Here is a 72,089-nt window from a genome sequence, read left to right as displayed (position 1 = left end):
ATCCCCTGTCTGAATTGATTTGTCTTACTCTATGTGACATTAAGGGACTGTGATTGATTGCCTAAGACCATTACAAATTAAGATGTTAAAAACATGAACATGAATTCAAAGGAATAAAACAACTCACAAAGTCACATAATACTCCCCTAATCCCCTTATTGTTCCAAGTTAAAGAAACATGCATAATATGAAGAATGTTGATATTTAGCATTAGTTGTTCCTATAGCACAATTTCCTTAGAGTTTATTTTCTTTCCAAAAACTCAAAAATCCATAAAAATCAAAAATCCGAAAATCTCAAAAAGATAGGAATCAGATTTAATCAAGTCATGATTCTCTTTTATTTTTATTTTTGTTTTTATCCTTTTTAATTTTTCACGCGTGTAACTCCTCATTTACTGTTACGTGCATCTTCTTCTTTTTCCTTCCATCCAAAACCATGTTCCTTAGTCGCTTCAACTTCACCATTATTCATCTCCTTCACGCCACTTCACACGCCATAAAACCACGAATAATTTTCACTAAATGGCAAAACCTCACTCAATTCACCTTTTCCAAACACAAAACTCCCATAACCTCTCAAATGGAAAACCCCTTTTCTCCATCCAAAACCCTAGAAATCGAAAAATCTCAAGAAACAACAATGGGATAGAAGAACAAAAATTAGAGTCACCTAGGAGAAGTATGAGAAGAAGGAAACTAATTGGGGAAGATGATGAAGAATCCCCGGAACAAGTTAAGGGGGAAGAAGAAGCTACACCTGTTCCTTCCAAAGGAACTGTTGCTTCTTCCTCCAAGAAACGAATGGAAAGACATGAATCAAGGTATGTCTTAGGATTTTGTTGATTTGGAGTGGGCCAAGCAAGTAAGATTCAATGAATTAACCGACATACTAAAGGTACAGGGTATGGAATACCTATTTGAAACCGCATTTAACAATGCCTTAGTTCCTTTAGCTATGGATGAATTTTGTGCAAATTTTATCAACACTGATGGAATATGTACTACTGAAGTTAGGGGGAAGAAATAAAATTTTCTCAAGAAACATTAGCAAAAATATGGAAAGTTCCTTGCAAAGGAACTGATTTGTATTTCAAGAGAAAAGGAACTGTTGCCTTTCCCAATTTTCCCCAAGATAAGATTGTTGAATCTTTTGGGGGAATTGCGGGCCAAAACAAAATAAACCACAATCTTCTTTCTCCTGTTCACAAAATTCTATTTAATCTTGTTTGGAGAGAACTCATTCCTCGAACTGAGAAGAGGAATGAGGTTGATATCTTAGATATGTGTTACATGTTTTGCCTTGACCACCACATTCAAATAAACTTTCTTTCTCTCTTTATCCAATATCTCACGCATTGTATTGAAAATTATTGTGTTGTTGGCTATGGTGCATTGATACTTCTCTTCTTTTTTACTTTAAAGTGAAGACTACTGGTTGGCCTACCTTGGGATTAAAACAAGGTAATATTCTAAATGAAAAGACTTTCGATGGTTTAGATCTCTCTGTGCAAGAGGGAGTGCTAGCTTAAGGGAGGGTTGCTCCTAGTTCCTCTCACAAGAGAAAACTGCCTAGGAAAGTGGAAGAGGAAGTAGTGGAAGTTATACTGGAGAAACAAGTTCCTGCCCCCACAGAACCAAAGGAACATAAACCCAAGAGGCGCAAAACTGTTGCTAAAAAGCCTACCCCTCTTATTCCTAAAAGAATTAGACAAAGCACAAGATTGGAAATTGCTCAAACTGTCCCTGTTCCTTCAAATAAGGACTCTCCTTTAGTCCTATCTGATGCAGAGGAACAAGTTCACAACTCACCTAAGGAACCAACTCCTCCACCCCCACCAAAAATATCAGTGCCTTTCACTAACATTTCTTTCATCTCTCCCTCATCATTTTCTGTTCCTTCCAGCTTTGAAAAGTTAACGGTTGAGATGAATGAAACAAACCCTTTCTTTCTCCTCTACCTCTACTGACCTTCCACCACCACCACCTTTTCTTCCTTCCATATACATTACAACCTCCCCATCTGTTTCTCTTCCCGGAACAACTGATCCTTCACAAGAAACCACCACAGTTCCTCCACCTAAACCATCTTCTGCCGCTGGTTCTAAGGGATAAGAACAAGTTCCTTCAAATGAGTGTGGTTGGGTTAATGAAGTATGTCTTCCTGCTCAACATATGATTAAGCTCTACAATCACCTTCACTAGACTTTAGATGCTAAAACTGATAAGATGATGGGTTTAATGAAAGTCCTTAGTGATACCATGATTGAACAACAAAAGAACATGGAGACGATGGCCCAAGCCATTAACAGTTTGAAGCAGCAACTTGATGGGCAACATGAGAGGTGATGAAGAAGTTGGAAGATGTGGTTGAGGAAGAAATTGTTGAGGAACACCATTCCCCTTCCCTTCTATGTCTAGTTCTTGTTTCTCTTCAAGGAACAAGACTTCTTAGCTTTTTTTTCTTTTCTTTCTTTGTCTCTTTTTGTACTTTAAAGGAACATGTGCTATAAATCAATGACTTTTGCTATATTTGTCTTCGTTTGTGACTTACATGCATTATTTCTTACTTGGAATAGCTAGTATTCTGGTGATTGATGTTTGAGCTAGTCTACCTTTTGATAATCCTAACTTAAACCATTTTTATGGTGCTTGGAATGATCTCAAGGTATTGATCCATATTCCTGAAATCACCAAGAGTTTGATCTTTTTGACGATGACAAGGGGGAAAAGATTACGGAACAAATAAACCTAAAAGTTAATAACATTTCATAAAAACAGAGGTAAAAAAAATTAAAATTAAAATGAGTTCATAAAAACAGAGGTAAATGAAAAATCAAAATTAAAATCCTTAATCCTGCCTTTATTATTTTATCTTTTATCTTTTATCTTTTTCATTCTATTATGTTATTTGCTATTTCCTTAGTTTGTACCTTTATTGTCATCATCAAAAAGGGGAAATTGTTGAACCCTAGTTTTGATGATGACAAAGGAACAAAGATGCAAACTAAGTATTGGACTAACAAGTTGTTTAAGTGAGTGAATTTCAAGGTATCAATGAAAGGAACAAAGAGAATACTAAGTCAAGGAAGAAATCAAGTTTGGATTTTGAAGACTAAAAAGATGTTTCAATATTTGGTACTGGAGCAGCATTAGAGCAAGAAGACTAACGCGAGGATTTTTGTTTCTAGTTCCATTGTAAAGGAACGAGGAAGAATGGTAACGAACTATGGCAATTCAGAATGAGAATGATCCTTGTTCCTTTGTAAGGAACAGACGAACTGGTGTTGAACTAATAAGTTAAAGGAACTAACAATTAAAAGGAACTAGACTTACGATGAAGCATTACAACGATACATTATTGTCAGTTGAGTAAATTATGCCTAGATTCTAGGTAACCGTTTTTATTTAAGGAAAAATCTGATTTTAAGGAAAATCTTTTTAAGGAAAAGATTTTATTCTTCCATAGATAATAAAAATTCTTTTTGTTTTTTATGGAAATATTTTAAAGATGATATTTTTGGTAAAAGGATTTTATTTCGATTTTATTAATTAAAATGTTGTTTTTGATTTTCGAATTAAAGTTTAAAGTGGTTGCTAAAATTAAGGAGCAGTAACTTAATTCTCTCATACGTTTAACAGTGATCATGGAGATCATGAGATGATTAAGGAACATGTTCCTCCGGGTAAGGAACATCATGTGATAATGGTTCTACCACTAATATTTTTTTTTTAGCCCACGTTCTAAGTTATTATCACTATAAATTCTAATGTCTAATTAAGTTCCAATAAGGGTCTAACTAAGAGATTTAGTGAGTTTAACTAAGTAAAGTGTCAGTGCCTTCATTCTCTCATAAAAGCCATTTGTTCTTTGCCTTCTTACTCTAATTCCACTAAGTTTATTTGATCAATTTTATTTTGGTTTTTGGGTAAGGGGACTTTGAGTGAAGTTCTGTAAGAGAGAAGCTTTGAGTAAAGCAAGTTAAAGTGAGAAAACTTCGAGTGAAGTTGAGAGGAGCAACTGTTAAGGAACAGTTGTTCATGAACTTGAGTTTATGAACTCAAGGTGTGGCTCGTGAGTAGAATTAGGTTGTAACAAGTTGTTTGGCCTAATTAGTGAAAGAGTTGAGTTTAAAATCCCTAGTGGTCGAGGTTGTTTCTTCTTGTTGGGCCCAAAAAGTTTTTCCTTGTAAAAATCCCTTGTGTTCCTTTAGCTTGTTTCTTTGTTTAAGTTTAAAATTCCGCAAAAAGTTGCGTTTATTTCTACACATACAATTCACCCCCCTCTTGTATTGTTCATAGTGAAATAACAACATAATTCGCATCCTTATAATCATGATACTAATCCAATCAACACACAGGTATGTACGTACTTTGTGTAGACAAATCTAGTGGCCATTTTCACAACCTTAAAAGTCATCTATTGAGAATTATCCGCCTAAAATAACCAATATAAATCCACAATCAATCCTTTATGAATTGTAACACCCCGATAATTCTCTTTATCTAGAAAATACTTTTATAATAAACCTTAGAGAATTACCCAGGCATTATCGCCCGTGTGATAACGTTTCGGCTTACTCAGAATTTTGTAGCGGAAAACAACTTACTAAAAACAACTTTATTAAAACTTATGAAACCAATAACAATGTCTGAAACTAAAACACACCAACTCAAAAACTAATGTCTGAAAACACAAGTTCCTACGAAAGCAACTTAAATGACACTAGTAATACAATGAGTCTCTCCATTCCAGATTCCCAATGAGATGCATCTGCGAACCTGTAATGTCAATGCTTTCTCGACTCTTCTTCCCCCGAAGGTTCACCACAGGATCAATAGGCAAAGCCATGATCACACACACAACAAGCACGTAATCAGCAAAGCTGAGTACTACATATCAGGCATAAATAATCCTAAACATGATACTACAAAAGTAACTTGCAGGGATAAATAATAATAATATAAACATAATATAATTTGCAGACAACTATTACTGAACTAGACTCTAAACTTTATTTCTTTCTTTAAATGGAATAGTTATTGGACGAGTTGACTTATCTAAAAATAGGAAATATGGGAGCTACCACATATTCCAAAAATGACCTGCGATATCGAGGAACCTTTGAACTGAAAGAGGGATGGTGATCAATCCATTCTTAGAAGAATCCATGGCACGCTCACCATGAATTCCAACCCTTAGTGTCCAACTCTAGACGTGCACCAGTCTAAAGTCTATAACCTATTCTCGTTTCACTTACGTTGTATATATTTTATTACTTGTGTTGACACAACAAACAAGCAACACATAACTAATACTCAAACAGTCATAACAGAAACTCTTTTTATCTTTGGATTAACAAGTGATCACAACTCATCAGTCAAGACTCCTTTAACTCCTTTTTATACTTTACTAACTTGCTTGTTGAACCTAGCCAACAATAAACTTTACCTTTATATAGGTAGGACTTGTAACTTACCAAATAAGGTCCACGGTCCTTATAAGATGTAAATAATACTCAAAGAATACATGTAAGACATGATTCACTCTAACTTATATTAATTCACTCACGAATTAATAAATAAACTTGACTTATCCTGCTTGCATCAATCTTCCATACAACATTTATACTCATAATCACTTCTAGTTTACATGTAGCACACAGGCAAATAACATGTAAAAACAATTCCAGTAATCATATATATGAACAAATAGAGTCCTATACATGATACTAATAAATAAAATACTCTTAGAGCATGCTTCTAAATCACATAGCACGTAGACGATGTACGTACCTTGTATAAACAATCGTAGGCCACTTTTACTCGCTAAAAGTCTCCTACTACGAAATCTCCGCCTAGAAAATAAAGTAATGAAATAAATATCTTGAACTAAAAATTTACAGCAACTTTAAAACGATCAAAACCCCCTTAAACGTGTTTTAAAATCGTTTTTACGTACCAAACTTTCGTTATTTTTAATCCCTAGTATAGTACAACTATTCTAGTGATTAAAAATCTTTAAAACTCTTAAAATACTTATTTTCAAATTACAGCACTTATAATATTTAATAAATCTTCTGAAAATATATTAATAATAAAATTATATACTAACCAAATCTCATGATTTATACTTTATATATATATTTCTAGTAATTAAAAACCCTAAAAACTATAAATTTCATGATAAAAACTAAAATAAACTTAACATATTAAATCTGAAATTTATTATAATAATATATAATAACCGAAATATTATATATGCATATAAAACAGTAATTTAATTGCAAATATGAAAATAACAATAATAACAAAAAACTAGTACTTTAATGGAATCTTAGAGAGGAAGAAAGAAAACAACCAACAATAAGGAGGAAGAAATAGCGCCGGCAGCAACAACAGCAGCAGGGGACCGGCGACAGCAAGGTTCTTGGCTCAAACAAAGATTTGTGACGTTTCTTGTTGAACAGGAAACATTACTTGAAGAAGAAGAAACGAACTTTTGAGAGAAAAAGGCTAAGAAACGACGCTCAAGAAGGAGAGAGAGATTGCCGAGTGAAAGAGAGAGAAATCACGTGTGAAGTGGAGAAAGAATAAGTGTGTAGGGTAAAATAATTGGGTTTTTAGGATATTTATATAAAGGCTTTTACTTGTGGGCTTAGGAAAAGAGATTTAATTAATGAAACTTGATGACTAATAAGATGGGCTATTTACTATTTAAAACTTTAGTCATCAAATGACTCTTTCCCTTTTTATCACTTGTTGGGCTTTCGATTCCATTAACTACCTTTTCAATATACTTTTAGTATTTAAACTCTTATTAAAACATGCTTAATTAAAATATTTCAAATTTTATTAAGCTATGAAAAATAATTTCAGTTGACTTTTAAAATAGTTAACCCTTTTTAAAAGTCAAATCGTTTTCCAAACTCATTTGGATTTAAATATAACTACATAAATACTTTAATATATTTATGAAAATTCTTTGAAATTGTGGGGGATTACATGAATTTACAACAATAATAAAATACTTTAAACACTTCTCAAAAGTTTTTAAAAACCTTTCCCATCATTAGAACTTAAGTATTAAAGCTTCCTAGTATAGTACTACTATACTAGTTGTCAAAACTCTCAAAACCCATGTTTTAAAATCATAAATCTTCATTGACAATACTTTTTTCAAATTTCCAACAACATATTATAATTAAAACTTCTTTTAAACATGCTTAAACATATTTAAAATCATAAGAATAATCAATTTCATAAACTCTAATATACTACTATGATTTTCAACTTTTAAAAACCCTTAAAATAAAATTCATGCTTTGATATTTGAAAATCCAATTCCAATATTATAAATAAATCTGAATTTTTATTTCTTCAATACATAAATTATATAATCTTAGATTCATAATTAAATCATCAAACTATAACTTTTTATCATAAACACATTAAAACAAATCTTAAAAAACATAAGCTTTGCATTGAAACAACTTGAGAAGGAAGAAATTAACCAAGGCAAAAAGAGGAGGAAGGAAGGACCGGAGGCAGGCGGCGGACAATGGCAGATGGCGGCGGACAGCGGCAGATGGCGGCGGACAGCGGCAGATGGCGGCGGACGACGGTGAGGTGCAACAACCAATGAAGAGAAGTGTCGAAGGGGAAGAGAGAGAAAAAGAGAATAGTGAGATAAAAAGAAAAAGGGGCGAAATATGTGGAAGGAGGAGAGAGAAAATAATTGTGTGGGAAAATCTTGGGTTTATGGGGTTTATATAGGTCCCCCTTGTGGGTTTAGGTTAAGGTTATTGGACTCAAATAGAGTTTAATGATTGATAAAATTAGTGTTTGGGTTCCCATATCCAACTAGGAGTCCTTTTCCTAATCCAAATAGTGTTTGGGTTCCTCATACCCATTTAGAAATCCTATTCTAAATAAAAAAAAGTGTTTTAAGCTTTTCAAATATATTTTTCCCAAATCACGCCGAAACAAAATATTTTAACTTCTTTAAATCATTAAAATAATTCCTTTGACTTTCAAATAGTGAACCTTTAAAGAAATGAATCATTTAAATACTAAAATACATTTAAATATAAATAACTATACATTAAAATATATTTATAAAATTCATAAATTTACGGGGATTACATACGATGTCTAAGAGACATATTATACCAACCAACCATTGTCCTCGATGTAATTTTGGTCTAGAAACAATAGACCATTTGTTCTTCGATCACTTGCCCGCAATCCCTTAGTTTTTGGAATCTTCAAGAAGTTTCGGATTGGTGCTCTTCTCCTAGGTCCTTCCTCACCATGCTGCAATTTCTCCACGAAACAAAACCTAAATAAACCTTGCCCCAATTCATGTTTCTCTTCTGGAGCATCTGGAAAGAAAGAAATATCATTTTTAAAAATGATACTTGTTGCCCCTCTCGCATTTCTCACCGTGCTAAGTTTGCACTTAATGAATGAAAATCCCGTATTCACGTTGACCTTGTCATGATAATAGATCTCCTCTTGCATCAGCACCACCCCAACCCATAATCCCTACTCTTCCAACTACTCTTGGAGCCTGGCAACCTTGTTCTTCATCTACTTTCATACTCCACTTTTGACAGCTCGGTTCGTGGTTCTGTTGCTAGTGCGGGTATAATAATTCACAATCATGAAGGGTTTCTTCTTCAAGTCAAAGCATTCAACCTTGGTCATTCATGGGTCCTTCTTGCTGAAGCTTCAACTCTGCATCATGGAATCATCCTCGCTATACAAATGGGTATCCGCGACATCATTGTTGAAGGCGACAACCTTCAAATTATTAATGTTATCAATAATATCTGGTCTATTCCGTGGAAAATATCCACCATCATTGATTACTCAAAGATTCTACTTTAAAAGTTCAACTCCGTCCAAGTCAGATATATCTTCATGGAAGCAAATAGAGCGGTTGATTGGATTGCCAATGTAGGGCATTTTGATGAAATCATGTGTGATTTTATTAAACAAATTACTTCAAATATAGATTTTTATCTCTTGGTTGATTTAGATTTAATTACTCCTATTTTGACGCCTCAAGATAATGATAAGTTATTAAGTGGTGCGTCTCGTGAAGAAATTAAAACTATTGTGTTTCATTTAGAACCGGAGAAAACTCCTGGCCCAGATGCCGCCTTTCTTTTTTCAGAACTGTTGGTCACTAGTTGGTGGTTTGGTGTGTCGAGCAGTAAATGCTTTCTTTCATTCTGGTAAGATGTTAAATAAGATTAATCATACATTTATTACTTTGATACCTAAACCTGACTCGCCTGAATCTGCAAATTATTGTAGACCTATTAATATATGTTCTACCATTTATAATTATTATCTCAAAGATTATTACAGATCGTCTCCAAATTTTTCAGGAAAACATCATTCATCCACTTCAAGGGGCTTTTATGCCTTAAAGATTAATTCAAGATAATATTCTTATATCTCATGAGGTTTTTCATTCCTTCAAAACTAAAGGAAGGAAAGATGGTTAGATTGCCATTAAATTAGATATGGAAAAGGCGTATGATGGTTTAGAATGGGATTATATGATTTTGACTCATATAAAATTAGTTTCATACTACTTGGGTCCAATGGGTTATAGCTTGCATATCTACAATACCTTTTTCTGTATCAGTAAACGGGATTCTAGGTGATAGATTTTATCCTTCTAGTTTGCGTCAGGGGGATCCCTTATCTACGTACTTGTTTATTCTTTCTACAGAGCTTTTGGTTTGTCAAATTCGTAATCATAGTTTCAATAATTCCAAACTGCCTGGTGCCAAGATTGGTAGATCAGGTATAAAACTGTTTTTTTTTTTTAACATTTGCGGATGATACCATGTTGTTTGCTAAGCATATATTGTGAGCTCTCAAATTATCAAATCTATTTTAGATAAATATTGTTGTACATCTGATCAATTAGTTAATTTTCATAAATCAACTTTTCAATGTACTTCTAACGTCTCCAGAATAATTGTTTAATTTTTAAGAATATATGTTGATTTATACTTTAGGTAATTATTTAGGATGTCCCATTAGTGATTCTAGGGTTAATAAAGATACTTTTGGGGCAGTCTTGAAAAAGTCAGTTAATCAATTAGAGAAATAGAAAGCTAATTCGCTTTCTCAAGTAGGTCGAGCTGTGATGATTCATTATAATCTAACTACAAGGCTAACTTTCAAATGCAAAACTTTTCTCTCGCATCTTCTATTTTGCAAGGTTTGGATAAAACTAACAGGAATTTTTTCTGAAATAAGGATCCTAATGCTGGGGTGACAAATATCTTTGGAGAGTTAGGATTCATGAAGGCCAAAATTACAGATATGGCTTTTCAGATGAAATTATTGTTGAAGATTATTTGCTCGCTTGATAATATTTGGGTTGATTTGATTACAAATAAGTATTGGAACATATGTTTCGAATAGTAGTATTTCTTGGAAGTAGAGAAATATTATGCACCTTCATCCGACTTTTAGGCGTGATTGAGATGGCAAATTGGCAACGGGGAAAGGATCTCTTTTTGACATGATAATTGAGCGTATCTTGTTCCTATATCTTTTATTGTTTTTGGACCTTTTGGTTATGATACCTTGATTCTGACTGACTGTACAACTGCAGATAAGACATGGAACAAAACTTTTCTGGCAGATCTTCTCCCCCATAATATTGTTGTGGATATTGCGTCTGTTTGTTTCTTTATCTTCTCGTCAAGATAAATTATTATGGTAGTCTGAATCTTGATGATGTCTATTATGTAAAGTAAGAATTGAAATTTAGATAGACATGTCTCTCCTAAAGTGAATTTTAACTAAATTTGATTTGTAGATGTTCCCTCCCAAGATTAAGTTTTTTTTTTTTTTTTTGAAAAATTTGTTTGATGGTCTTCCTTCTAAAACTTGTTTAGAGAAGTCTCACGTTGTTAACCCCCAAGATGATGTGTTTTATAGTTATCATTAAGAAGGCGCTCATCATCTTCTTTTTGATTGCCCATTTACTCATGATGTTGCTTTTCCTTTATCTCAATTTGACTATTAACATGCTATTCCCACAGTTGAGAGAATGGGGGGATTGTTTAATTATTCAAAATTAGTATGATTTTGTATAAAAAATTCTTGAGGAATATTAGTTTTATTTTCTTTAGTCAAAGTTGCGATCTTCAGTAATTGAAGGTAATTCTTTGATTTATATAGTTGTAATTTCGCTTGCTCTGTTTAGGGGTGTGACCGGACCAGAATCCAAGATTTTTTTGGACCAGGACTGAACCAGAATTTTTCCAGCCCGGTATGGTCCTCGACCTCTTAGATTGAAATTTTTTTTCCAAAACAAAAATCTTTTTTATTTTATTTAAAATATATTTATAAATTATATACATTAACAATTAATAATTTTAACAACAATAATCCTAAAAGAATAAATAGTAGATTTTTAAGTTTCAACTTTTAAATTTTTTTTTAGCATAAAAACTTTTTTTTTTTTACTAAAATAAGAGAAATTCTGATCCAATCGATCCGGACCGAAATTTTAATCGGACCGGAGCAGTGGACCAGAATCCTGATATTCAACGAGCTGAAGACCTGACTGCAATCTCCAGTCCAGTCCAAATTCCGATCCGGATCAGTTTGTGCACAACCCTAGCTATGTTAATTTCATTGACATGTTAATCTTCAACTCAAGAAAAAAAAACAAAAAATTTGTGAATGATGAGGTATACTCAAGGCAACAAATAATAGTAGTATACAGCACCAGGTCTTCGTGTACTTGGGCTGAGCACGAAAACTTATAGGGCAACATTAATTGATCTGATCCAAAAACCTCGAATATCCGAAATTTCAAAATAGGGTTCGGATGGATTTTTTGCCAATCAAGAACTTCAAATATTCAGAATTTCGGATCAAATCCGATATCTAATAATGCATACCCCTGCCCAAACTTCAGATATTCAGAATTTCGGATCAAATTCGATATCTGGTAATGCATACCCCTGCCCAACACTAGTCAACTTCATTGTTCTCTTTCTTTTGCCTCCTATCAGGCTATTACCTCTTTTAATACATTACAAAAGAAAACACATGCCAGACACGCCTTCTGTATCTATGATTACAATCCTAAACAGAGATGCCAACCAAAGATGCTCCAGAGCCAGAATGTCACATTCTTAACACAATATGATCATGAGCGCACCAGCCTCAAATACATCACTTGCAAATTAATATTAGTTACATTATCTGATACTACATAGCAGCAGCGACTATATACAGCTTGCACCCCACGGGCTTGATTCTTAACCCCTAACTGGAATTAGGTGAGACGCTACAAAAAAAAAATGGTTAAGAGTAACAGTATGTCAAAATAATTACTCGTCATCAGATAAACAAACTACATCAGATGTCGGCAGCTGAAGATTTATTGCGCCCTCAAATTGAGAAATGTCCCAAGACTCTGAATTCCGTACATTATCTGGCAAAGAGGGCACATTGCCCGAAGTTTGACGAAGATTTGCATCATGTAGCCTTTCAAGATCCATAAGCAACTCTGTTGCACTCAAAGATAAACTAAGCCGTGCCCCACCTCCCATCGATTCATCTTGGTGAGACTGGCCATGAGATTTTAACTGCGTTGACGGTGGGAATGGAAGTGGCTGCGGTGGGAGGTGTGGTGCCGAGTTAGATGTTGGGATGTCAGATGGCTGCACCATCAACACATTACCAGCAGGCATGCTGTTGGATAATATGGCCGATGAAGCAGATAGGAAGGGCTGAATGTGAGGAGCTGAAGCATGTGCTTCACGCCTAACTTGCTGCTGCTGTCCTGCAGTTGTTGTTACAGGGTTGGTGCGAGGGACACTAGCCTGTGTGCTTAAGGCCATAGTGGGGCGAACAGTCCGCATAGGTGATGCAGCACTGGAAGAGCCAATGGCAGGTGATGTGACAGAAAATGCAGCCCCAGCAGAGATAGGTCTTACATAATGTAATTGAGAGGCGCTCTCCAATGAACTGGACGCAATGCCTGTAATATGAATTAATTTGAGAAGCAGAACGAAATGACATCAAATCATGAATCAGCAAAAAGGAAAATTTATGCAGCCATACATCCTCTGTTAACATTTAATGGAACATATGATAATCTACCTTGAAGTCATAATATAATTATAGCGACTTCCCACCCCAAGTTCTCAACTAGACTCAAACACTACATCAAGGCCATGATCATGTTAAAAGGAGCAGATAAAGCAGAGAAAATCCATACCATGGACACACAGTAGGCAAATAAGGGTTCCAGCATTCCGTATAACAAACATTAACAGTACCAAGTGGCTCCACAAAGGCACAAGCAATACAATTCAGAAATCAAGAAGTCAACCATGTTCTTTCTTCCCCCCTACTACTAGAATTCAAGAACAAATTAGGGGTACACACAAGTATATTGCAACAGCTGAGGGAGTACTGGTCCTTAGATCGAGACTTACAAAGACTTTTTTTTTTGAATGACCAATCCAACTTCACACCATCCAAATGAGATTTGTTGAAACGAAGATCAACTCCCAAAAAAAAAAAAGAAACATCCACAAGCATGACCATGTAAGAAATACTGAAGATACAAGATGAGGGGAAGTAAGATATTCTCCAGAATTAGAAATGACAAACCCACTCCTAGTCGCCTATGTGACACGAGGCCTAAGTAGATGAATTGAAGTTAGCCCCTTCTTTTTTTTTTGGCTTTGGTCTCGCCAATATCACCAGGATACATTGGGCGCTTGGAATTTAGATTGCATACATGTATATATACGGGGCACCTAAATAAGTATGAGTACTTTCCTCGTTTTCTCCTATATACTTCAGTTTTCTTAGTTGCCCCCAAAGGACCTAACACGTTTTTTAACGCACAACTTTGATCATTAATACGTTTAATTATGTACCAATGAAAATTATAAAAATTCAATATATAGAAAAGGTAAATTATACAAGCTGGTCAAAGTGGAATATGTCGATACCGTCAAAACTCAATGTATCATAAGTCAATATGATACGACGAATAAAAATCAAACAGAGAAAATATATGGGTAACCTTAATTCTATATGATACCCTTGCTTTTTACTTCTCTAAATGGTCCCCTTGCATGTTTTTCGAATTTTCAGTGTTACCCCTCAATTATTAACTTTTCTTTATGGTACCTCTTTAAAGTCTAATACTTTCTCTGACCTTCCTAATAACCTGCTAATTACCCTTTAAGCATCCTCAATACTATTACCGCAATCAAACAAACCCACCAACCCTCTTTCGCAACCCTCAGCCCTTATTTAATAATGATGTTAACTATCACATAGTGCCATCAGAATTAATAAAACAGTTGTGAACAGGAAACACAGCGGGTTTAGGTGGTGGAATACTGAATGTGAAGATTGTGGGAAGGTATTGTGGGTGGTTAAAATGGCTGGAGATTGAATTATTTTTTGAGATAGTACCATATAAAAATGTCAATAGTAGAAGGATAATATGTAGAAGTTATAATTTGAAGCGTGCCAAATAGACACGTAAAAACAAGAGGGATATTATCATATAGAATGTTCCAAAATACACTAAATAAGGTAAGTTAAAATGTAAGATCTCCTACAAAAGATTGTAACTCAAATTTAAGCATCCAAGAGCTATTAATCTGTTATAATAATCGTTTAACCTGCTTACTATTCACAAAGCCTAAATCAGTTAATTTGCATGAAACGAAAACCATAGACATGGGGAGTTCAAATGCGAAGACCTCTCACAATGACAAGTTTAAGATACTTGGTGATTGTTTGGCTAAACATAAGCGATATTACCTAAGAAGTTGTTTTTCCCATGTTTTTCAGTACCTACGAAGGTCAAAAATTGTTTGGCCGATCATGAGAAGCAGGGAGGTCTAGGTAAATAATTACACCACATAGCAATGCAACCTTCTCAGAACACAGGAAAATTTGGGAGGAGGGAGATTTAGAGGGGAGGGGGGAAGAATTCTAAAAGTTAATTGATTGTGCCACTTAAGATATACAAGAGTGATATTTTCTGATTTAGGCGAAGGCTAACATTCTAGGACATGCAACTTCCTTTATTTTAGCCAACCAAAAAACTTAACATATATCCTCTTTTACGGACATCATGCAGCAAGTTAGATTTTATAGATCCAAAGATGTTATAAGCTATAAGCAGGTGAGGTTACAGTGAAGCTGAAGTGCCTTGGCCCATCTTCTCATTAAAGCCATGCAAAAATCAGCGAACGTGGACAAGTTCAAGCGAGATGCACACCAAGGTTGCAGACTTGCATGTACTTTCTTAGGTCTCTAGATCAAATATTAAAGTGAGATATACTTGACCATTTCTTAGATTAAACCTTTGTGAAGATTTTGTTTAAATTTCAATCTGATAATAATTATCCCAAGATCATGTAATGTTCCCTACCATGTTTATGAATTATGTTATATGATCTGCAAATTGCAATAATTGTTTAATTTTTGAAAGATAATTTTTGCTTCAATTTTTGAGAATATTTTCCTACAAACTTGAATCTGAATTTTTTTTATCATTTTATTATCTCAGGATTATTGTTGCATTTCTTGAACTTTGTTGCACTGCTTAGCTAGAATCAAATTCAATGGCTGTGGTTGGAAAAGGTTGAAAACTATGTTGCTCGGACTCTTCATTTCACCTCAAGTACCCGTGTCGGATCCTCGACACTCGGACATGGGTGGGACACTTTGTTTTGGGCTAAAAAATAGAAAAAATTCCAAAAAATAGCCGAGTCGGACACTTGGACACGTACCCGTGTCGGACATGGGTACCCGAGTCTGAGCAACATAGGTTGAAAAGTAGGGATTTGGTTAGCCTAGACGAGTGAAATGGGTGATATTGCAGAAGAAATATGAATGACAATGCTCATTTTGCATTTCTACAAAAAATTAAGGAATTTAGAATAATACTCTAGTGCCACAGGGAATTTGCATCTTCTTAATCCTATGAATATGTTAATTTATACTCTTCCATATACTATGTCACATTCTGTTATTCACATATATGTCATTAATGAAGTTACAACAAAGCTTAATACCAAGCTAAGCTTGGTCTAGTGGTAAGGATTGTACCTTCCAACCTCGAGATTAGGGGTTCAATCCCAACTAAGGGCACTTCAGGGAAGGGGTTTCCCCTTACCTCCCCCCCCCCCCAAATCCTAAAGTCTCTAGCCTGTAAACTGGGCCGAGTTGACCCAGCCTGGTAGGGCCCTTCATCTTGCCTACCTAAAAAACACCAATAGCAACTCAATTCTAACAATCAATAGTTTTACACCCATGGGACTCGACGTTTTTGAAAAATGACTTCTAAATATCTTAGTATTATTAAAGGTTGTCACAGATTTTGGATAGTAAGGCTAGAGGTGGGGATAGCAAGGCTGCAAGATCGGCACAATCCTTCAAATGCTATATAATATCATAGCAACAATAATAGTATTGGAAAGGGATGGGTTGGAAAGAGGGGGTGAAAGAGCGGCGCCAACAATGAAGGAAATATAGCTTTACTATCAGATCTCAGCTCTAAGATCAATCGCCAAAATTTCTTCTCACTCATGTTTTTGGTTGATCCTAAATCAAAAACCTACTATGCAAAAAGTCATATACCTAATTGTTGCAGCCTTGGTGCGGCCTTATAGTCTGTGCATTTAGATCGGAAGGCCTCTGCCAGCATCTTATTCATCATGACCTTGTTCTGCCACGTTTCAAGTTCATTCCTCTTAAGTGAGAATGATGCCTCAGCTTCATCAAGCTTCTTGTCATACTTTCTTCTAATCCGAGCAACGAGTTCCTCAATTTCTTTATCACATTCTGATTTCAGCTGCAACTTCTGCAAGGCAGGTAGAGGAGTATAATTAAGAAAAGTAGACAAATAATAGAACATATACAACACAGTAAAATATATATGCTAATCCAAGCACCAACCATTTGCTCATGAATAAGCATGATATTGCCCATCTCATTACGCATTTTATCAAATTCATTTTGAAGTGGATCAGAATAGTTGGATATTGGAGCCCTGGGCATAGTAGCAATAGGTACTAGCATTCGATTTGCATGGCTGGCATGCGCAGGAATAGCTCTTGCTACTGATGCAGAAGCATTATTCCGAATATGACTTGCATCAACAACCTGATCAGCTGCCAACTGTGGGATGGGCTGTGAAACAGCTTCACCTAAGACACTGGCACTGTTGTGATCCTGATGCCTTGGGATCATAATACCCCCAATAGATGTATGACTTTCACTTGGCTGATTATTAAGCCTACCATTTGGAACAACTGTTATTTCATTAACGGGACATGAACGTGTTATGCATTCACGGGAGGAAGACTCAACAGATGCATGTGTTCCTTCATTATGTGGAAGGTCGGACGGTATGCGGTCGGAACAATGTAATGACGATGATTCACCCAGACACAAAGTATTATGGGCCGCTGTAGCATGCAACACTTGCTCTCCCACCCCAGGATGACATTCATTTCCAAGCCCCTAACCAGAAAACAACAGTATATAGAAAACAGATGTTAATTACAGGGAAAGACTATGTCAACTTGATCAAAAAAGGAGTATAGATAGTAAATTAGTAACAAGTAGTCCAAAACAATATAATTCTGAGATAAACCAGTGGCCTTTTACAAATTATAGGAACAACTGAACTAAAAAATCATCAACAGCAAATGCAAAATATTTATTACATGTCTTTCCCATCGACCCACCAAAATGTAAGAGAAAATAAAGCACTGTTGCCCCCTTTTTTTCTATGAGCGCAAGGTAATTACTCACAGGATGTTTTCTTTATTGTCTTCTTGCTTTTAATCATTGTATACAATCTTTGTTTAACCAAAACTTTTAAACTTAGCAGGACACTAAAGAGCAGATTCCTGACAAATGTCAGTAAGAAGTCGACTGTGTTAGTGGTAAATGGTAAGTGATAACATTACGGCTTGATATCAGATGATGGTTTTATGAAGCAATCTGGGTGAGCCCAACTCCATGGTTCACTCACCATGAATGCCTGACCCAAGACAGCTATACCTTTGAGAGAAGCTAGGCAGAAGAACATATTAAATCAGTGCAACCAAACCTATAAGACTTCAATCAAGAAGGGGAACAGGAAGTTGAGCAGAAGAAGTTTGGAGTAGAAATGTGGGCAAATGGAGAAATTACTAGATCAAGCACTTAAAAGATAAAATCAGTAAAACCTGGCTCATATCAGCAGTTAGCTGCTTTGCCACCGAACCAACTGGAGAAGGCAACGACCCTGTTATGCTGGCTGAACTAATTTGGTTGCTTGCTAGAGCAGTTGACCTATCTACTACTGCATCATCCATTAGGTTGGTATCTTCTTTCTCAGTCTGTCTAGTACAGTCACCAGGCTGTTCTGGTGAACATGTGCTAGTACCATCATTCTCACAGCTCACTCTCTGCTTCTCTGTATTCTCCAGATACTCGGCAAATACAAAACCTACTGATTTTGTACCAACCTCTGGTGTCCTAGATGCTTTTCTCTCAGGATATTGCTGCTGCGGCAGGTTCCCATTCATACAAACAGTTCCATTTGAATCTTTGCCTCCTCCATTAGGCTCCGTAACTTGAGATTTTACTCCATTCTTAGCATGAGACTCCTCCGACAGCGTTTGATGTTCCAAGGATTTGATTCGTTCCATATACCTTGCTATCCTCTTCTCTTCTTCGAGCCTTTCAATCTGCTGCCTAGTTTCCAGGTCTTTACGGCAAATAGAAATTTTTATTTCTAGCTCTTCCCTCTTCTTAGCATAATCATTATCCAAGGCCCTCAGCTTATCATTTCCAATTGAAGAATTAGCATGAGTAACACGAATAGCAGCTGACTGCACTTTGCACCACTTTTCTAGCTCCATCCTCTTTTCCTCCCAACATTTTTCAAAATCTTTAATCTCATCATTATGGTTATCCTTCAGCCTCTCCATTTGTTTCTCGCATCCATTTTCCACCTTCTTTATATGCTTTTGAAAATCTTTCTCTGTCTGCCCTGGTGAAAGACCTTGTTTCTTCAACAATTCTACGCCAAGTGAAGTTTCTTGAGGCTCTACATCTTGCAGATTACCTGGTGGTGATCCTTCACCATTCCCATTCGATATAATCCTTGTACCACAGACCGCTAAGGAACAATTACCAGTAGTATGCGAATTCTTGGTTCCCAGCCTGGAAAACATATCCATTTTTGGCTTCAACTTTGAATACATATCTTCAGCCTCACATTCTGAGCAAGTAAAGCGCATTTTCTCTTTGACAACATTAAGCGAATTTTTGTGATCAATTTCCTTCTTCAGAGCCTCGGCTGCAGTCCAACACTATTTCAGACAGAAAACCAAAATGAGCAGAAGGAAAGAGACATTAAAAATAGTCCAATTGCAAAGGAAGATCATTAAAACAAGTTCATTAATTTAGAGTTTCATAGATCTTCCAATGATATTACACCAAATCCTCCTTGAATTACAGAAAGCGCCATGACTCCAGAATATAAAATACAACAATATTTTTGATACACAAAGCATTTTGTTTGATGCACATTACTCTTTTACTTTTTATTTTGTTCGCAACCTATATTTCCATGGCAAGGGATATCATGCACTTTTCTACAAAAATGCACATGCATTTGTAAAAGATTAACACATTAAAAGGTAACTCCAGCCCAGGAAATGCCACATTGGTCTTCCAAATAAAGATTCATTAGAAAGAAAGGCCCCAACACCACAAAATGACATCAGTTCAGCATAGGGGTGTAAACAGATAGAAAAAATCAAATAAGAGTCGGTTAGTACGGAACATCCCAGGTAACTTATTTTCAATTCATTAAAGTGAGTATCAGGCTAACAGACAGAAGATGCCAGACATGTGCCATACGATACATTAAAGCAAAAAGGTCTCTGCAAAATTTTAATTACTAGTCGCCATAATACAAGGTGCAAAATGCATCAAGGCATAAAGGGTCTCTGAAACTAGAAATAAGGCGCAAATAACCGGGTCATGCATGTGAGGCGCACTATCCTAAAAAGTTCATAAATGCTTGCGACGTTTCCTGTTTTCTGAAGTTCTTTGAAAATTTGATATAATGAAACGACAAATTGAAAGGAAATCTACCAAAAACCGATATAATTATATAAATTGAAGATGTTAATGGCCAAAGGTGTGCAATGAAGATTATGTAATATGAAGTGAGTAGAGGTTAGGAAAACAGAGGGAGTACTTTATAAGTACACAGTTTTCAGAAAGTCTATATCGCATCAATTATATACTACTATGAGTCCATGACAGAGGGTTGCAACAAGGACAAAGGGCAAGTAACAGTAGCTTAGAGGAAACCAAACAAAAACAGAAATTGACCGCTCAGGACTTATTTTAGTCAATAAATTAATACCAATGAGAAGCCCACATAAAAGGATACAATTAAAGCAAAGGCCAAGATGTGATGTCACTAATGAGAAGTACTCAAGATATCAGTTAATGTCCGACAGCCGGAGAGAGAAGCCTAAGGATAAAGGCAAAATAATATCAAAGGGGTGAAGACAAAGAGAGAACGAAGTTGAGAAATCAGCATATTCGAAAAGGATAATGTATGACGGCCACCCAAGGCAAACAACATTTTGAAATACACCATAGAAAGACTCGCCAGCGGCCTATGTCTTAAATCGCGAAAATGGTAACATCCAATTTTGACTAGCACATGATTCACTTGTTACAATTGTAGCCATATTAGTGGTTTTGATTCGGAAACTCAATTGAAGCAATCCACACAATCAATTTATATTTGAAGTCCGGATTGATGAATTCTCACACAATAAACTACGGACTTTGCTATAAGTAGAAAATTTAAACCTGGGATAGACTAATTTCGAAATCTCTGGGATAACAAGTAGATAGCCCCACTTAGTCTACTGAGCGCGCCTACTGCGACCACTTAGTGTTCCGGAGGAGAACAGGCCGTTCTCAACTTAGTCTAAAGAGGGAACCTACTTGCACATTGCGCCTCATGGGATCTCTCAGTGTTGCTATTTGTCTTCCTGTAGCGCAGTTTATAAACTCAGTCAGGCATTAGGCTCCATGCATCTAGACTCCAGAACAACTCACCCGAAATGGAATCTAGACTTTATAGAATCAATAAAAGAACAAATCCACCTTTACAAATGAGTGGTGCAAAGGGTCCAACCAAGTTCGTACTTATGCTAGAAGCAGCCCAAGAGCTGAAAAGTAGAGTAGCTCCAAGCAGTTACAAAAGATGATCATGACGTCAGCAGTCGGGTTACTAGAGAAGCGACTCGATTGTATATTGCCAGGAGTTTCTTAGTAGTATAAAGTAGGAGGATAGAAGGAAAGATCATTCAAAAACTACTTCAAACAAATTACAGGAGAGTGCTTAAATGTTGAAAGTAAGCTATCATGTTTGGTTCAACATCACACTGATCCAATTGATATCAGGCTTATCCCCTAATTTTGCCTTATTAACTGGTATAGAAGATGTCCTGAAGGCCATAGGCCCATATCTGGTAGTATAACAATATAACATCGCAACCCAGCTACCATTCAAGAAAAAAAAAACCAAACAAATGTTAGTAACTAGGCAATTATGAGCAGAGGTACAAAAGAACCTTAAATTACAAACATCATCATCCAATATACAAAAGCACAAACATATATCATTTAGTAATAATAATATTATGAGCAGAGGTACAAAAGAACCTTAAATTACAAACAACATCATCCAATATACAAAAGCACAAACATATATCATTTAGTAATAATAATATTAAGGTATGTAATAAAAGTAGAAAAAATAAGTGAAAAATATTACAGACACACTAGGTCAATAAGAACAAACATATCAACTACGATAAATATACTAAATATAAAGAACACACACGCACACACGAACTTGATTATGAAAATAGATAAACAGTATTAACAATCATGAGAACAACATTAATCTTAGTGCATTGGTCCCACTAAACTAGATTGGCTGCATCAGTGAAGATTTTATCTCCGGCAGTCGTTTACGAAATCCCCAACCTTCATTCTCTTCTTTCAAGAAATGCATGCTCCTGCAATCCTCATATCTTCATGCCATTTTGAATGTCTTCCATTGGAGTTATTTTCGGCCTCCCCCAACTTCTTTTAGATCTATTGTATCCCAACATTCCAATACCCTAACCAGTGCACCACTAGACGACGCATCACATGTCCGAACCACCATAATTTTTTCTCTCTTATAAAATTTTTTCTGTCTACACTCCAACCTCGTTAGAAAATAATATTTTTGCATTATTCGAACGTGCTCCCCCCACATCCATCTCAACATACGCATCTCTACTACCTTCATCTTTCTACTATGATATTCCCTAAAATCCCAACAATCATACCCATATGGTACTACATTTTTCTTTTTGTCTACACAGTTTGACATTCGTGCTTCCCAACATTGATATTTTTACCATTAATATCTTTAACTAAACATATAAAATTTCATAATCTTAATATTTCACAAATATATTTGGACGATTCTAAAAATATCCTACATGACTAAGTTTTCCATTATGTATAAATCACAAACGATGGTCAAAGTGAAATATGTGAATATTGCCAACGTCCAAAGTGTATAGATTAAAAAGAAACAAATAATATATAATAACGCTCAGGCACCTATTGATTATGCACCTTCTAACATAACGGAGTAGATCATTCTCCTAACGCTTTCACATTCACGAATTAATTTTCGTCATTCTTTGTCGATTCTTCCCCTCCAATTATTTCCCTATTTTTTCTGTTTTTGTAGAACAAATTTAATAATCGAGTGATCCGGCCCCAACTCTTTTATATTTATGAGCCGATGATCATTCCCCACCTTCGAGACTCACTGTTGGACAAGTCCCAAAACAATTCGAAGGCATAGTTCCCTCTTCAAGAGGATCCCAGTTTCTCCCTAGACCTCTTGAATTAGAGATTTACAGAAAGTCATATGCTTCAGACGAGCGCGCTCCTTTTCAGGATCCCCGGAGGCGCTACTACTACTACTAGGGGAAGAAGCTGAAGGTATGATAGAATTCTGCTGATTCCCTTCCATCTTATAGATGATTAGAATATAGAAAGTCAAGAAGAAGAGGCATGACCATAAGAATTGTGTGACATAAGTAAATTGATCCAGTTGAGGCATAAGAATGTTTTATCTTCAATGATTCCCGTTGTCCTACAGAATTTTTCTTTCAACCTTAAAGGTACAATATGATCCCACAAAATGTTAGTTACCCCTCTCCATTTAAACCACCCTAATCCTCACATGTCTACTTTTCTTCACTAAAATTACACTACTGTATTAAGTTTTGCTCCGACTTAGCCTAAACCCTCAAGAAACTAATGTTTGCATCATTGTGAAAAAAAAATAAACACGGAGGAATATGACCAATAAGAGAAGTAATAGCAATGAATACTTAGGAAAAAGCACAATGTTGCTATTTCTTAAACCATCCCTCTCTCACAACATATGGTTAGACCATTAGAGCCCTCGTTTGTAATAGAACCCCCCCCCCCCAATCCCCCTCTCTGAAATACTTCCTCATTTACATTGACTATCTTTTATGATTTTTACTCACGAAAAAACACTCACGCGAGATCTTATTAGATTTGTCTGAATGCATATTTACAAAATATGAGCCTTTTATGTTGCTTATTAATAATTAGTGATATTAATGACGACAATTATGCATTGGCACACATAACTATAAAACAGATCAACTAAAGAAATGGATGAATTATTCAAAAAGAAAACTTTGAGGCCATCACAAATTAACTGACCAAATGATGCCAGAGGTCTAATAGGTGGCAATCAATAGCATAAGATCAATATGTGGTGTCTTTTCAAATTATGAGTGAATATATGTCCAAAGTGAAGCATAAGATCGCAACAAATGCTAAGTACATCCCACGTATACATCAACTTATGAATATCAAAAGGACAGGTCACTACACACAAGGAGCAATGGAGCATGGTTCAATCGAAGACCATGTTCTATTTACTTATTAAGAAAAAAGGAGGAAAACATCATTAATGAGGGTAAAAAAACAAAGCAGGTCTTGAAAAGACAAAAGGTCCTCTAGAAACAAGACAACTTTATTCCGCAAAGACTGGTTTAAGGACCCCAAGCCCAAAGAGTCGCATCATTCTTGTCTGACCAGGATACCCAGAGAATTTTATCGCTCTTGTAGACATTGAAATAGAAGCTAAACTACCCACTCCAACCTTACAAATTGCAACCTCATATAGCTAAAGCCCAACAAATTGAGTTAGAACCTCGATCACAATGCATATACCAGGCTTAAAGTTTTAAGCCCGGCAACAATGACCCAGAGTGATTTTCTAATGTTCGCATGTAGTCAATTCCAACACAAACTTACACCTCTTTATGAATCATAGATTACAAAATTCAGTTATGAAATATCTTGTATGTGTTTGTTGAGGGAATTACAAGAAAAGCCAGAACAGAAGTCCCCAACACCAACCCCAAATCATTCTATAATCTAAAGTCAATAATATTATCCACATATCCCACTTTGTAACTCTTTGAGCAGAACACACAGTCCTTGCCAAAGCAAAGTGTCAACACAGGCGCAAAGAGCAAGGCAAATGGAGGAGCGAGGCATGCACATCCCCCTAGGTGAGGCACACCTTTGGTGCCAAACACCTCAAGTATCAATTATAACACATATTTTAACTTGAAACAACAAACAAATTAAAAAAATATACTTCCTTTGTTTCTTTTTAAGTGCAACATTCCCAAGAAATATCATAATAAGTGCAACATAGCCCAAAATGGAAAGTTTATTTTCTTTTATTTACGTAAATGCCATTACTTAATTCTCCCAACAACTTAATTAATTTATCATCCAGCAACCTAAATGACAATAATTAATCAACCCACCCAACGCCCCTCCTCTCATCTCAGCCACCTCTCTCTCAACCCACTACCCTCCCTCTCCTCAACTCAACCCACCCAACCACCCTCTCTCCTTAACTCAACCCACCAACCCTACACCACCAAGCCATCACCGCCCCACCAGCACCTTCGGCCTCACATTTGTAATCACTACGAACCCCCAAGGCCCCTACTCACCTTCCACCACCTCCAATACTCATCACCAACACTATGATCTCTTTCTTCGTCTTCCCGCCACCTTCACTGTTGTGCACCACCTCCGCCAAACTCGCCGAGTCAATTCAAAGGTTAAGGTTGAGGTTACGGTTTCGAAGGTGGAGATTCGAAGGTTAGAGTTTCGAAGGGGGTGATTTTTGGACGGCAGTGGTTGGTGTGTTACTGCAATGGAGGTGTTAGGGAGACACATAAGATGTCGGTGGTGGTCATTGATGCGTTGCAGCGGTAGAAAATGGTGGTTGGTGACTTGATGGTGATCGTTGTTGGTGGCTGTCGAGATGGTGATTGGGCAAAGAAAGGGAAGGGTGTTGGTTTCAGGGTGTGCGAGGAGAAAAGGGATGGTTTCCAATGGACAGGGGTGGGATAAGGAGAAAGAGGTTTTCTGGTGGTGGTGGTGGTGGTCGGTGGTGGAGCTTTTGTGGTGGATGGCAAGGAAGGTGTTGGGAATATAAAGTTGCTAGGTGAGTAGTGTAGGTGTTTATTTAATTAAGTTCCCTAATCTCTCTTTTGTCTTTCTAGATGCCTTAGTTTGTGTGCCTTTTCTCTTTGTTGCACTTATTTAGAAATGGAAGTTAATATTAGCTGTTGTAAGGTGTTGGGAATATAAAGTTGCTAGGTAAGTAGTGTAGGTGTTTATTTAATTAAGTTCCTTAATCTCTCTTTTGTCCCCAACTTTCTCTCTCTAGGTGCCTTAGTTTGTGTGCCTTTTCTCTTTGTTGCCCTTATTTAGAAATGGAAGTTAATATTAGTTGTTGTAAGTTAAAAAAGAAAGCTACTTCTAGTGCCTACTGATTGTAAAATTAGCTAGTGAAATTTTATAATTGGCATATTTTTAGTCTACCCATGTAATTAAGCTACTAGTTTCCACCCACTATAATTAATAAAAATTATTGAACAGCGGCGACCACCAGAAATCTGCCGCTGGCTGTCACCAGAGAGATTGCTCACCGGCAACCTTTCCACACTTGGCAAGTTTATGCCGCAAATGTACAATTATTGATGAGAATGGAAAATAAGGATTTTCTTTGAAATTAGGGTTTTGATGTAGAGTTAAACTTAAATAGACTTCATGCAAATAATTGAGAGCTCTTGCTCAAATTTGACTTACAAATCATGGTTAAGTTCTAATTTTAAAACATTTTGCTTCTTTAAAGGTTTTTAACTCAGATCATCTTCTTTTACGCATCTACCCTGAAAGTGAATGAGGTGACCGCCAGTGCCTCCCCAAAAAGCATCATGAGGCGCATGCCTATCTGCGCCCATTGTATGTCGCGCCCTTACTTTGGACTTCGAAGGAGATTTTCCGTGCGCCTGTGCACACTTTTTAAAACTAAGATATGCTCTCAAAAATTTGGACAGAAATTATTAGGTTTCTAAGGAGAAGAGAAGAGCTATGAAGATGTTTTTAAACACCAGATTTCTGACAACCCACCCTCAAATTTTCTCAGATCAAAGCACAAAGTCTTATTTACCTTCCTAGCTACAGTTACAAGGATCCCAAATAGAGAAAGGTAATACAAGGGATACCTCTTTCATCAATCCAATCTATAAGAAAATCTCATGACTATCAAACTGAGATTCTATAAGATTAATCCCAAAGAAATTCACCTCAAGTTTATCAGAGAATATAAGATCCACATAAAACGCCCAAGACCAAAGACATCAGATTAATTCTACACAATAACTCAGAGTCAAAATAAAAAGTGAATAAAAACCCTGCATTTAACATCCACGAAATCTAAAATTTGAAAGAATAAGACAGCATTTAAGACAAATTAGAGAATCAAAAAATACAAAAAAAAAAAATGCCTGCAAGATAAAACAACTCAATAACATGACATGATGAGAAGGCGGAACAGAAACACAATGGTCCTTATATGATCTAATCAAGGCAATAATCCGAAGGGAAATTTTCCCACCAGAAGAAACACAAACCAAAGGAGCCAGTACATACCACTGAGAGTAGGAAAGCTTGTAATCTAGTCTCAGGCTCTCTGATGACCCGATAATTTTTTACGAGATACTCGAGAAATTGCCCAACCAATATCTTCCCATCATCCTGTACAAAACTCAAGCATAAAGTTACAAGGTTAGACACATAATCTGTACAATTCAGCCAAAAATATATATAGATGTAAAATAAAATGCAGATTGATACCAACCATTTACGCAAAATAAATCATGTCAGTTTTGCTTTAAGAACAAACATTGTGCCAATATAATTTTTCATGTTACATTGTCTTATAGTCTTCCAATATCATAGGTTAGGCAAATTGAACACAGTTTCACCAGATATTTGGATAATAATACGTAATTCATCCAATAAAAATTCCAGAAAGTTCATAATTCATCTTACAAGTCCTAGTCACTATAAACTGCTCACAGGAAAATTGGTTCTTTATGCAACCACCACCAAGTATGAGACTTGGCACACAAATTTAAGACAGGGTGGGTGGAAAAGCGGAGTACAAAATGATTTTCAAGGGTCAACTACCTTAATCACGACTCTGGATCAGAGAAGGACTTAAAAATTCTAGACCTCAATGTATCTACATTTTCATTTTGTAAACTGTAACATAGGAAAACTTTGTGGGTAATATTATAAAGTAAGAAAAGAATGCCATGCATCAATAAGGTACTGCCAGAAAAGGCAACTCCACACGAGTTTCTAGGCAAAAGAGACTAAAAAGCACACCTTTTTAAAAAGTAAAATGTAGAGGATACTATATCACTAATTGTTAGCCGAAATACAACACTTACAAATCCAAATCCTCTATCAGAACAAGTCACCATTCTTAAGTCTCTCTCTCCAACTATTATGTTTCAAGCTCTTACTGCCAACAAGTGAGTTCTGATGGAGAATTCGAATATTATTAGAATGCTCCACCGAACTAGGGTCTCAACCATGGTGTCAAAACAAGACTACATCGTATCGTATCTCCCGCGTCGTAAAGATTTTTAAAGCTACCAAACCGATACTATGCAGATCGCAAAGGTGTAAAAATACTGCGTTTTAGGGAGGGTATAAGGGATATCTCATGATCTAAGCCGATATTTTGCGATGCGATGGCCACATCATCCTCATTCCCGCATCACCGTGATTGTTACCGCGGTCGTGACAGAAACCGCATTTTCTAAACATGGTCCCAACAAAGGGTTAGGAACATATAATATCTTAAATGAACACTACAACAACATAAAAGGTTGAATACCTGGTTTATGTTAGAAACCACCCTAACATTCCATGCTAGACTTTATTTTAACGTTTTTTAGCATGCTTGTTAGGTAATTCAAGTGTATGGAGTATGTACTAGTTTAGATTTGGTATTATGTGTAATTGTGTACTCAGTGTTGTTCAATAGGATAAACTTGTAAATGAGCCTCTTTGTGGGGTATTCATGATCAGATCAATTTAAGTTTCATATCCAAATCATTATACTGGCAATTAAGTTTGTGAGGAATCGAACACCATCTCAGGCTTTTTATGTTAGTGAAATGTACTTCTTTCGAATTGTTCCCCAAGCAAAGTCCTGCTCACCAACACCCAACCAACTCAATCCTGCTAGTAACCTATCTTAGGCTCACATTCTTGCCATCAATAGACAAAGGTGCACCACATGTATCAAGACATTGGGATTGTGACACTATGTTATCTAAACTCAGTTTGGGTACCTATAAAAGTATGAAAATTCAGATCTCCTCTATCCCTCTCTAACATACATAAACGAAACGCAACCAAGGCCCTGCAGCGGACACCTGCCAGCCCTAAGTAGGTCATTAGACCTAACACTCTAAAAATGTTTTCTCCGACGACTGGACTCGCCTTTTGCCAGCTCGGATTTCTAAAAGTGTGATAAGTTTCCGATATGACGTTAGGCGTTTTCAGTACATTTCTTTTGTGTATCCAAACTGTTCCACAGTTTTCCTGTTTTCAACAATTCAAAACACAACCTCCCTCCTCCCAATACCCTTAACATTCTAGTGCTTCAAAGTGCACCACGATATTAAAGAAGTGAACCACAAAGTCTGCCTGGCGAAAACATCAATATGTTTACAGGACCACCATGGTTAAGGCTCCACTACGGTGTTTGACCGCATGAGAGATTCTCTTGTGAATTGAAAAAAAAATTTAGACCGAAAAACACACCTCCCTCAATTCCAGAACTGTAGCCTAACCATTGTTCTCAGTGTTTTTCCCCATTGTAGCAAAGTTTAACTCTTCAGCTTCTCCCTTAAAGAGGGCTTTCCCTCAAAGGATTAAGCCAATAAGGAAACGAAGTTGCTTATAAAGCATATATGGGAAAATTATGGAGCGTTTGGTTTACAGAGGGGAAAGGGAAATGGTTTAAGAAAGGGAAAGAAAAAGACTAAACCCTTAAATTTATTATGTTGTTTGTTTCAATATATCTAACAGAAACCCTTATTTTATCACCACCATCTTTATCCTGTACAACGACCACCACCATCATTTCTCTTCAATCTTCTCTTCCCCTTTCGTCCGCCACCCCCTTCCCCCCTTCCCCCCTTCCCCCCTTTGGCGCTCCCCCCTTCCCGTCTTCCTTTGTCGACGCTTCTTTTCCCATCAAAGTTATTTTTTTCTCTCTCTCCGTCTCCTTGTAGATCTAGTGGTGGTGTTTATATGTGAATTAGGTGGTTTTGTTTGGTGGCGGTGAGTTTTATCGTGGTGATGTAGGTTTATAGGTGGTAGATGGTTTTCAAGAGTGGTGGTGAGTTTTAGGGTGGGTAAGGTGGACGGTTGAAGGATGGGGGTGATATTTCGGGGTGGGTGTAGGTTTTCCAGGGGGTGATAATGTTGGAATCCGGTCGACGATGGTAGTTGGGGTAGGGCGGTGATGGTGGTTAGAATGGAGGGAATTAGGGCAGGTGGTGTTAGTCGTTGGGTCAAGTGGTGGTGGGTGGTCAAGGAGGTAGTAAATGGTGTCTCAAGGAAATGGGAAGTGAAATCTTTTTTCTTTTCTTTTCTTTTTTTTTTGGGGGTGGGGGGGGGGGGATGTAGAGGACTTTGGCGGTAAGAATAGGGCAAAAGGAATCATTAAATTAACCAAGCAAACATCAAGTAAGGCAAGCAACTTACTTGATCCCCTTGAACTATCTTCAATACCTCAAACCTAACATCCCTTAATAAGGAATCCTACACAGTGCTCCATAGCATTTAAAGGTGCACCAAGCCATGGAGCCTAGGCGCAAGGCGCTCACATTTATATATTTTTTACTTTTTCAATTTATTATACTTCATCCGTTTTTTGTGGTATAACAATTCAACTGGGTAAATAAAGCCCGAATATATTTGAGAGTTAAAGTTATGGCAGGGGTAAGAAATATACAAATAAATAGAAAAAAATAGAAGTCAAGCATGGGAAAGTGAAACTATGGTGACAGCTAAATAAGTTACTGGCAGGGGTAAGAAATATACAAACGAATAAAAAAAATAGAAGTCAAAGCATGAAACTATGGTGGCAGCTAAATAAGTTACTGTGACAGCATGGGAGTAGCTAAATGTGGCTCAAATGGCAGTAATTAGAGTGCTGACTCAGCACATTCTCCCATGGGAAAGTTATTTATGTTGGGCATGTACAGAGAGAAAAGACAAGTAAAAAGAAGAGATGTTGGCTGACTCCAAAAGAATGGCCACCAGTGGCCTCCGCGGGAACGATTAGCGGTGAAGAGCAGCCACAAACAGTGGCCAGAAAAATCTGTTAGTTCAAGTGGCCGATGTTCTCCAATTTTTGATTAGTACTTCCTCACATCTTTCTTAACAGCGCAACAGGCGGCGCACCTTACCCGAGGCGGCCGGAGGCTTGCTCATTCTAGAACCTATCACAGGTGGATATTCCCAAGTTTTGAAAAGCGATTTGGTATGCGCCTGGGTTTGCCCCTTGACTATACGCACTTTTAGAAATTAAGGATGAGTAAAGCATCCCAATCGGAAATTGGTACTCCCTCCGTCCCATAATATAGTGCTCACTTCTCATTTTTCACAAGAATTAAGAAAAATGGAAAGAGTTTTAGGATTTCACAAAAATATATATTTAAGTAAATGTTTATTGGGTGTTTTTGTCTTGGAACTAGTTTTTTTCTTCTTTTTCCTTTAAACTAAAACGGAAGAGCAATAAATATACCTTGGAATGGTGTAAAACAATAAATAGGGGTACATATTTTAAAAGAAAGTAGGGGTATTTTGAAAAGTTTTATGTAGAAATGAAGGATAATTTAGTCCAAACAAATTGATAAAAAAGAAATAGGCACAACATTTTGGGACACCCAAAGAGGAATGCAAGCACTATATTATGGGACGGAGGGAGTATTTAAGGGTAAGGATTCAAATCCCCGGACAATGTAGAACACATATAAGAAAACATATAAAAAATTCATTAGCGACATGCTTTGTTACCTCGACTCGGCATTTTTCGCCAAATACCCGGGTCGGTACGACACGACACCGACTCGGGTATGAAATACGTGTCGGATCCTTCAAATTGCAGTCGGACACGGCGCTAAACCCTAGTTGCTAGATCTGAAAATTTGATGTTGCTTCATGAGAAAATGGTGAATTATGTTAGGGCTTTTTGCATCCCTAGTGAGGCGACTCCATTGATGTTGTTTTCATCCATTTTTGATTGATGGTAGAGGGAATGGAGTTGCAAAGGGCAGAGGTTGAAGGAGAAGAAAAAAACAGTCGAAGAGGAAGAAGATGAACATAATTGGTGGGCCAACTTGGTGAGAGAAAACGTGGGTTTCTTTCAACTCACATATTTTACTTTTTTAATTAAAAAAATAGGTGGGCCAAGGAGCTTAATCATCTTTCTCTTTTTATAAGATGTCACGTGATATACTGATATATTATCATCTAAAGATTCTTTTGCAATATTAGTTATTTTTTCTCAAATATTATACATACCTAATTAATACAGACCAAAGTATTTTTTTTTTTTTTGACCGGATTATTAAAGACCAACGTAGCCTTTGCTCTTCCCTTGTCTTTTTCTCTATATTTGTTCAATAATCATCTTTGTTGTTTATATTATTACTACCATACGGTAATATTAATTTTTATAAGTAATATTAATTATTAAATTTTATATTGTAAAATAATAATTTCGCATACCCGTACCCGTGTCCAAATTCCGGACAGTCCCCGTGTCCTGATTTTTTCGAAGTGCCGTACCGGACACTCGGATCCGTACCCATTTTCGACACTCCTAGCCGAGTCCAGGTAACATAGGCGACATGTACGCCAATAAATTGTAAGTCAAGACATGAATTGCTTAAAGAACATAATTTCATATCCAACATACAACCGAAAAACTTCTCGATAGGAAAGTGTACAGAAAGAGATCTTTAAATACAAGCAAAAGCAACAATAGTTTATAACGCAACTCAGAAAAAGAGGTCTGCAACTTCACAGCATAAGATATGCCATTTCTAATCTAAGAAGACCACTCAACTCTGCAAGAGGGCAGCAAGAGCAGCTGAAAACCAAGTATTTCATGAGCAGTAATGCATGAAGAGAAGACCTAAACCAAACGAAAACGACAAAGTGCCAGCAAAATGACAGATACTTTCTGAAGTGACTAGGCAAGAGCTAGATGCAAAGCAAAACCTATCATCATAGTCGTGAAATATCATCTTACTCAGCATCGACGATTCAGAGATGGGCAAAAGACAGCATTACATTATTTACTACATCTAATCAAACAATCTAATAATATCTTATTAAATGATATACATCCCCTCAATCAACCAAAAGAATATCAAAGGCAAAAAAAACAAAAAAAAATCATAACACATGCATTAATTTTCCTAACTAAAAGCATACCTTAAGCAGCAGAGCTTCACAAAGCTGTAATATAGATGGCTTCAACAATTCAAAATGACCCCTCTGCTCGTTATGCAGATTTTTTATATCATTAAACTCAGCAATCGCAGGAGCCCCTAAGATACCATTGCTCGTGAAAGACAAGGCAGGACCAACGTTTTTATGAGAATTGAGTTCATTGTTTCTCATGGATTCCGGGTTACTGGACTGGGCAATTCCAGATTTTTCTGCTGTATGCATCAACATTATAAATCAAGTACAGCACAATTAATATAAATCTATACTAAAGGCCATGAAGGCACTATTTGAATACCTTGATGCTCCTTATTCCCAGAATGTGATTTTTCTAGGCTTGCCTCAGCTTGTCGAGAAGAAGAATCTATTTTAGTAGTATCCATCTTCTTGCGCTTCTTTGCTGCTTCATCACTTTGCACTCCTGAAGACGTCTCCTCGCAATATTGAACTCGCTTCCTATTTCTATGAGATGAACCTGAAAGATACTTCCACAGAGGTTGTTTTGCTTCCAATAAATTTGTCCAAAATACATGTGGTGGCATTTCATCTTCTAACTGAATTTTCTGCTCCCCAATCAAGGGTATAGACTTGATATAACATCCATCAATTTGTCGAGCAACTGATATATACTTACTTGAGTGGATGCTTTTATGATTTTGAAAGAGAGAAACAATCTCATGACTAACATCAGTCAACAATGAAGATCCGGAAACAATATTGTCCTTCGAATCAGGAAAATTTTCATGATGGAACTCATCTAGCCTCAAGAATAAATATGAGGAGCCCCACATCAGAAGCAAGTGACTAATACTTGGACTAATTTGCAAAGTGCTGTCAAGGATCGTATTATTCTTTGCAAGGATAAGAACTTTCTCTTCAATGGTATAAGCACAATACAATCGAAAGACTTTTATCTGCTCAAGCTTTGAATCTACTGTGATCTTTTGTAGTGCCTTTAAATCATTAAGAGGATTCCAGTCACTATCAAATATAACAACAGCGTCCACCAGCATAAGTTTAATAATCTGACTGCAAGCTCGTGTCTCCAGTAAAAGAAAGGATATCTCTCTCACACTGTTGAACTTGTTGCAAGCAGCCTGCTTCTTTGAAGAGAGTAATCCACTTGCAATATGCTCATAAGAATCTGGACCAAATCGCCAACGGAGAAAATCCTCAAGAATGTTGCCTGTAGTATCCCTTCCAGAACCACCAGTTGGCTGTCAATCGGCAAAAAATATTACACAGATGAAATTCAGAAAATATAGTAACTCGGTAAGAGCTAATGAACAAATCATTTACCTAACAACTTACATTAGCACAAGTAAAATTAGAATTTAAGCACATGCATACAATTTATTTATTCATCAAATGCCTCATATACTAAAAGGGAAGATATCAAAAAGTTGGATTTCCAACACTTGAGGAAACACCAGCAGACAGCAGTAATCGATAAAGATGTGAGGAGATAATTAAGACTAATTCATACAAGTTGGCGTTGCTGAATCATAGGTTAGCAATTGCAGAAAAGACCTTCAGCCACCAAACAAAGTAGATAATCTCATTGAATTAAGACTATTTTTCCCTTTGCATTAAGGTTTGGTGCTGAAGCTAAGTAATCTCAAGGGCCAAACCTAATAAGAGTTACATAGGACGTTCTGTATTTGACTAATTTCCCCATTAAGGGCCCAACAATCATCCCCGAGAACAATAGAGACTTAGGAGCTTTCAACTTAGTCTAGCCGACCGAGAGGTATTTACATTGACGGCCATCGATCTGATAAATTGATGATCAAGGTTGTCCTCCTTATGATTGTGTCGTGCTTGATCATTCCTAATGGGAAAGGGCAACATTGCAGACTTCCTACATCAAATTTATTGAAAAATTGGACGTAGACTCCTATGCCTGGGGAACGGCACTGTTGTCCTACCTCTATCAAGGAATGAAGAACTGGAGGAAGAATATCAAGTCAATTGACGGCTTCTCATGGGGTTATAATGGTAAGAGCTTTTTTTTACTCGTATCTTTTTTTTCTTCTCTTTTTTCTCTGACAACTTTTTAATCAATTGGTTTTCTTCTTTCATAAGGATTCTTCTTTCATCATTTCCCAAGTCTTTGTGAGACCTTTGATTTGCCACTACCATAAGTGCAAACGCTAAGTCTTTGATAAAGGCATTTGCTCCACTCGGCATACATAACCTCTTGGAGACAACAACGGTGGAGGTAAGTAAATTTTACCATCTTTGCTCCATAGTTTCTTGCTGAGATTTTTGTTTAGCCTTATTCTTAATTAAAGTTGCAGGGCTGCTCTTGCTTATGTTTTGGGATTCAATTTCTAGAGATTGGTTTTCTTATTTCATGTAGGGAAAATTCACAAAAGGACGCCCAACCATTACCCATTTTCTTTTAGAAAGTCTTAACTTCTAAACCGGTTATAAGTAACTCAATACCTATAAAAATCACAAGATAGTAAACATGAGACCTGTAGAGAATAATTCATAATTGGGACTTATAAAAGAAAATGGGTAATAGTTGAACCCCCTCATTGTGAAACTTTTCTTTCATATACAGTATACTAGTTGTTTTGTGTTTCACAAAAAGAGAACCCTCTGTGTTAAATTGCTTGAATCCATTTCTTTTATGCAAGGAAATTGTTTTGTCACAGAAAGAGGACCCTCTGTTTCTTATTCCATGTACAATATACTAGCGAAATTTCTTCAATGACCTCAATCTAGTTTCAAGATGCGAACTGTACAGCATTGGTATTATTCGGAAAGATTTGAACCACGGGTGTCGTATGTAAAGGGGGCAGGGGGGGATGCAGAATCCCTGTAAAAAGTAGTCATAGTAAACCGTATTTAAACTGTTAAGTTCGGTGCCTTTGAAACTCGTCAGATTCTTTTTTTGCAGGCCCACCCGATCGGGCGTCTGTCGCGAATTACGACCGGGTGGACGTCGCCCGATCAAGCCCGAGACATCAGCAGGTTTGGAGAAAATTGACTGCCCGATCGGGCGGCTTAGCTTTTACGCAGTTTCGACTTTGCTGTTTAGAGTTATCTTGGTCTTGTACAGGGTTCCTTATGTTATAAAAGGGCTTCCTAGTGTTCATTATTTAACACACAACTTTTGAAACACTTTTACCCTCTACTAAATTTAGATATACCTGTATTAATCTCTCTGGTTTTTCTCCATCATAGTGAAAAAGCTCTAATCCCCCACATGTGGACGTAGGTCTAATTTGACTGTCAATGAACCACGTAAATCCTTGTGTTCTTTGTTTGTTCATCTTTATTGTTTTCTCACCTTTACTATTTCATTGATTTTGTTCCGCATTAATCAAAGTACAATACCCTGTTTCCTAACATAAACAATTACATTATGTACCTGAAAAAGGATAAGAACTTTCCGTCCTTGATTCTTGAACTCGGACAAGATATTATCAAGAAGGTGTAACTTGCCACTAGCTCTGATGCCTAAATTCATCACAGCTTCCTGGGTAAGACCTTCAGCTAGTGAAGATTGCAATAGCGGATCCACGACGTAAGGATGGTCACAACACTACAAATTGTAAACTTAAATCAACATATTAATATGTTATAGAATTGATACAGACACTTCTTTTTAATTCCTAAACAACTGGAGATAATAATGCACAGACGCAAACCAACATATTTAGAGCATCATGCGTCCAAAGGAAAGCAATCATATAAACATCTAAGTGATCTAACTGAATTTTACATGTCCTATTATGAATTCTAACCTTCCGTAATGAAATAAGAATATCACGGAGGGAGCCGACAGGATCACTTTTCACAAATGAGCGAAGCCCGGATGAATTTGACAATATTGAATAACAATATTGTTCAAGCTGGAGATTAGAAATCTCAACAGGAACCCAGTACTCCAAAAATCTTGCACAAATGATGAAAGAGGACAATCTATCCTTCAATGCATTAATGTCTTCATTGGAATTAGCAACTGGTCCAGGCTTTTGACTACCACCAGGCTCCAGCAAAGACAGAATGTTGAAATACTCAGCCGTGCTATCCTGCAATTTCAACAAAACGATAAGTAAATGCTTGGTATCAGAATCAACAGGCCAGGACATTAGTAAATGTACCTTCAATTGGGTATTCATAAGAAGCAACCTCCAACCAGTAGCCAAATTCATGATACAACCAGATTGGGCTAATATACAGGACTGCTGGCAGTCATCAACCAAAACAGCTTCCCATTCAATGCCTTTCAGGTCTTCAACATCCTGTATGGAATATCAGCATGCTTAACAAGCCACATTAAGCTACATGATAGAACATCACAACAATTCAAAGCTACAGAGTACAGATCTCAATTCATGTACGAGTGAATTTAAGAAAGCAAATACATGAAATAATAAGAAATAATGCAATAATGCTACTTTTGACGTATGGAAACAAAATAGGAGTTCTCAAGGTTCAGTTCACAAAGATTACAACCATACTGTTGCCATGTATACTCCTTGCCTGATAACAATATGGAAAAAACCTTTTCTACAGGACATACCCATATAATATATATGAGAATCATGTAGGAACACATTCCAAAAAAATCAAAATACTGATGTATTGTGTCAGAAAAAATTGTTTTCCATGTCATATCACAACGAGCAGATAGTGCATAAGGCTTTATACAGAAAACAGTACATACAAAAGTTTCAGATGCAAGTCTTATGCGATACGTCAAACCCAAGGAGAGAGAACTCATCCATGTTTACACTTTAGAAGGAAAAGGGCACATAAGTATGACAATCATTACTGATTTGCAAAGCACACCAACACTTCTGAGCTATGCAACAACACTTGCCAAAGATCAGGATATTAGAAATTATAAACAAATTAAAGACAAAACACGAGATGGTATCTGTCCACCTCCATGCAAAACTAATGCAAGCCAAGACGCCAATTTTATCATACAAGGATAGCACATATTTTCAACCAAAAGAAAAAAGAAAAACAAATAAAGCAGATCAATGATATATAAAGATGGAGCCTAAAATTCCCCTTGAGGCTAAAGATGCCTTCTTGAGCCTTATAACTTATAAATCTCCGAGTGGAGTACAAATTATAAACTACATTAATGGAATTATCCTAATTCACATACCTCAGCAATGGCTTCAACAGTAGATATAAGTACTTGTAGCATCACTTGGCCATCATCTTTGTAGAACTCCAGACTTCTTATTATATTACGTGCATCTGCATTTCCACCATAAACCACAACATTGACAGATGCCGCCAATCGCACAAACTCAGCCTCCCAGGAAGACAGAGATGCCTCTGTGGTGATGATGAGAAAAGGCCGGAAAACATCCATCACTAGAGATAAAACAAGATAGACCACTTTCACAAATCTATCCTGCAAAAACCCATTCAAGCAAATATTACAAGTAAGAAACAGACAGTTGGTAGCAACTAAGAAGTTATCTTCCAAAAATCACAAATTCATACAGTCAAGAAAAACTTAAGCATGAGAAAAATTCATAGTTCAGAATCAGAAAACAAATTATTTAAGCCTCCAAGCTAGCTATTATCTATGAGAAAAAATCATCGGCCCATAGTAGTTCAGATAACAATTTCCTACAACCAAATCTCCAAGATGGGAACAACCAAACAAGAAAAAGGAATAGCAAAAGGACACACAATTTTATCAATACTACAGCAAGTCTCAATGTGCAAAAACTCAATCCATAATGCTTCACATAACAAATTGCTACAACCACCAAACCACAAAGACAGAATCAAAAAGAGGAAGGCAACAACAAAATCTGGGATATTGCACCATCTTTATCATTTAATGGTGATTATCTGAAATCAAGTGAATGAAATTGTTCCTAGGCTAGTGAAATAGTAATCAAGGAGCAGAATCCACTGTCTTTCCCAAGTCTGATCAAAATACCAAATCTGAACCCGTGTCGTGTCACGTTGACACAGGTAAGACAAGGGTGTTAGCTGTTCAGTGCCTACATCTCCAAAAACTACTCTCAGATACACCTATAAATCTTAAATAATACAATCCTACTTAGATCAACAAAACCTAGATTACAAACCGAGAGAAACAAAAGAGATCCATGTGATGAAAGAGATAGAGAGAACCCATTAACACATAAGGTAATGATGCAATTATAATGGAACTTTCCAAAATGAGAAATGAAGCAACTAAAGATAAGGAAGTATATATGTACAGATTTGGGGTCAAATGAGAAGATTCTTAAAGTAAATGTACAACTTATTTATCATGTGCCTTTTTTAATAAAAATATGTAATTCAGCTGAAGAATTATGCACATCTGTCTTCCTCATCCTTCTTATTTTAAAACATATATACAAGATTTTGAAATGCGCTTTTACTAATTAAACATGAATACTATCCCAAAAAAAGTACGTATAAAGGGGCATTAGTAAATTCCAATGGATAGCTAGATGAAATACAGTTGGTAAGTCAAACAGAGAAAAGACAAATAAAAAAAAGGGTACTAGGAAAGCTGAAAAGGCATGTAAGAAGGGGGACAGCCTTTAGTTCTCCGAAGGCAATTAACCGGAAAAGTAAATGCCATCCTCTTCTGCCTCCCCCCTCCTATCTCTGCAATTTGCAAGATCATACGTGTCAATTAACACACTGGTAGACTAGTGTTACCCAGACCAAAACCCACATGATTGTGATCTACAATACACTCTAGCAAAGCATTGATTGCAGAATGAGGATTTTTGTTAACGCTACATGTGAAATTACCCTTAATTGGAGAGGTTTTACAGGACTGAAGAAGAGGAATTTTGGAACGAAGGGACTAGCGATCTGGAATGAATCCATCACTGATCTGAGATGCGTCGATTCCACGATCCGAGACTGAAAAAGAGGAATTTGGGAACGAAGGGACTATCTCATCCGCAAATCGAAGCTCTGACCCGCATACAAGATGACATTGTTAAAACCCTTGTATTTACCGGGGAAAATTGGACACATTTCAAAATTCATAGAGGCAGGCCATAACACTAAATGCCCCCTTGAACTGGAAGCTTCTCCAATACTCAAACATATTGAGAAACAATCACCACTTAATAATACTATCAAAATTAAAAATAGAAAACAAGGACAAATGCATCAAAGTAAGAATCATAACAACCACCAAGAAAAACAATGGACATAAAAACTCAATATATAACAATCACATTTTAGAAACTCAATCATACCTGCTCATCTAGCAAAACGGCATTATGCCCCTTGTGGTAATAATCACGGAGCTTATTCACAGAGTTCACATAGCAACTGTCAGCTCCTCCAACCAAAAGTTTTCCAAGTTTAAGTGATCCCTTTCTTTTTTCTTGAACCTGCATATAATTGATTACGAAACCATATATGAGAATTAACAAAAAGAAGAATTTGGACCATTGCCAAAACAGTACTCAATGAATTTCTAAAAATACACCAACAACCTCACATAGTTTAAACCTGAAACATAGATGTGAAATGTGAAAACATGTAATAAGTGAAGTGCATAAAAGGATAGATATTCCTCTCACAATGGCCCTTCCCTTCATCAATTTGATTGAGAGAGCATAAAAACTTTACCAATTTGATTGAGAGAAGAAGCTCCATAATTTTTCATAGTCATCAAAATTTACCAATTTGATTGAGAGAACATAGACATTTTTAAGGCGTACACAAACAAACCTCATTGCTTGTCTTCCTGGCCTTGTTATGACGTGCTTCATATTCATCAATCAACCGTTGAGCATCAGGTTTATTAAAACATGGAGAATCCTCTGATTCCCATGTAGCTTGATCGTAATCAAGACCACACCATTTCACAAGCCATTCATGCTTGCAGTTTGACTCAGGGCTAACCTCCGGATCAGACTCATTATGGTGAGAATCAACAATTACTGCTCTTCTGTGCAGTAGACGATGAGGGGCAGCCCAAGAGGGATTCCACTGTATTCCCTGGAGAAAGTGAAGTTTATTCAAAGAGATAAGATCCAGATAAAAGATAAATAAGGAGAATAAGTGGTGCATAAGAGCATCTAAATTTGATTCACATGTCACAAACAATAGCTGCAGAAAGCCAAGAGATGCCATAGATACCTCTTTGGGTGTTCCAAGCTTCAAGCAAAGTTCTGGGTCTTCATGAAGCAGTTGTATCTCTGGTACCCAGCGATTATGAACATGAGCAAGACCTTTATATTTGACAAAGAACTGTTTTTGCCTCTGTCTACCTAAAACAAGCAGACTATCATGTGAAGCATCTGTAATCTTAATTCTGAAGTTAAACTCAAGAAATAAACAATGGGTATGATTCTTCCTTTTTACTTTCAGAGAAAACATAAGACTAAACGATCAAGGAAACACAAGACCATCGAACTTGGAATGAATTCGTGCACAATATGGTCCCCCTTATGCTATGCACCTAAAATGAAATATATTAGTACCTTCAGAATCTGACGATTCCACTTCTCTAACACCCAAAATTGATTCTATGCCTTGCGAAACTGAATGGACACCAAAGGACAACCTTTTCTTAGTGCAGTCGTAACAGAAGCAATTTAGAAGATATATATTCTCCTCAGGAGGCAATGCACATGAAGGATGATAACTGGTTTTGCACCCTTTTCCACCACAGTGCCTAGAAAAAGCAAAATAAAACAAAATACAGGCACACATGAGAAACAATACTGTCTAGAAATTAGGAACATAAAAGATCTCGTGTTTATATGGATAATAGGGCTCAGCTGAAGAATACAAATAAACAATAAATAGCACCTATGCCTGAAAGAACTTATAATGAATCAATAAAAACTTAAGCCCCAAAGTTCAGACATATGCATAACCAGGATCACACCATTAATCCTCAGCTAAAGTTGCCAAAAATGAAATATTAAAGCACCAAAAAAATTGACCAAAGATATAAAGAAATACGAAGTAGGACATATCAAGAATTAAGTTATACAGGACTAAAAACCGCAAACAGAAATCCACAGCTACCCAGATGAATCACTAACATTTAAAGTTATGAAAGTAAGAAAACTGCATCAAATGAGGAGGCAGATTCACCTAGGATTCTAATGTTCACAGATAATGTCAGAAATTCCAAGAAAATTAAGTTTCCCTCTCATATTATGTCTCCCACTCTCTCTCTCTCTCTCATCAAAGATTCTCCCTGTCCACTTATTTCATCTACGGCTTCCCTAAGTAGTAATGGCAACCTCAGCTATCAAACTGATTGAAATTGAGGGTGAATTCCTCGAGGTATCCTTCTGAAGATAGCAATCATCATAATAATAAAATGTTGCTTCTGGTTGTAAACGATAATGGTCTTAGTGGTAATGGGCTGACAGCACAATGCACAGGGCCTGTTATAAGATCTACTTTTGATAAGATGAAGAGAAAATAGTACATGTCTTGGAAGTAAACTTAACAAGAGACTGAAAAGAAATTCACGGTTAGACAAGTTTGAGAGCCCTGAGTAGCACAAGATCTAGGGTTTTATTATGTGATCCACAGGATAAAAGAAACTCAAGAGAATTTGATGGACAAGACTCGAGAGAGAGAGAAACAGAGGGGTCTTTGACAGCTTCACTTATTGAGCTATTGAGCTTTGTCTAAAATGAAATTTACCAAATTATTGAGTAAGGTGACCGAAATAAAGAAAAAAGAAAACAGGAAGCTCACCTCCTCGCCTTCCATGGCAAAGCAAACTAATACAAGATTTCATGGACAACCACATAAAGGAACAGGAAGCAAAACATGGAGCAACTGAATGTTCAATGGCTCCAAAATCAATGATTACAGTTGAGTTGTGGCCTGTGGGTAGCTGGCAATTTGTATATATACAATTCAGGGGTGACGAAGAATAGAGAGTAAAGGAAAACCAAGGGGAACATGGAAAGAATGTCTATTTTATAGTACACTCAGAGAGAAAGAAACAAAGTGTTTGAAAAGGACCAAGACAAACTAAGGCGATTGGATCCTATAACTAGTTGCAATCCGCAGGTGAGATGCACTAACCTCATTAAAGCGAAGTGCAATTACAAAATTTGGTTTTGGTGATTTAAGGGTTATAAAGCTTCATTCGCCGTAAAAAGCCTAAGAAATTTAATCAGAATAGTATTTCAGTTGGTTTACGACAAATTAATGTCAAATAGTGAAAAAAGGGGAGCCCATGGAAGTGTTGAAACCTACCCAAAAGATAAAGTTCTGATTAATTAGTGAAGAGATTGTCAAGATTTCCATAAAGAAGATGATGCAGACAGTCCAAACTCAAAAAATAAAAGAAAGAGTGAACACTTGTTCATGACCCTAGTTTGACCCAATGGGTTAAGGGAAATGCATCCTTCGTATTATTATTTTTGTATACACATTGTACATCACCCGATAGCAATTCATATTAAATATAGTTATTCATAGCAAAGTCTAAGCATACAAATGATGTTTGAGAGCAATTAGATCATGCATAAACCAAATGTACTAACAGTTGATGATTTTTGCCAAATATTTCCTACATTCCCACTTCATTCCTTTGAATGTAATGACTTTCAGGTCGGTCGAGCCAAAACAGCACTGCATTGCTCTTACCCCCAAGAAATTTCAGGTTCTCCGGATTTGAATAAAATCAAGTCATAATATTCTGTTCAACAACCAGATTTCTCAGGTCAGTTGTAGGTCACGTTTCGTATCAAGACAATATTTGCCAGGTATAGCGGGCATCCATTGAAAATGCAAAATCCCTGTGTGTGAAGAGCTGGAGTCGTAAACACCAGTCCTCAACCATGCCATTTTGCTCACCTCACTATGCCCAGAAAGCCTCAATGACTAATAGCTTTACTTACTGAGTTATGTCTTTTGTAGAACTAGGAATGCTTGCTACTAATTTCGATCAAGGCTGCAGAGCGTCGCCATAGTCCCACGGCCTCAATGTGCCTCTTCCAAATCGCCACACAAAGTCCTTTATAATCTCTTGGAGGCTGTTTGATTGGGAGTAACTGAGAAAGGGAAAGGTAACCATGAACCTCGCTTCCTTTGACTGTTCGCTCGACTTCCATCCCCTTCCTCTGTTCTCTGCATAGAAAACCCCAAAATCCCCTCGTCATGACTCTCCACACCCTTAGGACATGAATTTCCATACTTTCGGGTTTGGACAACTCAGCTCCATCACCATCTTATTTTTCTGATAAAGTCCATTAGCATCTTCTTTCGTCACTGCAAACATCAACATACTGCACAGCCTGAACCATGACCCCGACATCACCACTATCACCCATCACAGGCTACACCAAGCCACCACCGGCACAAACAGATATCACTCGTCATCCTCACCTACCCGATGACACCATCTTTTGAGAATTAACCATCGTGAATACCCGATGCCACCGTCCTTTGCAAACCACCATGAATCTGACACCACCACTAGTACTAACCACCAAGGCCCCTTCACCGATGCACACCAACCACCTAATCTGATATTTGAAGGTGGGTAATGGTACAATTTAGCCTATCATGAACCTCCGGCCATATTCAACCAATATAGAGTAGCACAAACTTTGGAAACTTGCAGTAGATAATCAAAATTAGAGAGGAAGGAGCAACCACAACGGGAATGAGAAGCAAAAAGGAGAACAGCAGCAGGAAGGCAGCATGGTCAGCCCTTGGCAGCATATTGGCACGGTCTGAGGGGGCTTAGTGCTGATTGGTTGCAGTGACTACTGACTAGGTTGGGCTATGTTCAGCTTGCCGATGGTGAGCAAGGTTCCATTTCCTTTCTCTTTCTTGTTTCACCAAACACTTGTAAATGGAACAAAAACCCTTCCCCTCTCAAACCTAACAAGATTATCACCAAGGTTTTGATTCAATCCCTCCACCCTTTCTCTCTCTTGGATCCTCTCCTTTCCCCATCCCAAAAGAAAACAGCCCATTAACAACAATGCTAGTTGCTAATCTGTAAAAGACATACATTAATAGTCTCATATAGGGAGGAAATTCAGGCCCTGTTTTCTTACAAATTGACTTAACTTAACTTAGCCAAACTAGAACCTATTCTTTCGTTAACGGAACATTTTTTGCTGAACTTAACTAATCTTAACTGAACTCGACTTATGTTTAGCTTAACTTAAGTTTGCTGAAGTTAGCTAATCTCAGCTGAACTCAGCTTATGTTTAGCTTAACTCAAACTTAAGTTTGCCGAACCTAAACTTATTTTATGTTGAACTTAACTTATTTTGCTGAACTTAACTTGTTTAGATGAGCTTGGCTTTATTGTTGTACTTCACTTATTTTTGCAAAAACTTTTTCAGAATAGTTAAGAAGAACATAAATAGTTCAATTTTGAAATAGAAAACAAAAAGGAGGATGTCAAATGTTGCAATCTCAACAATTGGTATTAGAATCTGTCTTATATATTGATAATATGATGAGGATTAAAACAAATAGTATAATGGCAAATAAGCTAAATGTTTGATGCATGAGTTGGTATAAAGAATACTTCTTCACAATATCTATCCACAATATGAGCCACCCACTACATGACTAGAAATCAGGTGCTTGACACCAAAATGTACTTTAAATAAGCAAAGATGTTATCTATATAAAGCATCCAAATGAACGGTGAGAAAAAATAATCGGTTTTTGGGCAAAGGTCTTTTTCCTATAAACTAATCAAAAAGGATACATGAAGGTAGGTCAAAGTCAACATTATCCCACAACAAACTCCACCAGAAGAATTGTATAATAGAAATGATAAGAGCAGAAAGAATTAAGATACAAAAGAGAGTTACCCACAAGAGCTTTCCAGCAAGTTTGCAAATGACACATACAATCCCCTGAACATCAACCGAAGAATCACTTTGGCCTACATTTTGGCCATGCTCGTCAGCAAACTCTGCAGTTAAGCAGGTCCCACATTGCCCTCTATCCTAATTCATTGTATCAGAAAGTTAGGAATCAAAACAAATCTCAATCAAAGGAACAAAATATTTCCTCTGTTCTTTGCTCCATGCAATGGGGGATGGGGCACACACACACACACACACATACACAGAGAGAGGGGGGGGAGATAAGAAAATTCCCATGTGAACCCACAAGCGAAAAAGATAATGTTGCAAGTATTTTGAAACTTCTGAAAAGGAAAATTTTACAAGTATTAAAGAAAGAAGTATATATTGAGCAGCAGCTACTGTAAGAAGCTATCAGTAAGATAGAGTAGAAATGAATGCGATCATAATAATGCATATTGTTTACCGAAAGAAACGATCAGCAAAACAATAACAGTAATGCGAGGTGACCAAAAGAGCCCATGCAAAGCCTGTCTACCTACCTTTCAAATTTTGTTATAGCCCATGTCACAATGGAGAATATGATATCCACAAAGAATCTCAAAAGGCTAATTAATTTCTGAAGAAGGTCAAAGAAGACCTTTGAGGTAAATACTGGGGGGAAAGGGATCTATTGATCAGAAAGCCTATCCTATAGCAAAGGACACGTGAATTTAATTATGTTTTACTCATAAGCGTAAAACAGAAAGGCCGAAGGGGAACAGTTTCCATTCACAATTTAGTACTAGCTAATTCCTACATAAGTCTAAACTTCCATATTCAATGAGGATAAAGGAACCAAATTCACATTACGAAGAAATGACGGTTTACACCCCACAGCCCCAAGTTTAGAGTGATAATAAAAACAAATCTTGAAATATATCAAGCGCATAAAACCCTATAATGGCCATTCAAAAATAATCTTTAGCAGTTAAGCTAGGATGCAACTATGCACTAATTGGAACTCCTATCAGCTAGATTTAGGCAATTAACTGCATTTCTAGCACAAGAACCCACAGGAAAAATAAAATAAGGAAACTAACACAAAAATCAACCTTAGCATCATCCATGCCGGTCTCAGTGTTCGAAAGACAACAGCAGAGCTCCTGCTCTGGAGAGTCACGGTCCAGCCTGAAACAAGATGGATACTGTTTAAGTTGCAATTATAGAAAAGAGCAGTCTAGCCCGTGATATCATGTTTCTTTATCAAGATATATGATCAGCCAATATCTCCGAGAATATCAAACTTTCAGCAAATGTTACCACCATAACTATTTTAAGTTTAACTCCAGACAAGTTGACAAGTCTGACAGAGGAAACACGTGCAAGGAAGAAGTCTAAAACAGACTCGTTTATAATAGATATAAAGCAGATGATATTTACTTTTAACAGATCCATGTACATTTAGCACTACAGCTTGAAGGTGGCGAAATGTACTAGCTTGCCAAATGTCTCATTGTTTTCCTATGAGCTATGACTACTATTTTTTTTTTGAATTCGAAGGGTTGTAAATCTCACCACATTTGTCAGAGTGGCTTTTCCTGGTAAGTATGCATTTGAGTCAAGATAAAGCCATATTTTAGTGAATTGTGATCTGTAGATGGATTTTATCTTTCACATAATACTTCATGTGAAATTTTGTAATGCATAATAAGCACAAATACCACCTCTCAGTCCAAAAGATATTTTGAGATTTTTGCCAGTTACACAATGTTCTGAAATTTGATAATCACTTCAGTATGTGTGTTAGGAAACTTCCTTGGGAAGCTCTTGTTATAGTGCTATGCAAGACAGCAGGAGGCAACTACAGAAACAGTTGACAACCCAGTATAGCATGAAATCAGTAGAAAAAGAATTGAGATACATCCTTCAAATGAGCAATCATCAATTATTTGACACCATGCTAAGGCCCATCCTCGTTAATTTGCAAGAAATTTATACTAAAACATCCAGATCATAAGTCTTATCGTAATCTAATAGAAACATTACTTGGCTCACTTCTTCCATGCAAAAGAGCCTTCATCAAATAGCCATATTCTTACACTTCATATAATGATAACCTTGTATTTTTGCGTACAGGCTACTCAGCCTCAAAGCTTGATGGCCATCTTGTGGATTATGGGGTCGAACAGGAATGGAAGAGTATTTTCAAATAGGATCACTTCAGATTTATGCCTCAAAGGCTTCATTGGATTGCCTTCATCTGACAGTGAAATCGGTACGCACTTTTTTCTTTACTACAAAAATAATCTACTGAAATATATAGATATCATCAAGGATATGTATGAGGGGGCAACAACGAGTGTGCGGACTACGGTGGGGAGGACAGAAGAGTTTCCTATTACGATCGGAGTGCATCAAGGTTCTGCACTTAGTCCCTTTCTCTTTGCTCTAGTCATGGACGAACTAACGAGGTCAGTTCAAGATGATATACCATGGTGTATGATGTTTGCGGATGATATTGTGTTGATTGATGAGACAAAGGAAGGTGTTGAGAGTAAGTTGGAATTGTGGAGACATGCATTAGAAGCCCGTGGTTTTAGATTGAGCATAAGTAAGACGGAGTATATGGAGTGCAAGTTCAGTGGGGTTACAAGCAGCGAGGCGGGGGCGGTCACTTTGGATAGCAAAGTGGTTCAAGGATCGCACATCTTCTGTTACCTAGGATCCATTCTCAAAAGGATGGAGAACTGGATGGAGACGTGGCGCATAGAATTAACGCGGGTTGGTTAAAGTGGAAAAGCCCACCGGATTCCTTTGTGATTCCGGCATTCCCCAAAGATTGAAGGGAAAGTTCTACCGCACTGCAATTAGGCCTGCTTTGTTATATGGCACCGAATGTTGGGCGGTGAAACAATGCCACGTTCATAAGATGAACGTGGCGGAGATGCGTATGTTGCGGTGGATGTGTGGCCACACAAGGAAGGACCGATTAAGAAATGAAGTGATCCGGGAAAAAGTTGGAGTTGCATCCATTGAAGAAAAGATGAGGGAGAATCGGTTAAGATGGTTTGGTCATGTGAAAAGGAGATCAGGAGATGCACCGGTGAGAAGAATTGAAGAGTGGAGGAGTAATCAAATTGTAAAGGGTAGGGGAAGACCTAAGATGACTTGGTGAGGGTAATTGAAAGTGATATGAGGTTACTTGGGATTGAGGAGAGCATGACGTTGGATAGAATGGGTGGAGGGGCAGTATATATGTGGAGGAAGGGTATACTGCATTTATTTGTTTTTCTCAATTGTGTTGGTATTAAAACCTTTTGCTGAAAACCTCTTCTAAACACTTTTTGGTGTAAACCTTGTTTTCAAAAAAAAAAAAAAAAAAAAACTTTTATCACTCTTGACGATGCCATCTCCTCTGGTCACGATTCCAGTTGACGATTCATGTTAGCCGACCCCAAATCACCTTGGAAATAAGGCTTAGTTGTTGTTGTTGTTGTTGTCATCAATAAAATTTCCATTTATGTCTTACAAGCTCTTAATCCATACAGTAGTACGCTGCTCGATAGCTCTCAATTTCAGTTTGCCTCTTCAAGGCATAGAGCAATAAAACAAACTTGAGCTAGAAACATTTACTTGACTTGATCACACAATGTATTTCCTTCTAGAACAACCTTCAGAGTCATACTTTAAACACTGGCCTGAATTAGAAGCTTTTTCTATGAAGATACTCAATCTCCTGAAGGTGCACTCTCTAAAAGATTATCTCATACGGCAATCGTAATCCAACTACATTTGGTGCATGCGACATGCATAGCCTCCAGAACAAGCTTCTCGAAATAATAAAATGAATACTCCAAGTCTCCAATTATATAATACCCCCCTAAGGAATATATTTATCTTCAAAAGAAGACACTAGAACAGTGAAAGTATAGCAAAATCTCAAGTTTAATGTTGAAAAAGAAAATATGAAAATTTTCAATATTCACAATTTCATTATTGAAAATGTAGAAAGAGGGGAGAAAGTGAAAAAAGAGGAAGAACAAAGGATAAAAGGAGGAGTTGAAACCACCGAGCATCACAAAAGAGTGAAAATTTAAATTAGAAAAAGAAATAAAGAAAAATTAAAAAGCAGAAGACAATAGACTCCTAAAGACAAAAAGAAGGAATTCTGCAGGATAGCTTATCCACTAGAATAGATAACTATACGAACAAGGGAATTGGTTGAAACAATCACCTCTACCTTTTACGATTTGCAAAGAAGAGAGGTGGTCAAGAGGATTTGAACTCTAAAGTGATTGCATCAAACATAATTCCACCGAATAGGCAAATACTTGTCATCTAAACATAAATGAGTTGAAGCAAGGAGCAGAGCAATAACGCAATCACTAAAAAACAATTGACTTTATTATCCTGGGGCATTCACAGTTTCTATGATAAGAGCGGTAAATTGGGAGCATGACATGGTGGCTGCAGAACATATGTTTAATTCAAGGTTTCAAAGAGATCATTACCTTCGTTTTCTGAAACACTGGGCACATTCCTCAGCCAAAATACTCATTCTGCATGAAGCCGACACTGAGAGAGCATCTGTAGGACGGGTATTCGTACCTTCAATTCCAACACCAGAATCCCCAAGAGTTGTCACTTTCTGACTGCATCCCATATCAACCCCATTATCAGATAGCTTGTTTAAAACTGGCAGCACTTCCTGGTCGGAAAGCTTCTCGATCACAGAGCCATCTGTTGGATCTTGTTCAGTTTCATCAGAGTTTTTAGCAGCCTCATTCTTAGGAGAAGACGGGGAAGGGAGATTGCGAACCCTAGACACCTCCGGGCCTTCTGCATCTTCAAATTGACAAATTCCATCTACGCAAATATTATTATTGACATCAGAGTCGGAACCCCCAGGCTGAGAATCATCTGCATTGTTTGCACAATCTCCATTAGATCCCTCTGCTTTGCTATGTTCTTCTTGTCCTTCCTCAACCTTCTCCGGACCACTATCTCCACTGTCATCACAATCTTCTAGCCTGCTCTTTTTATCAGATCCCGATTCTAGAAGAATTTACAAACCGACGATGCAACAGCAGTGAGTAACACAGACTATAATACTAAAACTATCTTTGTAAATTATAATTAGCTAAATAGGTAAAGCAAGAATATTACCTAGCTCAGTTGATGTTTTACTCTTCTTTAAAGGCTTAAACATGTCTCTGTAACATCGAGCATCTAACCTCTTCTTCCTCTTATTACCAACTTCAAGATTCTGCTTACTCTGCTCTTTAACCTCCTCAGCAATCTCCTTCAAAGTCTTATCTTGCTTCTCTTTCAAAGATTCCGGTGTGATCAGCCCCTTATTTGACACCTTCGAACCTTTCGAAGAAGGTGAACCCTTCTCCATTATCCCCTTGGAGCTAGGAGATTGAGATTGTGATTGGGAGCTATTCTCCTTCACTGTCCTTCGCAACGGGCTCGGCTTCCCATTTTTCTTTCTCAAAGAAGACGGTGTCGATGGCGGCGACCGCTTTTCTAACCTCTGAGACTTCCTCAGACTTACCGGGCTCGAATTATTGAGGCTCCTAGTTGTCCGCCTCAAACCAGAAGCATCACCAGACGTGGAATTTAACGCAGAAGAAGATGAATCGTCCTTAGTTTTTCGCGAAGGACGTTTATCATTCACCATTCTCTCACCTCTAAAATCACCAAATTATCTAGGGTTAGGGTTCATAACCAAATGATACCAGAGTTTCTGAATTAGAAGCAAAACAATAATGCAATTTCCAATTCATAAATCAAACAGGTGCAATTGCACAAATTAGGGTTTATAAAAATTAGGGATTTATAAATTGCTAGAAAGTAGAAAATTGCTAGAAATTAGAGAATACCTGTGACGTAGGTTGAGTTGTATAACGGCAATTGTTAGCAGTTTCAGGGTAAAGTATACTACCAACGTCTTAAAACTTTAAATCAATCTAACATACATCTCAGAATCTTTTGTATTTGCCAACTTCAACTGACTAACAGAGCTTTTCTCTAACGGAGAAACCGAATAAATTCAGCCTTGATTCTGGAGCCTCAAGCTCAAGCAATACCCTTGCAAAAGTTGCAACCTTGTTTGTTTCACTTTCAATGTCTTTTAGAATCAAATCTGCATCTGATATACTCCCACCGTTTTTTTGGGAGTTTTCATTCATAAGTAAGTAAAAAAGAAAAGCTAAATACAGTGTTTAAAATTTTGTTTTAGTAATTTTACCTTTTTGTAATTAAAAAAATTAGGGATATTCCATTTGGTATCATTGTACTTTTGGCTTTTCCATTTGGTACCACTATTTTTCAGATATTCTACATGGTACCAGTATAATTTGAATTTATTCTCTATTGTAGCATTCAACTAAGTAAAGTGTTAATTTAAGTTAGAATAGGCTAGAGTATTACTTCGATTTACATGTTTTAATTTGCGTTAAGGTTTTAGTAATTGTTTTAGTCGTTAAGGTCAAAGTTGAGGTCATATTTGACAATAAAAAGACATAGAATATTATGATCATTTTTATGAAAATTTTGACTGAAAAATAGAGCTTTAAGGGTTTAAACGACACCCTAAAATCTTAATTTATTAAATTTTTGCAACTGCAAATAGAAACATGCAAACTCAAACAAAATCGTATTCTTATTCAACCATTAACTAACAATTTACTTAAAAAAATGGTATGATAAAGATTAATATTAAATTAGAGTGGTATCATGTGGAAGTTTAAAATAACAGTGATACCAAATGGAGTGGTCAAAAATTCAATGGTACCAAATGGAATATCCCAAAAAATTATATAAGAAAAAAAGCTTGAGCAAACTAATTACCACAACTATTTGTTCAATTTATTTTACATCTTGGTTTTGTAAATTTTAGTGACAACGACATGCAAGAAATCATATATTGTTCTTTGTTATTATATATTATAACTTTGTTATTACATGCGACTTGCGAGGAATTACATATTGTTTTTGTAACTCCTTTCATACTAAAACTTTTAATCATGATGTTCCAAATGACATCATTGAACTCTATTTTGTGCGTCCATTTTTTCATGGGTTGGTTTTCAAGTTGTGATTATCTATAGCATTGACTTATCCTTTTTTTTTTTCTTATCTTTTCTAGCTGAGATGAATATAGTTCGACTCAACCATTCAATCGCTGCACCCAAAAAGTAATTTGAGAATATAATTTCACTCATCATTAACACTTTTCACTCTACCACTTAGTACTCTCTAGTCGCTGCACCCATTTTTTTTTACTATAATTGGGTTTCAACTATGGAGGTCACTTTAATTAAATAATAATAACAGTAGTTCTGTGAATACTCGATTGTTTAAATTTCAAATTTATTGTCATATTATTCAAAGTAGTAGGTCATATTTTTTATTTTTCTGGTTGTAATTATATGTACTACAATGGGGAGTGGGGTCATTTTTCATAGATGACCCCCCTACTGATGGGTGTTGACGATACATATAAGCATTTTATCAATTGAATATGGAAAAAGGTTTAGTATGATCATGTTGCATATTTGATATTGATCGACAGTGATTTACATGTTCAATCAAATTAGCAGCGGAGACGATAGTCCAGACACTAGTCATTATTTTAAAACCGATCAAAGTTTAAGAATCGTCAAGAGTTGGAGGAACGGGTAAGAGATATCGGGAAGGAGTATAAGATTTGGTTTTATTTGCAGATTCTTTTTGCAGCCGTGTGTATTTGAGATGTGAAAGGGGTGTTCCTTATAGAAAATTTATTTCTTTGAAACAGAATCGTAATAGGAGGAAAGGAACGGGAACAAAATAAAAGCATTATCCTTTTCAAGTTGTGGGTGCTGAAGTAGAGGAAGGTGTTTGGAAGGTTTTTGTGAATGAATGGAGGAGCAAACACAACCAAGTAGGTAAGTATAATAAGTGGCATACTTCGGTTGCAAAATTAACGAAAGAAGAAGTTGCAAAAATTGGCATATATCGTCAATCTAATATGAAAACCAAGCAAATACTTAATCTGTTGAAGAAAGAGAACCCACAAAATAACAGCTCAATTAAACACATTAACAATGGTTTGCAGAAGTTGGAGAGGAATATAATGGGTTCTTTTTCACCGATGCAACTCTTTTTCAAGGTGCTAAAAGATGATAATAATTTCAGTGGCACAAAAGGGAGAAAAGCATCAATGTGTTAAGTGATGTACTTTTCGCACACCCGAAAACTAATTATCTATTGCATTTATTTCCTTATGTATTAATATTAGATGCAACCTACAAGACAAATCGGTTTGAGATGCCGCGTTTGGTAGTGATAGGTGTATCACCAACTGGCCAGAATTTTCATGTCGGTTTTGCTTTCATTAAGGATGAGACAACATGGAGTTTCTTGTGGGTGGTACAACAATTAAAGATTTTATTTGGCCGGTGCCAAGAGTCAAGAGTGATTGTTACGGATAGGGAGTTAGCACTCATGAACTATTAAGATTGTATTTCCGCATTCTGGACGCATTTATGTAGATAACATATTGCAATGGATGTTGAACAATACCTTACTAATTTGCTGAAATCTAAAACATATTGTCCCGCCTTCAGTGCAAGGTGGCACAAAACTGTTCGAGCAAGGACACGAGATGAGTATTACTATAGATTGGAGCAATTACGCAAGAAGTGGTTTCGTTTACCTGTAGTGTTATCTTATGTGAATATGACATGGTTAGAGGCCTACCGAAAGAAGTTTGTCACCCAATGGACAAAACATGATTTACACTTTGGTGCGGAGACAACAAATAGGTATGTATAAGTATTTACAAAAAGAAATATGCCCTTCAATAGTTGAACTTGATGTTTTTTGCACTTGCGAAAAGGTTATTTCATTTTATACAATATAATGTACTTATTTGCATGTTCCATAACAGGGTTGAGGGTGCACATTCTTAATTGAAGCGTTGGTTGGGGACAGCAACAGGGAGTTTTAATTTGTTGTTACCTCAAATTCATGATCTTGTAGAACTATATTTCAATGAGATTCAACGAGAGTTTGAGATTATTGTGTTATGTTTTTGTGATTAGTAATTTAAAGTGTATATAATGTGCGTATTTATTTTATCATATAGTTAGTAATTCTATAAATTTAAGTAGCGTGTGATTTTAGTTTTTAAGTGTTGTATATAATGTGGGTCGACCAACATAAAATTCTTTTGCAAACCCATATCCTTCTTATGCTGTCCAAAATTTAGAGAAATATTAAGCATAGTATTAGCATCTTCTATCTCCCTCTTTGTAACCACCAAAAGGTGAAGACCATCCCCATTAACCCATCTTAATGCAATTAAACCTTTGCTTTATGATATGAACCATCACATTATTTTTGCTGCACACTCCCTTCACGCCAGCCTTACAAAAAAAACAAAGAGTCCTTCTCCCTTCTCGCATTTTCGGCACCACTCATCTTGTTTGCCCCATATCTCCTTCGTCTCTTATCGGAATTGGACGTGTGAGTAGTCGAAATTAATCTACTCGGAGAGATCTTGCTCGTACTGTCATTCGTTTTCGAATATACTAGAAGAATTGGTCGCAGTTTTCTGTTTCAATCAGACGGGTCACCCAGTTTTGTGTTCCTGTCGCACCTTCACGAATTTGATCATCGCTGAAGATCTAACCGTTGGATCGCCCTAAAATTTGGACAGCATATTTAGGACATCTGGGTCTTCATTATTACCGGAAATATTTTAAATCAGAGCTACACATTGACGGGAATCGAGATCGGATCAGAGCAGTACGTGATGAAAATGCAAGCAATTGGAGGTCTTCAAAGGTAACTAACAGCGAACCTAGTGCGATTAGAATTCGTTTAGGAATTATTTAGTTCTTAATATCTAAGTTGTGTTGATTTTTATGTTAAGATTTATGGGTTGCTAAAGTTTCATATTATTGATGTTATACTTGTTATACTTAAATATTTATGAGTGATAGTTATGTGGAAGGAAACTAATTCTACTATTTTGTTATCCTTGCTAGAGTTTAATGGTTAGAATTTTTGCTTTATTATATCTTTATGGTTTACATATTGGTTAGTAGACATTGTAAATCATGTTGTTATGCGCCTATTATGTTGGTTTGCTTAAGTATGATCAAACGATTATAATATGAGAGTATGAATATCTGTTGCCTGCCGGTGTAAGTCGCTTAGGATGATTCATGTCCATGGCTTGTTATCTGTTGTTATTATCTGCCACAAACTTAAGAGTGATGCTTCTTCCGTATTAGCATGGTAGAGTGGCAAGCTTACGGTTTTTATTTACATCTTAGTAGTTATGTATGGTGTTGTAAGATGTTGGGTTGTTTGAACGATTAGATATGATTCAAGTATACTGGCGTATCAGATGTATAAGATTTCGGTGTTATAGTTATGTATACTTATGTGTCAATGTATGCAGGTATGATGATTTACTATTATTATGATTTGCATGCTTACATGAGCTTATTATTATTATTTTTTTTATTATTGACATATATTTATATTATGAGTGTTTTAATTATTTTATAATGGTTTGGTTGTTTGTATGATATTGGGTTTATAATAATATTGTAGTTTTATAAATCAATATCTAAGTTGTCGGCGTTACAGTACTCGAGGGAGAATAATACTGTCTTTAATACCGTTTCGCCAAGAGTTATGTACCGGGGGTATTATAGCTAACGTTGTAATTAACCTTGTACCCAAATTCAGACAACGAGAGTGTAGTATTGGAGTATCTGATTATATTGTGTATTTGGTGTATATTTATGTTGTAAGAAATATTTATACTTTTTAGTTGGGTGAAATGATTTTTATTAGTATTATATTACTATTACTTTGAGAAGAATAAATATTGTTGAATTGAGACTCTTGGATTGCGATCCTAGTTTCTGCTGATTTTAGGTGTAAGGCCTGAAGGGCATCCTTATTATTTTATATTTGATGAATGAATTATTGTATTTAATTGTGAAAATATTTTATTGAGATTAAGATATCCGGTGGGATAGATGTAGTCCCCGGTGAAGAACATGCCAACCACCTAGGTTGCGATTTAGGGGTATTACCTGGTTAATTGTTGTCGTCCGAGAGGTTGGGAAGTACTGAGCTGGGTACTATCCTGCATCGGGAGTTTGGCCATTCTTAGACACAGATAGTAGGGAACGTAAGCCTATAGGCTGTCTGGAGATTTCGATCTGACAAACCTTAGGAAGTGGGTTGCGATCCACTGGCGTTCTGCTCTTTCTCAAAAGCTATTTATATTATTTTGGAGGCTTATGTTTTTGATCTTGTATGTCTATATTAAGTTTACTATTCATGATTTACTTTATTTAACCATGTTAAACTGTTAGTTGTTATTTTGCTGTTATTTGGTTCAGTTTGATCTTTTATGTTGAATGAGACTTATTTGTTAACGCTTGATAACTTCTACATGGATCCTAATTGAGCTGGGAGAGCTGTTAGTTACTCCCCACTGATTGTGGATATTTGTTGTATATCTTTGCAGGTTATGTTGATGACAATCTTATTTGGTTTTGGGCTCGGGTTGAGATGTGAGCATTAAAATGTTAGATGATTTAGGCTTAGACTCTTTTATTAATTTAAAAGTTAGTTTTCTCTTTTGGTTATCAATTTAATTTATTTATACTATTTATTTATGTTGGTTTTATCACTTAGATATTTAAACGCATTTCTTGTAGTAGTGACATTCCCATAAGACGATGTTTCCGCCATCGTCCTATAATACTATTATTATAATTTCTTTCTTTTTCGCTTTGAAATTCTGGGGTGTTACAATTTCATTTTCTTTCGTAGTTACTCCACTTATGCGTTTAAAGTTTGTGTTGCCCCTCTATTTAGTTTATTTAAATTGAATATATAATAATGTTTCATGTTATAGCATATATCGTGCTTATAATTGCAAGTCATGATTTAGATCTAACCTTCAATCTAGGTGGCGACATCAACCAAATAATTGATCAAGATGGTAACATATGGAACGCAATATATATAATTAAACACACATGTTTAATAATATATTTTCAAACACTAACATTTAAAACTTCTAAATTTCATAACAACAAACTAAGACAATAAAAATATAATCATCAATTACCATGTCTACTATCACCATGACCATATGCATGACTAACTCCTCTCCGACGACGATCGTCTTCGAGTTCAGGCATTAATTCTTCCAATGCAATAGTGAACTCGTCGAGCATCAATAATATATCTCCTTATAAATCATGATAGAGTGGATAGGCACGTGAACCCAAGTATTGTAAGCGTTGTCATCATTTCAAAACGAGCACGTAATTGTCACAAATTGCCTCTATTTGATTCATGTCATCATAAATAAATATTCACAAATTTAACATAATTTCTTGTACTGCTCTATCAGGCATCTCATGGAATGGAATAGGTTGAGGCATCGGAGATGGCTCTGTGATGTTTTGTACTTTAGGATGTGTACGATCCTTAAACCAACTTATATAATCGTCAGTAACCTCTATGGTAAAACGAGCATGAAAAGACCCAAGAGTACCAGGTTGAATCAAATGTTGTTGTCATGTTCTCCAATTTGAAATCATCAGATCATGTACACAATTATAGTTATGTATATTAGATCCCCCATAAACTTTATTAGGAACAAAAGGACATAGAGGTATCACTTGAACATATCCGAATTGTCTTAAAACTCGAATAGGCATGTATGACTCAATAATGGACCGACAGTGAATGATTCCACATTCACGAAATTGGATCATTTTTACTCGTATCTCTTGTAAAGGGGGTCCAAATAACCTACTTACATAAAATAAAATATTTTGATATGCAAGTAATTTCTAAAAAAATATTAATAAAATGATAGATTAAGTATTTGATTAACTTTTTCCACCGTCATGCAATCTAACGCGACTTTGTAAATTAGTAAATCATCATTAGTATTTTTCATCTTTCCAAGTATCCATCTTGTAGCATATGGGGTTGCTTTACCAAATTCCCATTCTCCCTTAGCCTAAATATTGGAAAATATTCATATATTCACGCCTATTGACTCAAATAACAAATACACATCATTAAAACTAAAACTTTAGGGTAATATATAATTCAAATGTATTAAAATTCAATCAATAACCATATATTTCTGACCTGAAGTAATGTTAAACAAACACATGTTTGCTTAGTTTGAAATCGTGATGCCTTTCCGAATTGATGATACATATAAGCTAAAGTTGCAGCACCCCAGGCATAACCACTTACCCCTTCTAAATTCATTAGAAAAGGTAAAAAAAATGTCCATTCATTGCATTATGAGTCTTGTCTATAAACAATGTAGCACCAACCAACCATAACAAAAATCCTATTGCAGTATGTTTTGGATTTACATTTTCATTAGACACTTGAGATTTTACTACATTGATTTTATGGTGCCTTTCTTCCAATTTTTGTTTATTTCATCCATAGAAATATGTATGAGGGATGCCATGTGGGTTTTCATCAATGATACCGCAGGTCCAATAGTCTCAGTAATTAGAGGGTTACCCACCACATGTATATTGAGTATATAAGATACATCATGAAGAGCGATGGTCATTTCTCCAAATGGAAATGAATTTATTTTAGGAAGCTATCACTCAACGAAAGCTGAAATCAATGGCAGGTTTACGTGCTCAAACATACAAGTTGATAAATGTTTTAATTGTGTTTTTCCAAGCAGAAGTTTAACATCATCTTGTTCTATAAGTCCACGAAGCCAACTCGTCACTTTGATTGTGGCATGTCAACAAACCTCGATCCTATTGAACCAAAAAGCCATTATTAATATACAAGAAATAGTGAATACATGGATAAATTAGAAAAAAAAATCTATTAAGAGATTTCATCTAACCCGACCATCCATTTGTAATGTGCAACATGAGCGCAAAAACCGATAAGTAAATCAGGATTTGAAAGTCCTCCATCTATCCCTCTAATCAACTGCCAATCATCAATTTTCAACACGTTTTGTTCTTCCTCATCCTCCTCCCTTACGTCATCACCCTCTACATCATTAGTATCATCATCATTATCATTAGCTCGATCCTCATCATCATCCTCACGTTCTCTCTGAAATAGAGTATCACAGAACAACATATCTTCTTCTTCAGAAATATTATCATCTGAATCATTGTCAACATAGTTGGGGATAGCAAAATCCTCCATATGAGTTTTTCCTTGATCATTTCTACTAGTAGGGGTTACAACTTCTTCTCTAGCTTTCACAGCCCTAACTCTTGCAGACATTGTAACACCTTTTCGATTTCTATCATTTATTTTTCAAAGTCGACCACCATAACTTTTCTCCGATGGTGTATTAGTGTCAAGTAATTTCCTCTTGCCTTTTCCTTTATCTCCATCTTTTTAGCTAATACAACCTCTTCCTCTAGTACTTGACATCTGAATTACCATCATAATTATAGAAAAAAAGAAGTAAATGTTTCTCTAGTCCTATTTCACATAATAATAATATGATCACAACCATGTACTACATTGTTCCTTCCATACAAATTATATCATCCCTTGATGACAGCCAATAATTTCATTCCTAAAGGAAAGAATAATCTTCTTAATAAAACAAAAATCTTAGTTCTCATAACAAATGAGATGCAAGCAATAACTTTATGCCTTAATTAATATAATTAAAGACTTGAACTAAATTCTAACTCATGTCAGCATTTGGATGCAGAGGATGCTAAGAAGAGATTTTCAAAAGAATACACTACATGGAGAGAAGATATAACTAGTTTGTGTTAGGGGGAGAAATATAACTCACTCATATTAAGTTCAACCACACAAAGAGATTGTGCTAATTTATAGGCTAAAACCAATCTAGCCATTTAATTCAACCACACAAAGATATTGTGGAACATATTAATCTCTAGATGCCAATTGAATGTGAAAATCCTTGTAAAACTCGACTTCAAAGTAAGTTAGGCTAAATCAAATTGGAAAAATCTCTCATCTATACCAAATCAAGCGTGTGAACCCAGTTAGCCTGATCAAACCCAATACAACATCAAAATAAAAATAAAAACTTTCTAGGTTTTTTTTTCGTGATTTTTCATTTGGATATTATTCCTTAATTTTCAAGAACTCCTCACTTATTAAGTTGGGTAGACTATAAAATCTCACACAATTCAATAAATTCCATGAAAAATATAATGTAAGATTAAAAAAGAACAGAATTTTCAATGCAATATGTGAGTGATGCAACTACACTGTACTTGAATATGAAATCAACAATTACGACTACAAAATTCAATATGAAATCATCTTTCTTGACTATTAATAATAGCAACAAATATGAACAATTTGCATTATTATATTCATACTAAAAATAATCCTAAGTTTTTGATTTTTGATTAACTCGTCATAAAAAAGAACATTTTAATAGTTGCCAAAATAATATGAGAAAAATATAAGGATATGATTAATTAAAGTTTGTAGTTCTAGATTATCTGCCTCAAAATTCTCACACAACATCAAATCAATTCAATATGATCACTGTAAATTCAAAACCTCACAATAAATCTCAATCAAAGAACAACCAATTCAAAATCAAATCAAGTGTTCACAAACTCACCACACATATCAATCAAAGAACAACAAATTCAAAAATCAAATCAAATCTCAATAATATGATTCATACAATAAGGTAATTTCACTTTTACAAAAAAAGAATTGAAGGTTAGTTCAAGAAACTGACCTTAGGTGGTCTATGGTCTCGTCGAGGAGCAGTTGCCAACGAGATTGTGGCTTCACCAGCGTCGGCACATCGCATGAGAAGTAGGAGGAGGAGGGCGCATCGATACGTTATTACACGGGCGATAATGCTTTGATGATTCTCTAGTTTTATATTTGAAAAGTATTTTCGGAAAAGAGAGAATTATCGGGGTGTTACATAAGTTCTTTTGCATCCACAATCTACTATTCGTAGAGTTTATGCATAAAAAAGTCTCATACATACTAGGAGTTTAAAGTCAGTAGAATTCAATATCATTTAGAATTGCATTCATATAAGAATTTGCAATGCACAATTTATATCCATACAAAATTTTATCAATTCTCAAGCACTTTCTTAATAAAAGTGTAGTTTATATCCAAATCAATTTCGCTCCGAGTCAAAGCATAGAGTCATTAACCTAGCCAATTGGTTTCCTCTTTCCAATTGAGTTTATGCCTGTAATAGCATCACTTTCTTAATCGGGTCTATTTTGATAAATAAGAATTATTAACGCACTAATCAATACGTAATTTGATGTGACTTTTGTGGAGTAAAATTTGCCCAAAAAAATTCATGTGAATTTTTGTCTGTAATGTGATATTATGTGATATATAATGTGAATTATGAGTTAAGGTAAGTTATATACGTGATTATGTTGAGAATAATATCCATCGTTGTGGAGTTTTGAGATATTGAGCTAATATCAGTTTTACGTTGAGATATTATGTAATTATGAATTAAGGGATAATTAGGCCTAAATATATTCATTAAGGTAGGATAAATATTTTGGAGTTTTAATTTATCACATGATGAAAGAGTAACTTAACACTATTACAAAATTAGTCTCTTCGATTCAACATTCAGATAGCACTAGATTAGAAATGCAGCTCTAGAAACACCAAATCATCATGACAAATTCAAGATAGAATTTCATCTGTGCAGAATCTGATAGAGAAAGAAACCTAAGCATACAATACAATTGATCTAAGCCTCTCCATAAAGAATTCACGTTGAAGTCCTACTACAAAAATAAATCATTCTAGCAACTGGTAAAATTTGTTGTTATATACATGAAATTTGTTGCTAACTAGAGTTAGCAACAAATTGGTAATAAATATTATTGGTAGCTAATATGCTTGTCGCCAAAAGATTTTGGCTACAAATTTCAAAACACTATGGTTGCCATCTTGCATCAAGTCAAATATGGTTTCCATGTTTGTTGCTATGTTTGGTGAATTTGTTGCCAACTATAACAACAATTTTTTTTGTTTTGGTTGCTTAAAATAACAACCAATGTTCAACATTGGTTGCTAACAATCAACGTATTTGGTATTTTGTTTTTGATTATAGCAACAAATTATTTATTTTGGTGTACCACTTTGGCAACGACTAATATTTTTGTCGCGCATTAAATGCATTACCATTAAAATATGGCAACAATTAACGTTCTTTGTTGCCAAATCTAGCAACACAATCTGCCTTTTCTTTGTTGCATTTTACCCGCCTATATTCTTCATTTTTTCGATTTCCAAAAAATTAAACAACAATTATAATAATAAATATATAAACAAAACTTTTATTATAGACCAATTCATATAATCTGTCACATCAAAATTAGATAAAATTAAAGTTGGAACGTTCCAAATATGTACCCAATATGAACCTTACAATCTAAACACACCTTTGATCTTGTGTAACAGTATTCCATGTCCAAAAATACTATTTCCTAACTAATTGTTCCATGTTTGAACCCAAAAACTAAAAATCGTAACACCCAATTGCTATTATTTATAGTTTGTAAATCAGGATGATCCAAGATTTAGTGAAGAAATGTGTTTTGAGTTAGGAAATGAACTTGCTCTTGAATAGTCTTCATAGCATTTGTTGTTTCATTAATGTAACACCCCGATAATTCTGTCTTTTCAAAAATACATTTTCAATATAAAACATAGAGATTATCAAAGCATTATCGCCCGTGTGATAACGTATCGGCTTATTCAAAATTTTGCAGCGAAAAACATATAGCTAAACTTCATACTTTAATATAATAAATAAAAAAGTACTTAAAGCCAAACACACTATAAATGTCTATTTCGAACCAAACTTAATATAATATGTTCCTTCTAAAGTAATAGATATATAATTTTTACACAAGCTCTCCATTCCTAGATCTCCATGATGCAACATCTGCAAACCTGTAGATGTCAATGCTCTAAAGAATCTGCTCACCAACACGGGGCATCACAGGATTCTCTTCACTGTTGTGAGATGAGATTCCTTTGAATTGGCTTGAAACCTTGCACATAGCCCTACACTAAAAGCAATATCAGGACGACTTGCAGTTAGATATAATAGTGAGCCAATCATACTCATACCTTAATACTTGGTTTGGTCCACACTTGTTCCTATAGTATCTTCATCCAATCTGTTTGAAGTTCCCATAGGCGTATGATTCACTTTGGATGCCTCCAAACCATACTTTCTCAGCAGTTCCTTTATGTATTTTTGTTGAAGGATGTAGATCCCTTCTTATGTTTGCTTGATATGCAACCCCAAGAAGAAGTTAAGTTCACCCATCATGCTCATTTCGAATTCTTTACTCATGAGATTAGCAAAGTCCTTGCACAAAGATTCATTAGTGGCACCAAATATAATATCATCAACATATATTTGAACTACTAATAAATGTTTTCCTTTTGATTTTAAAATCAAGGTTCGATCCAATTTTCCTCTTTTAAACTCATTTTCAAGAAGGAGCTTAGAAAGTCTTTCATACCATGCTCTTGGAGCTTGCTTTAACCCATAAAGAGCCTTGTCAAGCTTGAAGACATGATTTGGAAATTCTTTATTTTCAAAACTTGGAGGTTATTCCACGAAAACCTCTTCATTTAGATAACCATTTAAAAAAGCACATTTCACATCCATTTGATACAATTTAAAACCCATGAAAGCAGCAAATGCAATAAAAATTCTAATAGCTTCCAATCTATTAACAGGTGCAAAAGTTTCTTATAATCTATAATATCCTTGTTGTATCCTTACATAACCGAGCCTTGTTCCTCACTATGGTTCCGAACTCATCCAACTTGTTTCTAAACACTCATTTCAAACTAATAACCTTATTGTGTTTAGGTTTAGGGTCAAGGTGCCAAACTTTGTTTCTTTCAAATTAATGAAGTTCATCTTGCATAGCTACAATCCAATCAGCATAAGTGAGAGCTTCTTCATGGTTCATGGGTTCCATCATAGAAAGAAAAGCATGAAAAGCACAAAGATTTCTAATTTGAGATCTCGTTTGAGTTCCCTTGTTTATATCACTGATTATGAGTTTCACTGGATGGGAACGATGAGTTTTCCAAGGCTTTGGTTGGAAATCCTGGATGAAAACTTGATTTCTTTGATTATCTTCACTTCCTTGTTCTTGGGAACCAGGTTCAACAATAGTGGATTCATTCACTTGTGTATCCTCACCTAGTTCTTCTTCTTCTTCTTCATTGGGAACAGGAACATGATGCTGTTCCTCAGGCTTTGTTCCCATGTCTTCTTCTTCTTCCAAAGTCTCATTAATAAGACTTTGATCTCTTACCAAACCTATCTCGAAGTCATCATCAACCTGTGAGCTTGGAGCAAGTTTGTCTGTTTCATCAAAAATAATATGCACACTTTCTTCTACACACATAGACCTTTTATTATAAACTCTATAAGCTTTGCTAATAGAAGAGTATCCTAAAAATACAGCTTCATCTTTTCTAGCATCAAATTTTCCAAGATTTTGTTTCTCATTATTATGAACAAAACATTCACATCCAAATGTTCTGAAATATGTAATATTGGGCTTTTTACCAAAATATAGCTCATAAGGAGTTTTATTTAACAAAGGTCCCACCATGACACGATTTATAATATGACAAGCAGTATTCGCAGCTTCGGCCCAAAAGTTCATAGGAAGACCACTAGCTATTAACATAGTGCTAGCCATTTCCTCAATGTTCTATTCTTCCTTTCAACAACCCCATTTTGTTGAGTTGTTCTAGGGGCGGAGAAATTATGATCGAAGCCATTGTCTCTACTAAAGTCATCAAACTTAAAGTTCTCAAATTCCTTGCAATGGTCGGATCTAAGGTGTACCAATTTTTGACCACTAAAATTTTGAACTTTCTTTGTAAAGACAAGGAACTCATCATAAGTCTCGTCCTTGCTAGAAAGAAAAATAACCCATGTAAATCTAGAGAAGTCATCAACAATAACCAACACATATTTCTTGCCACTCCTACTTTGAATCCTCATTAGTCCACACAAATCCATATGAAACAACTCTAATGGTCTTGTGGTACCTACCACATTCTTGGACTTGAAGGAGGATCTAACATGCTTCCCTTTAGCGCACGCATCACAAGCATGATCTAAATGAAACTTAATTGAACGTAGACCTAAAACTAGTTCTTTAGAACGAAGTTTGTGAAGCAAAGAAAAATTAGCATGACCTACAGACCTAGACGCATATGTCATAAAAGAGAATCATCATCAATAACACTAAGGCATGTAAACTTGTTTTTGGGAACAAGGTTGAGATCCACAACATATGTGTTCCCTTTTCTTGTTCCTTCTAAAACAACATCCTTTGTGCTTTTGTTGACGATTAGGTATTTTTCACTATTAAACTTCACAAAGTTCCCTTTATCACAAAATTGGGAAATGATACGGGTCGTTTACCGTATTAAATTAATAATTTATAATACCTATCTTATTCCTTCAAAAATATTAACAAATAGTAAAAGGGTAAGAAAGGGTCGATCCCACGAAGAGATTGGAAAATTAATAATTCAAAGTTCAACTAATAAATATAAAACTATAGACCTAAAACTATTTACAATATATACATATTCACATAAGATTGGGGGGTTTATAAGTGATGTAAAAATTAAGCTAAGGTTTAATACTAGAATAAACTAAATTAATATATACAAGTGACAAACAAGCAAGCCAATGAAAAGTTCGATCATAGATTAATTAGATAACTAATAGTTGTTTAATACTTATAATCTAGTTCCCTTTAATACTCGACTTAGCAATTAGGTTGGTGAATTATCGCCGCGATCAATTCTTGTCTTTCTCACCAGAAAACTAGAATCTTACTAAGACAAATACAACCCTAACAAACTTGTTTTATTAGACCAATTCATATACTTAGTAAAATTAAGGTGAGCCGCTCACTTTAATTATATTTAGTCGTTAACTCTAAATAACCATTAAATGTCGCGCCTAATGACTGCTTAGCATAATTTAATTACTCTCTAATTGTAACCGTGCGCACAATAACAAGCAAAGAGATTAAAAATCAGCTATTAAATCATGGCTAACGCCGCGTTCAATCATGTGAACTAAAAGTATAAGAACATCAAAACAACTGAAAACTATATCTAAAATTAAGAAGTCATGAATACAAGAACAATTAAAAACAAATTAATTGAAAGTAAGAAGGGAAAAACTCATAGATTGGAGTTCCGCCGACGCAGCCGCTGCCTTCGATTTCACCCACAAAGAACTATCGTCCACCTTCATAAGCCTTCAACGCCAAAGTCATCAATCGAACTTGGACCATCTTCACTATCTCACAAAACCCTTACATGGTGTATACTTCTGTGTCCCCCTTTTTACGTACAATATACGGATGTATTTATAATCAATATTTTCATGACAATTTTACGTGTAGGATATTGAAGGAATAATAGCTAACAAGGTAAGTAATGCAAAAGTTGGGCCAAACTATAATATCATGCATGCATGTAGTATCTTTCTGTATGATAGCGGATATATCATCAGTATGGAAGTTTGACAAACTTTCCTTAGATGCTGCATAGTTGGCCGAGCTTGCTTTCTTGCATGATCATCTTTCATTCACTTTCCTTTTGATACTTATTTTGTGTTTTGATCTCTGTCTTCGAAATCTAGATTAATATCTACCAGCATATGCTTAATTTCTTCATATTATAGATCTTCTTTCACAGGTTTCCTTGTAAAATAAAACCTATGACCATAAAAACAAATTATTTAATTAATTACAAAATCAATAAAATATTATATCTTTATAAACAAATTACTAAGTAATAAACGCAACTAGAATCCATTAAAATAACATAGAAACAGGCAATATAAAACTAAGATTAAGGATTAAAAATATATCATATTGGGCACTTATCAGGAAATGCTCAACAAATTATGCTTCAAACCATCAACTAGAAAAACGTTATCTATGGAATGTGACGATGACTTACCAACTTTGCCCATGGCAACTATGTTACCTATGTTGTCACCAAAAGTCACACTTCCACCATCATAGGCTGAGAGTGAGAGAAATCTTGATTTATCTCCAGTCATATGCTTAGAACAACCACTGTCTAGGTACCATGTGTTGTTCCCCCTCACTCCAACCTGCAAGAAAACTAATTGTTAGAGTTAGGAACCCAATCTTTCTTGGGTTCCTTTCCTTCAGGAACAATAAATTTCTTTTTCCAAGTTAATTTACTTGTTTCCAAGTTTTCGTTAAAGCGACCAAGTCTAATAGGACATGAGTTCCTATAATGACCAGTGTTCCCACAAAACATACAAACTTTATCACTTGGTAAATCAACTCTCTTTTTAGGTTTTTCAAATTTCTTTTTGTGATTAAAACCAAGACTTTCGGTTCGCTTTGTTTGTGGGTTCTTAATCCAATTTGGTATAGGTAGGAATTTCTTCTCGTTCCTACATAAGTGAAGTTCCCCTTCAAGTTCCTTGTTTTCTTTTTCCAAAAACGAAACATGATTTTTCAACTCGTTTATTTCAGTTTTGAAACTTTGCAAGGGAACTGACTTAATGTCAAAGGAACTCACTTCAGGAACAAACTCTTTTAATTGCGATAACTCAAGGCTTAACAAATAGTTCTCATTTTTAAGATTTTCGAAATCCTCTTTTAATTTTAGATTTTCATCAAACAACTCAAAAAATCTTTGCTCAATATCAGTTCGAATACTTTTAACCCAAGAGGTATGTTCCTTCGCAACTGTTAAAGCATGTTGACATTATTTCAGTTTAATGGACTTATCTTTGCAATCATTCACGACATCAACAATAAACTCAAATAATTTTTCTTTACTTAAAGAATTAAGACGAGTTTTGATAGTGTCTAGACTTGCCTCAAGAGATTCAATCTCTTCATCAGATTTGGAATTTTCAAGAGCCATGAGACAAAAGTTTGCAGTCTCCTCATTTGGTTTAGGATCATCTTCTTCTTCGGAGTCAGAATCTCCCCATGCAGCAGCCATAGCTTTCTTCATATCAGATCGAGTATAGGAACTTTTGTATTCCTTGTTCCTATCTTTGCTTCGTTCCCTTCCTTTGCCTTTGTCTTGTTCCCACTGGGGACATTCCTTGATAAAGTGATCGGAACTGCCACACTTATGACAAACAAGTTTGTTAGAATATTTCTTATTCTTACCTTTGTAGTCTCCATTCTTCATGTTCCTAAACATCCTTTGAATTTCGGACCATGAGAGCGAATTCTTCTTCGTCAATTTCCGAGTCATCACTTTCATCAGCTTTTAGGCAATCGATTTTTGCTTGGACATGTCTCCATTCTCATTGTCCATTTGCAGCTCGTGAGTCATAAGGGAACCAACAAGTTGTTCCAGATTGAACTTCGTAAAGTCCTTAGTTTCTTGTAAGGCAGTAACCTTAGCCATCCATCGATCCCTAGGAAGACTCCTTAGGACCTTTCATACCTGTTCCTCAGAAGTAATCACTTTTCCAAGAGATGTTAGCTCATTAATAATATTTGTAAAGCGTGTAAACATGTTTTGAATAGATTCTTTTGATTTCATTTGGAAGAGTTCATATTGATTCATCAAAAGATATATTTTTGATCTCTTAACTTCACGCATACCTTCATGAGTGACTTCAAGGAGATCCCAAATTTGTTTTGCGGTTTTGCATCCCATGACACGATTGTGGTCATGAGGTCCAAGACCACATGTTCAATTACTTGAAGAGCTTCATCCGCCCCCTTCGTCATTATGAGTCCACCCACTATCACGTTTAGACTCATCTTGTTGTGAGAAGAAAGTCCATTGTAGAAACAATGGAGTTGCATCTCCTTCCCAATGTCATGGTGTGGACATTCCCTCAAGAGGATTTTGAATCTCTCCCATGTTTCATTCAGACTCTCACCTTCTCTATCATTGAATGTCACAATCTTAGCTTTCATTTCGACCGTATTTTACAATGAATAAAATTTGCCCGAGAAAGCTTTGGTGACTTCTTCCCATATGGCGAGTGAGTTACGAGGTAAATCCATGAGCCAACGTGATCCTTCATCTCTTAAGGAGAACTTAAACATGCTTAGGGGGGTGAAATCTTATGTGACTCCACTTTGTTTCACCGTTGAGCAAAACTCAAGAAACCTCCTCAAGTGCTCTCGAGGGGATTCATGGCAACTACCCCTAAATTGATTTTTTGAGATGAGTTGAATGAAAGTTGGTTTGAACTTAAAATCATTTGCTTGTGTGGTGGGTGCAACAATGGCACTTGTTGGAGTATATGCCATAGGAGCACCATAGTTTCTCAAACTCTGGTTGTTTACCTCCCCCATTTCTTCCTCAAATTCCTCAGAACTAGACGAACTTGTAGAATTTCAAGGACTTTCAATGGTGAAAGTAGATGCGTTTGTTCTTGCACTCTCTCACCTCTCAACCCTCTTCTTATAACTTTTACGGTTCTCTCAAGTTCCCTATCAAATGGAATAAAAGGCAAGGCACGATACTTCTTGGCATACAAGACCCGAAGGCTTAAGAGGGGTACTAAAACAACTTAGCAAGCAAAGGACGCCAACACACAAACACTAGTAGAATAAAATGCTTATTGCTGCTGTCATTAGGGGTGTGCAAAAATATCCGATCCGAAATATTCGATTCGAAAATCCGCCGATCCGATCCGAAATTTCGGATATCCGATCCGATTTTAAGATTTCGGATATTTCGGATCGGGTATCCGGAAAAAATTGGGTTTTCGAATCGGATACGGATCGGGATTTTCAAAAAAATTCAACGTACCCGATCCGAAAAACCGGCGATCCGATCCGAAGACCCGGTACCCGATCCGAAACCCGGTGATCCGATCCGAAAAGTTCGGATATCCGAAAATTTCGGATCGGATTCGGATCGCAATTTCTCCTATCCGAAATTTTCGGATATCCGGATTTTCGGATCGGATCCGATATCCGACATTGAACACCCCTAGCTGTCATTAAGTGACCTATTGCGGCGGTTTTGGCCACGCAACAATTAAGGGGGCAGCAATAGGTGATTAATATATTGCTGTTTAAAACCGCATCAATATTTGAACATATCGCTGCGGTTTTTGGGTAAAACTGCAGCAATATATATATTTTATATCAGATTCATAAAGTATATTGCTGCGATTTCTAGGGAAAACCGCAGCAATATGCTGTATTTAATAATAAAAAATAGGCATATTGCTGCGGTTTCATAGAAAAACCGTAGCAATAGGTATTGGTGTAAGCATTTTTATTTTTTTTTGCATTTTGCCATTAAATTCGAAAGATGAACAAAATTCAGAAAAAATAGCAAAAATTCATAAACTTTCAACAAAATCTAACTACAAAACATAAAAATTGAAAAAAAAAATGAAGACAAACTTAACATTACATCAGAAAAGCTTAACATTGATTCTAACACATAAACAAAAAAATAAGATGACAAACTTATATTACATCAGAAAAAAAGGAAAAAGAACAGATCTGAAATAATTAAAAAAACGAAAAAAAACTGATATGAAATAATAAAAAATGAAAAAATAAACAAATATGTAACAATTGAAAAATAAAAAAAATCTGAAAAACAAGCAAAATGAAAAAAAGCGAGAAAAGACAAAATAAAATAAAATGAAAGGAGTCCGATCTTCGAGTCTTCAAATCCCCAACGACAACGACGACCATAATCCAACCACCACATCCCAACTCGGAGCACCAAATTATACCACAACCACTAAAAATCCCCAACGGCAACGGCGACCACCCATATAACCACCACCATCCCCAATCGAAACACTACCACCAAAATTTCAACCACCCACAAACAAAACACCACAAATACCACCATCCACAAAACAACCCAGATCCACCCAAGTAAACGATCTTCTTAATAATTTTCAAATACTTAGATAGAGATGAAGAGGAGCGATTTTCGTAAAGGAGGTAATGTCAAACATTTAAGTACGATTTTTGCAGAGGAGCGAGAGACGATAATGGAGATGAGAAAATCTGCGTTGCGTTGCTATGTTGCTTTGCTCTCCGCCGCAGCCTGCTGTCGAAGAGTCGTCGGGTAGTGAACATTTTCGAACGGTCACCGGGCA

At 36.0% G+C, this 72,089-nt stretch overlaps 1 protein-coding gene across 6 annotated transcripts; it reads right to left on the bottom strand.

Annotated features, from left to right (window-relative positions):
• Positions 1 to 12,192: 12,192 nt before the first annotated feature.
• Positions 12,193 to 52,054, bottom strand: LOC104902872 (helicase protein MOM1). 6 transcript variants are annotated; one of them, XM_010690795.3, is made up of 20 exons: positions 51,760 to 52,054; positions 51,041 to 51,567; positions 50,386 to 50,929; positions 46,987 to 47,062; positions 45,900 to 46,033; positions 41,558 to 41,751; positions 41,214 to 41,344; positions 40,803 to 41,072; positions 40,322 to 40,459; positions 38,236 to 38,490; positions 37,217 to 37,357; positions 36,857 to 37,144; positions 36,481 to 36,654; positions 33,397 to 34,315; positions 33,084 to 33,310; positions 27,201 to 27,305; positions 18,269 to 19,399; positions 16,989 to 17,555; positions 16,671 to 16,893; positions 12,193 to 13,032 (listed from the first exon to the last, which is right to left on the bottom strand). In XM_010690795.3, the coding sequence occupies exons 2-20, from the start codon at positions 51,555 to 51,557 to the stop codon at positions 12,380 to 12,382; spliced, it is 6,687 nt and encodes a 2,228-aa protein (XP_010689097.2). In that variant the 5' UTR covers positions 51,558 to 51,567; positions 51,760 to 52,054; the 3' UTR covers positions 12,193 to 12,379. The 6 variants fall into 6 exon arrangements, with proteins under 6 accessions (XP_010689097.2, XP_010689098.2, XP_048493389.1 ...); XM_010690796.3 differs by having other exon boundaries at positions 33,084 to 33,313; positions 40,803 to 41,063; XM_048637432.1 differs by having other exon boundaries at positions 33,084 to 33,313; positions 51,041 to 51,565.
• Positions 52,055 to 72,089: the final 20,035 nt, after the last annotated feature.

The sequence above is a fragment of the Beta vulgaris genome, chromosome 9 (genome assembly GCF_026745355.1).
Source record: "Beta vulgaris subsp. vulgaris cultivar EL10 chromosome 9, EL10.2, whole genome shotgun sequence".
Classification (NCBI taxonomy): Eukaryota; Viridiplantae; Streptophyta; class Magnoliopsida; order Caryophyllales; family Amaranthaceae; genus Beta; species Beta vulgaris.
The sequence above is the reverse complement of the archived record's forward strand: the minus strand, read 5'-3'. Positions and strand labels throughout refer to the sequence as shown.

Coding starts and splice junctions, on each gene's coding strand:
- LOC104902872 (XM_048637432.1), bottom strand. CDS start 51,557: ATGGTGAATGATAAACGTCCTTCGCGAAAAACTAAGGACGATTCATCT. Junction 47,063..50,385: donor CAGTGTTTCAGAAAACGAAG/GTAATGATCTCT, acceptor ATCTTGTTTCAG/GCTGGACCGTGACTCTCCAG. Junction 19,400..27,200: donor AAGCTTTCCTACTCTCAGTG/GTATGTACTGGC, acceptor TGTCTGAAATAG/TGTTGGACTGCAGCCGAGGC.